Source organism: Sphaeramia orbicularis, chromosome 24 (assembly GCF_902148855.1).
Source record: "Sphaeramia orbicularis chromosome 24, fSphaOr1.1, whole genome shotgun sequence".
In the NCBI taxonomy this organism is placed as follows: Eukaryota; Metazoa; Chordata; class Actinopteri; order Kurtiformes; family Apogonidae; genus Sphaeramia; species Sphaeramia orbicularis.
In genome coordinates, this window is record NC_043979.1 from 16,746,082 (window position 1) to 16,818,170 (window position 72,089).

Below are 72,089 nucleotides of genomic sequence, written 5' to 3' on the forward strand. Positions count from 1 at the left end.
GGAGTCTGGTGGAGCGTTTCATTACAAATTACACAATGCATTGATTTGCCCAGAGCACAGTTTCAAAACAAATCAATAGCAAAAAATAATCTGTAACTGCTTCACATTTATTGTACTTTCCTTTTGAGATATTGAGCCTGTTAACACACACACCAATACTCCGATCATTATCTGATTTCTGGATCAGATTATTCAAGTGACCATGTAAACAGGATAATCTGATACACTTTATCAGACAACAGCAGTAATTTTATTATGAGAAATCGGATTAACACATCTGGATTTTTCCCCAATGCTCTGATGTCTTCCTGCATGTATGTAAATTAATATGATTTATTTTAGGGTTGCATGATATTGGAAAAAACTGACATTGCAATTTTTTTTTAACTCTGCAATATATACTGCAATATGAAAAAAATAAAAAAAACTCAGGAGGATATAATAGGTGTGTGGCGCCAATGTAAATAGTCAAACAAATTAGTTGTGTTACCTCTGTTGTGGCGACAGGTGGAAGGCACTGTCGACACAACACATGAATTAAGCAAAAAAAATTATCATATAGTATAAAAGTGAAAATTATCTTAGTAAGATTTCTTGAAACAAGATTTTCAAGATCTATTGTCTAAAAGAAAGCTCTTATATCTCACTGAAAAGTTACTCTTTAGGTGATTATGTCTTATTTTAAGTGTGATGGCATATTTTGACTAGAAGTGAGAAAAATATACTTGGTAAGATTTAGATTTTTTTCCAGTGTAAAAATACAAAATATGATAAAACTAAAAAAAAATATATAAAGATATAAGATATAACAAGACAGATAAAAACAGATACACAATAATAGGATAAATAGTACCCAAAAACACAACCAGAAGATGAAAAAAAAAAATCATCTTACTCCCAGTTATGCAATTTTATGATCATGTACCTAAACGAGCTCATCGTCTCAGAAAAACAGGTGCAGATTTTTAGCAGATATATTAGGTATTCCATGTTCTTTTCAGAACGCTGATTTTTCTCCAATAAATATTGACAGATAAGCAGCAGACTACGAGTGAAAGCTTCATACATACAGAGTAGAAACAGACACACGCATGTTCTACGACACACATATGTACATTGACACCACATAAGCAGCGGCTGTGTTCAGCTTGTCTGTACAAACCTCTGTCAGAGCCAAAATGATTAAACAAATACCCCCTTTGTGCACAGCAGCCCTGATTAAGCTGAGTTGTATGTACCCTGCCGAAAAAGAAATACAGGAAAGCGCCTTTGGTGGTGCCAAAATTCACTTGCCCTGTTAAAACATCGTTGCTGTCAAAGTTGTTTTTACTTTCTCACATGGAAACTAAATTTATCATGCCTCTCCTGAGCATTCTGGGATTTTTTTTTTTCCAAAGAGAATGAGCATGGTTATTTATGTGAAAAATAAATACTGTAACTTTATCTGCATTAGTGGTTATAGGACGCTAACACCAATATGTTTCAACACGAGCTCGTTTACAGCGCCAGCATGGGAGCGCCGAGGTGATTGTTGTGGTTATTTAATAGACATTGGGATCTTGAACCTGATCGGCTCAAATATTGGTGATTAGGATGTGAGATTTAAGGACAAAAACAACAACCATCAGTTTTTATCTTACACTTACATTGTGATTTAATTAATATGTACATTTTTTCTAACACTGATCCAAAATAATGCCCTGTAAGTGTAATTCACTGAGGAATAACTTGGATGTGAACAGCTGCCCAACATTACACCCCCTGTTATCTTATTGTAAGGCACAAGTGTCAAACATATGACCCGTAGGCCAAAACCGGGCCGCCAAACACTCCTATCCAGCCCATGGGATGAATCTGTGAAATGCAAAAATTACATTGAACATATTAGCAATCAAAAATGTTAAAATCATTTTAGTTGAGGTTCCACATTCAGACCGATGTGATCTCTTGTGGGTCAAACCAGTAAAATACTATCATAATAATCTATAAATAATGACACCTATAAATTTTTATCTTTGTTTTAATGTAAAAAAGGAAAGTTAAATGACAATATTTGCATTTACAAACCATCCTTTCAGACAAAATGTGAATAACCTGAACAAATATGAACATGAACTATCTTAAGAAAAGTAAATGCAATTTTAACATCATTTTATTAATGTTTAAGTTTTTTGTTTGGGTTTTTTTTTTTTTTTTATTTGTTCATGTTTTGTTCTTATTATTGCTTAATTTGGTCATATTTGTTGGCTTTTTATTATTATTTTTTGTTTATTTCTGTTCATTTTTCTCAAATTTTTGTGCATGTTTTATTCTTGTTATTGCTTAATTTGGTCATATTTATTGGCTTTTTATTATTTTTTTTGTTTATTTCTGTTCATTTTTCTCAAATTTTTGTGCATGTTTTATTCTTGTTATTGCTTTATTTGGTCATATTTGTTGGCTTTTTATTATTATTTTTTGTTTATTGTCATTTTGTTCATTTTTCTCAAATTTTTGTTCATTTTTGTACATGTTTTGTTCTTGTTATTACTTAATTTGGTCCTATTTGTTGGCTTTTTGTTAATTTTTTAAAAATTATTTCTGTTCATTTTGTTCATGTTTCTCAAATTTTTGTTCATTTTTGTGCATTTTTTGTTCTTGTTATTCTTTATTTTGCTCACATTTGTTGTTATTTTTTGTTATATTTTCCTGCTGTATTCATGTCTTTCAAATTTCTGAAAAGTACTGTAAGTTGTAATTCAAATGTGTAAATGATAGACAGACATAATATTGTTCTAACTGCACTTATTTTTCTTCAGACATTTCAAGTTGTTTGTAGATGTAAACATTTTCAGAATGTAATTTTAAGTTTTTCAATCTAAAACACAGAGAAAAGTTTGGAGTTGACATTATTTATATATTATTAGATTATCATTTTACTGCTCCAACCCCCTTGAGATCATATTGATCTGAATGTGGCCCCTAAACTAAAATGAATTTGACACCTCTGATGTAAAAGGAACTGGACTGAGCAATGTGTAAAGTCCTTACCATGTATGTTCTTCAGACGTAACACTGATGACATGACCAACACTGCCCTCTACTGGTATTTGTCTGACTCTCCATGTCTTAATAACAGCACATCAGTAATTTCATTTTACTTAAAGTCTTTTTTAAGCAACCTTTTATTGTAAATTTATGTTTTAAAGGTTCTGAAAAACACTCCATGTTAATTTAATATCTGCAAAATGAGATCACTACAGATATCCGTACACAGACATTTCCCTGTCAGGTTCAATCTGAGATGGCAGATCACTAAATAATGAACAGTCTCACTTGGGTTTCGTTGATTTGTTAATGAATACATCATGTCAAGGCTTCTTGGAAAATGTGAATTATTTAAAACCCTGTTCAGTTTAAAACCATGCTGTTAGAAATGACTCTGCATCATCTTTCTCACCACAGCATGTGACAAATGTTAATCTATCCCTCTTGTGGAAATTCCTTTTGACACAGCAGGTTCAACACAACAGAGAAATGCAGATGCGTGTGTCTCAGGCTCAATCGATAGAACGGCGTTTCACGGAAGAAGAGTCGAAGACAGAATTGATATGCTCACCTCATGTAGATAGAAAGCCTCAGACTGTTGTACGGTTTACTGTGTCATCAATAAATGTGCAAGAACTGGAACTTGTTGGCCTCATAGCATAATTGCCTAAGTCCATATAGTGTATCTAAATGGACAAAAGTATCTGGACACATTGAGTTAAGGTGTTTCTTTTCTAACAGGGGTCTGGGCTACAAATCAATAATGAGAAATATCATTATATAGTTTTGATATTGGGATAAAAATCATTGGATTTCATTGGTTAGTTTTGTTTAAATTTTTATCTTTGCTTCCAAAACGCCTCAGAGGTGGTTTTTACTTCATTTCTTTTTTTTTTTTTTTAAATCCGTGACTATGATTTTAAATGTTCTACCACTAAATTTCTAAAATATTTTTCATGCTCTGACTGTAAACAATTTTCTACCATAACTAACCATCTACTTTCTTTTCCCTCTTCTCCCAATAAACTTTAAGGAAATATTGATGTTTATAAACTATATGGACAAAAATATTAGGACACATCATGGCTACAGCTGTAAGATGTCCTGTTCATACTGGTTTGAGACATAAACATCAATATTAACAAACAATATTATATTTATCACAATATATAACAATGCATAAGGGCGGCCATGGCTCAAATCCCGCTCTGCCCTAGTCAGTCCCTTGTGTCTCCAGTGCCACTCACACTGGTGTATGAATGCGTATGAATGTTTGGTGGTGGTCGGACACCCTTCTGTCAGCCTGTCCCAGGGCAGCTGTGGCTACAGGTGTAGTTTACCACCAGAGGGGGAATGTGAGAGCGGATGAATAACAGGTCAATAATGTAAAGCGCTTAGAGTGTCCAAAAAAGTGGTATAGAAATCCAATCAGTTATAATTATAACATTTGTTATTATTGTTTTGTAGCCCATCAAATCAATCAATCAATCAAATTTTACTTATATAGTACCAAATCATAACAAAAGTTATCTCATAACACTTTACATATAGAGCTGGTCGATACCAGACTCTAAAGCCAATTTACAGAAACACAATAGAATCCTCCAGGAGCAAACTCTTGTGATTGGTGACAGTGGTGAGGAAAAATATCCTTTTAACAGGATAAAACCACGAGCAGACCCCGACTCCTGGAGGATGGTTGTCTGCCTTGACCCGTTGGGGTTAAAGAGAGAGGGTAAAGAAAGAGAAAGAGAAAGAGAAAGAGAAAGAGAAAGAGAAAGAGAAAGAGAAAGAGAAAGAGAAAGAGAAAGAGAGACTGGGGGAAAAGGGGGGGAAGAAGGTGGAGCCCAGACCCCTGTTAGAAAAGAAACACCTGAATTCAACGTGTCCCAGTACTTTTGTCTGTGTAGTGTATGACTAAGGCAATTACGCTATGAGGTTAACAATATTGTGAATATGTACAGATTTATTAATTATTTCTCTTCATCCATACCTTGGTCTATAAAAATTATAAACTGAAACAAAGTAAAGCACATGTGTTATGTGTTTTGTTTTTTTTCATGGTTGTATACACATTAAACGTACAATATACAGTTGAAACAAGGGTTCCTGAGCCATTTTCCAGTGTTCAGTTTCTTGCATTTTCTTCCTCGTGAACAATAACTGTTGTCACTTGATAAAAGCTTGGTGGAGTTTCTTAAATTGATTGACTAGAGCCACGCTAAGTGACCCAGAATACGGGGATTTCCAGTGTTTTCTATGAAAAACATCTCTCCCTGTCCAATGCCTAGAGTTTACAGTGTGAAGCGACGTAACCTATTACTGGAGTTGTTACTTGGACAGTGTTAGCATGATCCGGTTGAAAGTGTGGTATATAAAAAAAATTCACGGGATAAATACTTATTCAGAATATTGTCGGTGGCAGGTAAAAAAGCCATCACTGGGAAGTGACTAAAAAAGATGCACCAAAAATAGAAGACTGGATAGAGGTTATAGGTGACATCTATGGGATGGAGAAGTTGGCTTTTTCTGTCAGACTTGATTCAGACAAATTCACCAATTATTGGAAAACTGGGTTGATTTTGTAACACCATTAAGAGCTGATTTTACTTGATAAGAGTAACATGCATATAGGCCCATGTAAACCCTTGGTTCATGCTATACACTTCAAATGTTCAGTGTTAATCTTATAAAGGGGAAAAGGGTCTCTGGCAGGAAAGCATGGAATGGGAAATATACTTGTTATTTCCCATTAACTCTATACTAGGTTACTGTGTATATTTCTGCTATTTCTGTCATTGCTCCCCTGTATGAGTATGTCTTTTTTTTTTTTTTTTTTTTTTTTTTTTTTACAAATATAGAAGTTATATACATGATGTAAAATGCTGATAAGATAAAGCTGCCTGAAAAAGGAAAAAAAAAAAATTACAAAAAAAACAAAGTGTGGTACGTACATGTGCATCCGATGCCTCATGATTGGATTTAACTTTTCTACTTTAAACACATATTAAAGGAGTTAAATGATGTAATGATATTCAAAACTATCAACCACAGAGGAAAGTTGTGAACCAGAACAAATCCACAGCAACCAAAACAACCAGTGGATTAATACTATGTTTCCACTGTCAAATGGTATTATGATGTCATCAAGTCTTCTTTTTGTCACAGTTTAGACCATGGGTCTACTCTACTATCTAAAGAGCCATTTAAGAACAGAAAGAGAAAAACAAAATTGTCTAGAGCCAAAACACATCCTTATAAGTTTTACCTCAAAGTGGTGACTGTTTAAGAAGCTCTTTAGAAATAGTTTGCATGGAATATGTTGAGAATAAATCTAAGTTTTGGTGCATTTACAGAACTACACTAAAGAAAATACCATTATTGTGTTGTGCAGCAAAAATGTACTGGTAGCCTATGTGAATGCTTTCCTTTAGAGCCCGACTGATATGGGATTTTTGGGGCTGATTCCAATACCAATATTGGGGGCTAAAAAGAGCCGATATCCAACATATTGGCCGATATCCGATATTGGCCGATAACCGATATATTGGCCGATATGTGAAATAAGAACATAGCAGTCCATCCTTGTCAGAGCACGGGGGGGTAGCGGTCCGTGATTGTGTGTGTGTGTGTGTGTGTATGTGTGCGTGGGGGGGCTGAAAGCGTGATTGTCTGAGTGGAAGTGAAAGTGAAACTGACACGCTTTAATGTTCCTCTAACTCTCCTGGCAGCACACACACACACAGGAGCAGCACGCGACAGAAACTCCGCAGCAAAAAAGTTAATAAATCGGTTACATATTGCCCGATGTTGATTAATCGGTGATACGCTATAATTGGCCCGATTAATCGGCCAACTGATCAATCGGTTGGGCTCTATTTTCTTTGAATGGTGAATACAGATGAATACCGACCGTCAGTGTTGTAAAATAAAAAGCACTCGACTATTACTACTTTTACTGCTTCTATTTTTAGATTCATTTGGAGTATAGTCTACAATTTTTCAGCTGCATAACATCAGAGTGACCTTATGGTTACGACAATAATAGAAAAATGTGTTTGGAAAAAAAAAAAAAAAAATAGCCTTAGTGTTATTCATTTCCATATGTTTTTGACAAAGCCACATGGAGCCACTAGAAAAGGGCCCCAGAGCCACAGGTTGCCTACCCCTGGTTTAGACTAAAAATGTGGTTAAACAGAAAACTCAAATATAATCACATAATATAGCAACTTTATACCTCAATAAGCTTCATTTTCACACTTGACTGGAGAAGATGTTTCTGCTTGAAGTTTTATTGTCTTAAAAAAGATGTTAATACTCCTATGTTTTAATTGCATTTTTTGGTCGAACTCCAATGACACCTTTTTAAATATTTTGACCACTACTAAGTATAGACTTCCTTATCTAACTTGAAACCAGAGGAGTGAAAACTACAGAGAGTGTAAATGACATGCTATTTTCTTCACATATAGCAAAACTATATAGATGTCACATGACCCCAATAAAGAAAAGGGATCTGCCATGACATTCTTCTTATTTTATTAAGATTATAGCCAAGCTATTTATAGATGCTCTGTTGTGTGAGATTGGCTTATGAGATTATCTAACAGTGATGGTATACACAGAGGAGTAAAGGTTAATGAGCTTTCTGTGCACCATTACAGATTCTCTTTTCATGGCTGTTATGCATTTAATGGTCTCTCTTTTGACAGCGAATGTGCAGAAAGAACCCATGTGAATCCTTCATGTACCACTCCGCAACACAACTGTTACTCACTACATACCATCGACTCCAACATCACATCGTTTTCCCCGTCCTCTCCCTTTTTTCAATTTAAAATGTCTCCTTAACAATTCATGCACCAAATGTCTCCAAACATTAATTTTACAGCACACTCGACAAACATCCATCGTGCACCGTGAGATCCAAGAATAAACAGCAAAATGTAATCGTTTTAAATAATCAACTCGTAACTAACATCTAACCTATTTTTAGATGTTACTATATTTTTTCATGCGTTGTCGCATACTATGCGGTATGTCAGCGCTTCACAACCTTTTTACAGTGGAGTACCCCCTGAAATATTACACTATATTTCACTATATAATATACACTGAATATTTTTAGCCAAGTATTGAAAAAATTAGACAAATTAGTTCCTGTGCCAAAGGTGTCTGTTTTTACTTTCAAAACTTTGCAAACAACATATATTTAACTGTAATACATTAAAAATAACAAATCTTTATGAGAACATTTTGTGTGATAAATATAAACTGAAAAGTGCCCTCTTTCACTGATAACAAAAATAAATTAATTGGTCCTTAATGAATAAATGAAGCTTTCATCAACAAAAAATAATTACTTAATTACTCAAATAAATTCATCTTGAATAATATAAAAATAAATAAAATAATATAAAAATAATATAATTATTAAAATGTTACCAAATCTTAGGGGGTACCTCCAAATTTTTAAAAATATCGAAATGAAATAAGGTCAGGAGTGTCAGTTTTACTATATGAATGTATTTATTGTGTTTATTATTTCAGCATTACTTCTCATTATTTAATTTGTATTCAGTACATGCTTGAATTAAGCACAAAAAAAAAACTTGAATTTAGCAAAAATAAATCTGCCAATGGAACAAGTGAAAATTATCTTGGTAAGATTTCTTGAAGTAAGATTTTCAAGATCTATTGTGTAAAAATAAGTTCTTATATCTCACTGAAAAGTTACTCTTTAGGTGATTATGTCTTATTTTAAGTGTGATGAGATATTTTGACTAGAAATGAGAAAAATACACTTGGTAAGATTTAGATTTTTGCAGTGTAACAGCGAAGTAGATGACACTTTTTGTGGCAAGTAATACAAGTCAAAGACACTAGAGCAGCTGCAACTTTGGCACATGGTACCTTAATCTTTAAGGAGGTGAAAAGGTATTTATTATACAAGGTCAAAAACTCACTATAATGTGCTTGTGTGGAAGCTGCACAAACATCATTGGCGTCTCTGAATAGATCGGTCAGAGAAACAGTTATGATGACATCACCTCTGCGACTTTCAGATGCATGTTTTTTATATTTATGTAATTTTACAGGATGATTTTACCACAGCTTCAGACTCATTCATTACACCATCTTTAAGTAAGCACAAATTCAATCAAGCAAATTTATGAAGTAACCTTAACTTTGTATCACAAATAAACACAAGCCACTGCAAATGAATCTAGAATATAAACAAGCATTAACTAACTTGGTTGCTGTCAGTAACAGCTGAGTCACATAATGTTCTCAACGAATCACATACACATATAACCACGAGGGGCGTTCCTCACATGTCTGACGGACCATGCGACCAGCCGCTGGTAAAAACAAAGCACTATATATGTAGAGACGGTAGAATAATCTGAACAAATACATTTTTTGTAGCTACTGTTTATAGACTGGAAAATCGTGACCTGTCCCTAAAACTTTTCCACTTCAAATATGACCTTTAACGGGGTAAAACCACTCCACTGGCTAGATCTGATATGTTTCATTAAGCTTTTATGACATTCTAGATAACAACCGCACAACACATGGTGCAAAAAAAAGTCCAGACATGTGTGGAGAATTCTTGTAGAATGGTCATGAACTTTGAACAGACTGTGTTCTGTACTGTGCAATGTGTTATTTTCCTTCTCGTGTCTCCTCTGCTGATGCACAGACTAGAGTCACACTTCCCAGAAACAACGAAGCATATGAGTATACAGGACATTATTATTTTATTCCTCGCACATACATCTGATGTTTTCACACGTAAAGAGGTGCAAAGATCACTTAGGTAAAAGTGGAGAAGGTGTTATATAACGACATGCTTCAGGCTACATTAAGCTGGATCAAGGGGTGAGATATCTCTAGGGTGTCAAAAAAAAAAAAAAAAAAAGCTCCGTTGAGGTTTTCCATGTGTTTGCAGAAACACATTTCTTCTGAATAGCCAAAATAGCCAAATCAAACAAAAACAAAAATATTAATAGTGTACATACCATATTGTCACTGTCAGGCGGAAACCTCTTATGTCCAAAACAGTGACTTTTCAGTAAACTGGAAAAACGATGCTCTAAATAAATGGAGTTAAAAGATGTAGTCACAAGACATTTTCAACACGTCATTGGTTAAATGTTTCTAAAACCATAGGGCCAATGTGAAGACTGACCAATAGAATTTTTTTTATGACAAAAAAAAAAAAAAAAGAAAAAGACCAAAAATGGACAATCTGTATTTTATAAATAATAATTAGTGCTCTCAAACAATTAAAATTTTTAATCACATTAATCACAGGGTTGCTGTGGATTGTTTTCGATAAATCACAATTAAATATCATTCATTTTTAATCTATATTAATAGCGTTTCATTCTGCATGAGCAAACAGACTCAAGAAAGAAAGGTATATATACAGTATGCCCTGAACAGGTTTATTAAACACATTTAACAATTTCAACAAAACAACTTGAAAGGGCTGTTCCTTCTTGAGTTTTTTTGTCCTCATAATTCCATCCAGAGGGTCAATGTGCTGTTTAGCGTCTTCCATCTTTATGGCTTGGTTCTGCTGCCCGTCACTATCAGATCAACTGTCCATTTGTTCATGTGCAACGGTAACTTTACTTGGACAAACTGCCCGAAATGGATTGCCAGAGGCGTTCACAGTCATTCTGCACTGCAGATGGGTTAACTGCATTAAAGTTTTTAATCAGATTAAGCATGATGATGGATTAATCATTATTATGTTATTGTCATCATTAATGTAATAATTTTGACAGCCCTAAAAAATATTCATTTTTCTCTTAGTAATAGTAGTTTATATATTTTTATGCTCATTGTCTTTTGCGTGCCATTCTTAAATGCCACTTTGTTTGTTTTTTTGTTTTAATTTCCTACTTAAATTATTCTTTTTCTATTTTTATACATCTTAAATTTTCTTTGCACTCAATATGGACAGCAAAGTAAGATTTTCATTGTACAGGGAAACCTGTTTCTTTACAGTACAATCTGGAATCTTTGAATCTAAAACACACATTTTAATAATTTTGTGTGCTTACATTGTCTCAGTGGATAGACTACGCAGACATGGCAAGAAAACCAGACTCAATATTGGAAAGACCAAGCCATGCATGATGTATGTCAATACTGTACCAAAGATCTAATTACAGTTTCTGGTGAACTAGATGAGTTGTAGAGGATTTTACCTACTTTGGCAGCTTCATTAGAAAGGAAAAAGGACAAAATAAGGGAAAGACTGCTGCACTCCAGTCTGAAGGAAAAACAATAAAGGCTAAAAACAAAGATTAGAATCTACATCAGCAATGTTAAGTCTGTCTGTATGGCTCAGAGTGCTGGCGAGTAGTTAAAGGAGACATGGATAAGATCGAAACTTTCCATGATAGATGGTTTAAAGAAGATCTGTGGAATATTCTGGCCGAACAAACACCCACTGTGGAACTGAAAAAGAAGACAAGCTGCAGTAGCACAGCACTTCAGATCAGATGGTGATATTTGCAATGGAGCAATACTGGTCTCCTTAAGTTGCACTCTACCACAAGAGAAAGCAAAGGCAGCCAAAATCAACCTGCCTCAGGACAGTCGAGGCTGAACTACCCGCGATTAATCTGAGACAGAAAGCACTGGAGGAGCATTGTCCAAGGGGAGGAAAAGAAATGATGATGATGACATTAACTCAAGAAAAAGCATGATTCAAAGTACTTTTATAAAACTATGTATCATTTATATCTTGAGTGCTGCAAAACACACAGCACAGACATGTGCTTTGTGGATTTGGAGACCATGTCCCTTAGCGTATACTGTGTATGAGTATGTGTGTGTGGGGGGGTCTTTGTGAGTATGGGGTCTGTGGCTCACTACAGGCTATTCAGTGACTGTACGACTGGAGCCACAGCTTGGCCGCTGGCAGGAAGTCAGAGTTGTTTCCGGTGCTCGTTGGAAACCTCCATAGCTGCCCCTGGTGACTGAATTTCAAGGCAAATTTGTTAGACTCAGAATCACACTTTCGCTTTTTGCACATGTGGTCATGCTGGTTTCATCAAACTGTAATCTCCTGATTGAGTATGAAGCTGGTTTGCTAATTATATGTCCAAATCTAAGGCCATGGATCTCAGTTGGAGCCGAGAGGAGTGACTTCACAGGGTGGATGGTAAGGTTGGTGCCCCAAGTAGAGGAGTTTAAGTATCTCAGGGTCCTGTTCATAACTGAGGGAAGAGTGGAACAAAAGATGGATGCTGTACTGGCCTGTTGTGGTGGAGAAGGAGCTGAGCCAACAGGCAAAAATCTCAGTTTAGCTGTTGATCTACATTCCTACCCTTTACCTATGGTCAGGGTGCGATTTTTTGGGGGGTGTGGGGGAGATCAACCCCCCTCTGGTTTTTACATTCCTACTTCTGCTCAATGAATTTCATCCTCGGGGGGGGGGGGGGGGGGGCAGCAACCATCCAACTAAAATAACAGGCAGGTTGTGACTGAGTTTTCTTACACCTATATCCTAAATTACTGGCACTAACGTTCACCTAAACCAAACTGTCAGCAGTCTCAGAATTCGCGAACGTCCCCATGCACTGGGTCGCCGTAAAGGGGGGGGCATTTGTGGGGGGGCCCACAGAGCAGTGGAGGGGGTACAGTGGATACAGGTTAGAAGTTGTTAAAATTTCTTGTATAATAGAGGAATAGAACCCAGGAGTTGGACGTTGAAAGTGTCACTTTCGTTACACGCCAGCGTTACATTAGTTATACACCGCACTCCCACGTATATAAGTGCTGCCCCCCCCCCGACCCCCCCAAAAAAAAACCTCTGTTTTTTTGACAAATCGCATCCTGCCTATGGTTACAAGCTTTTGGTATTGAATAAAAAAGTATTGTATTATCATGACAAAGTAAGGGAATGTGACAGAAGTTTGGCCATGTGGGAGGAAGTCAGAGTAGAGCTATATCAAGACGAGGCAACTGAGGAGAACCCCGGAGCAGATCCAAGATACGCTGGGAGCTTACATCTTTTGGCTAACCTGAGAATGTCTTGGTTTACCTGCAGAAGACCTACAAGAGGTGGCTGGGGAGATGAAGTCTGGGCATGCTCAATGTTAAATATGTATATGTATACGAACGAAGTGTTCTGTACATCCTCCAGGATCTTGCCGATTTGAAGCCAAACGGAGAATATGGAGCAGTACCACTGGGAACCGATGGGGGCAGTGTTGAGATTTAAAGAGAATAATTTCCAGAAATGGTGGAACTTTTCAAAGAGCAATTATGTGAGTTGGTGAAAAACTACACATTTTAGGCTGGATTTATGGGACGTCACGTGTCACTACCTACACAGTCACTTCGGACAGCTCCACGTTGGCCCATGCAGCCTTGATGTGCCCCACTTCCAGACTGCAACTACGCAGCTCAGCAACGCAGAGACACCACCTCGTAGTTGGCCAATTTATTATCACATGACGCCAGAACTATACAGCAACAAATGTTGTGGGGTTTCACAGTATATAGTTCATTTGTTTTTGTTCATTATTTATTTCACTTTTGTTCTTGTCTGTTACCTTCTGCTCCTGAAAAACCTGTGTGGTTATGCACATTAATAAACCCACATAATTTAACAAAATTGTGCTTTTATTTGATTAGAATAATCAATAATTATTACATTTTGGTGTTCCCCATCGGTTAACTTATTTTCCTTCAGTAGTAGCATGGTCCATCTCCTACAGTGCCTCCTTCTCCGTGGCTTATGCTGTAATACTTTTAAAAGAACAATAATATCTTCGTTGACTTCTACGAGCTCGGGAAGACACTGCTATTGTTGTTCTAAAACAGGAAATGCCTGCCGGAAGATATTGAAACCATGGAAACACCTTCACCCAGTGGAGTTTCATCATTATAACCAGCCAATACCAGAACTACTGCCCCCTTCCAATTTGGAGGAGAAACTACAACAGTTTCTCAAAACGACACCACTACAGTATACTCGAGTGTGAGAGCACATAGCCCTATCGTCAGATACGGCATACCTACATGACGCAGAGGTATGCATGACTATGTATCCAGCTTTACACACTACACAACAACACATTTATGACAACTTTCGCAAAACCTCCTCTGACATCGCCATGTTTGGTATTACTGACTTTCTACTTCTGTTCTCAAAAAACCAAACTCTTCTTTGTTGTATTTGGCCAGTGTGTTAATTAAGAGTGGCACCCTCTGGTGGACTGATTGACAAACGCTCATTCCAATGCAAAGGATACATGGAAATCTAAAGGCAGTGATGCTTTGTGGCACTTCAAATGGACGTACCTACAGTATTTATGTACATAAAGTCAGCATAAATGGACATTTAGACTGCTGCCCCTGCTACCTGGATCCAGATAAGCAGCAGGCAGGCGGATGTTATTACATGTCATCAGGTTGCACTTCATAATGTAAAGCCCCAACTAAGGCTTCAACTTAAAATACACAACATATGCACATTGTTTATATTCCAGGAAAGATGGTGTGGCCTGGTGTGCACCATTAATCCCTCTGACAAACACGATAATCCTATTCTGTTGTCAATTCAATCTTTAAGCTACACAAAGACGATTCCATCTTTGCTCATTTTTCATAATTAAATTACATACACTGTGCTTACAGTACAGCACAATTTAGTCCTCAACATTTGATCCACTTCTTCATTTTAAAATACATTTTTTCCTGCTAGTTAGAAAAGGGATAATCAATGAAATACCTTTTTCACACATTGTGAGAACTGATTGCATCATTTTCTGTAATACCCAGGGCTTTCATAGATCCACTCTTTTAAAGTAATAGCAATTACAATCAGCATTAGTTGTGTGTGTATATTTGCGTGTCTTTTGTATGGGCGTGAATAAGGGAGGTGGAGGGGGTGAGAGATTCAGGTGGGTCGATGGTTTGTCCCATTGTGTACTGAACAGTAAATTATTTGTGTGGTGGGATTTCAAGCGTGTATACGAAGTGTCAGATCCATCATCACACTCAGATTCACATATGAGGAGGGACAGAAGCATCAGAAAATAACATGCTCAGTGTTTCCTACAGGTACAGTTAGGGTTAAGACTCAAGTAGCTGTTAGGTGTTTAATTTTTAATCTATTTAGGGAATTTGAGAAAGCATAGGACCAACATGGATGAAAAATACATGTCAAAACTCTCACCTACAGTTGATTTTTGGGCAGGAGTGTACCTCTTAATTATAGGTAAGTGCATTGCTTTTCTTCTTTCTTGTGTTGGTTAAATTTCCCATTAGCCTTAAATTTATGGTTTATATACATTTCATTTGGGACTCAAGACATTACAAATGGCTGCTGGTGTTGACGTAAAATGCAATAGGAACTACGGAAATGTGTGAACATGCCTGAATCTGCTAAACTTTCAAATTGCACCTTCATGTTGATTCATTGACATCATTAACAAGAGGCATTTTTTCTGTTTTAATGCATTTTTCTTGAATCTTCAGTCTATAAAGAATGTGTTTTTTCACTTTATTTCATATTTCATCTTTAATCATTAATTAACTGATGAATAAACTGCTCTTTCTGTATACCAACACAGAAGCACAATGTACATGTGGGCACAGTACCTCCTTGTTCACTGTATGGGTTCATTCCTTGGTTGAGAGTCCGCACTCTGTATTTAGATCATCTGGCGCACACTTTAGATCACCATGTGAAGATCTAGAGGGAAAGTACAGTTATTTTGTTTAATGTTACTGGAGAGTTCATTCAGCACCACATTAGCCACACTTGATATCCTTATGCTAACATGACTTTCAATGCATAACATTTTGCTCAAAACAACAAATGTTAAGTCCACAGAATACAAATGTATGATACATCACCTGCCAAGTATGACTTCTGAATGCCCAAAGGGTTGATATGGTAGTTGTAGAAGGAGGCAGAACAAATAATGTCAAATTTGCGATTTTGTTACGTGAAAAACACGAATCGAGTTACATGAACAAACTATATTTTGAGATGACAGATAACAATATGGCTCTATATCAACTGCATTCGCTTCTAATGCAAAAGCCATATGTTGTGTGTATGTGGTTTCAATGAATGAAAATTAACTTGTAAACATATTGATAATATGTATACCACACCTCAAACATGGAAATACAATGTTCTACCTGCCATTCTGGTGTATTTCTTAACTGCCAGTACAATGTTATCAGTGTGCAACTAAGAAAAACACATCAAACATAATAAATACAGATTAAAAGAGGTAGCTGCTATTTTATTTTTAAGAAGCTTTAAGATGCTAGCATCAACTAGCTAACTAGCGTAGTTGGTTAACACATATGGGGCTGGCCAAGTGGCAATGGATGCACAGCCTTACTACATTTTTGTTTGCCCTTTTTCAACTATTTATGATAGAAAGATGAATGATACCTCATTTTGCAGGGAATAATGAGCACTTTTAGATGTGTGATTGAAAAACATTTTTACCTAATTTTCAGACATAAAAATTGTAAAAAAAAAAAAAAAAAATCCCTAAGTAAGGGATGGACATCAGTTTTTGACCACTTTATAAAACCTGCCTTAAAATGCAATTCCAATTTTCATAAAACTGTAAAATCCTTTCTGTTGGAACTCTAGGGTGTCTAGTTTGCACAACAGTAAACACTTAGTATTTTTTCAATATATAAGGGCATAAAATAGCAGGGGTTTTGCTAAGTGTTTCGGTAACGGATGACACAACCATTATGGCAGGGGTCAGCAACCCTGGTCCTCGAGAGCCACGATCTTGCATGTTTTAGATGTATCCCTCTTCAAACACATCTGATTCAAATGATAAGCCTATCAACAAGCTCTGCAGAAGCCGGAAAACGACCATCAGGTGTGCTGAAAGAGGGAAACATCTAAAACATGCAGGATAGTAGCTCTTGAGGACCAGGGTTGCTGACCCCTGCATCATGGTAATGGATGGACAAGGGAGAATAATTCCAAGTTTCAATTCAGCGTATTTATTAGTATATATGTCAGGGTAGAGACTGCGATCTGGTAGGATCGGCGATTCTACCAGTAGAGACTCCGATCGTAGTCTCTACCAGTAGAAACTCCGATCAGAGTCTCTACTGGTAGAAACTCCGATCCTGCCAGTAGAAACTCTGATCGGAGTCTCTACTGGTAGAAACTCTGATCCTACCAAACATTTAATAAATACTATACTGTGATATTAAATGCACATGTTCTTATGAATTTTCATAAAATATTGCCTTCTATTTGTGAAATATACAATGACAACAAAAATGCACCTGGGATGTGTTTCAGTACCCTGTATATAATGTGTATATTTGTTTATATCATACTTTCATTTGATTACAATAAATATGTTGGTCATTTGGGCCTTACATGATATTTTATGTTTGTTTTCATTTATTAATGTAGTTATTTTCAGCAACCTCATATAAAGCACAAAATATTCAAACTATATGTGTACAATGACCACATCTGGACTTTTTAGTTAGTCTCAGCACGCTCACATAATGTATAAATAATTTATGGAAAGCACCAAATATTAAAACCATTTGTGAAATATAAAATGACAACAATTTTCTCAAAACCCTTGGAATTTCAACATTAACTTTGCATTTGGCAATTCTATTGGTAAGATCGGAGTTTCTATCAGTAGAGACTCCGATCGGAGTTTCTACCAGTAGGATCGGAGTTTCTACTGGTAGAAACTCCTATTAAATGTTTGGTAGGATCAGAGTTTCTACCAGTAGAGACTACGATCGGAGTCTCTACTGGTAGAATCGCCGATCCTACCAGATCGCAGTCTCTACCCTGACATATACACTGCAATATATAATATCTACAAAGTCAAATACCTTAATAAACTAATTTATTACATTTCAACATATATTTCTCAGTTTGTTAAATGATTGTAACCACTGTAAGAAGAGTAGCAAAAGGTTTTTAAACTGACCTTAAAACTTATCATAAGTGTAATATAGGTCTAATAGAAGAGGATCAAAGTTATGCTTTGAATTGCACTGACGGACAAAGAATGCAAACATAAATTTATGCTCAATATAATGCCATCTAAGTATTTTTAAAACATTTTTCTAAAAAGTAAAACTTGTGCTGGGCACCAGAAGTAATTTACTTCCAAGATATACAAGTCTTCAAAAGGTGATTTCAAATTTATTTTTAGATCTAGATGTTAACCTTCCCTTGGCCAGCCCCACATATTAAACAATAAAGAGAACATCAGCATGACCCCAGTGCAAGGATGATTTCTTTTCAGCTGTCAGTTCAATTCCACAGACCAACAGAGAAATTAATGGCTGATGTGGCCTTGAGCAAAACATTTAAACCGCCATTTACACCCAGGGCACCTGACATAGCAACCCAATGCTCCTAGTCTGCAATGTGTGGTTCCTGCATGTTCATCTACTGATGTGTTAAAAACAGTGGCTCAGTTTCACAGTTGTGTGTGGTTTGTCCACATTCTTCTAAATTGACTTATCTTTTTTGAAAACAAAAACAAGATAGAAAAGCAAAAAGCATGGTGAACAAGGGTGCACACCCATCAAATACACTAAACAATTAAAAGGTTACTCTCAAACTTACATAGCTATTGCAATAAGTTGAAGCAGCAGAGGTAGTCAGATAGTATGAGCAAAGCAACCACTTATAAAACATTTTCAAAAAAAGTGAATGATTTATCTCATCCAAATATATCTTATTCTGATTAAATGATTAAATATTTGAGCTGAAATCATTTAGATGTAGCACTTAGTACACCTCTACCACTACCAGATCTGCTAGTACATACCAGTAAGCCAACCAGTTACCAGTAAGCTCTTTGACTGTGTGCCTTATCTGTGAAGTTGTCCTTACAAAATAAACTTTGTTAATGTACAAAAGTTTTCAGAAAGGGATTATTTTAACCTATTTATTTAATCCCATTTTCGTTCCCAGCTCATGCTCAGTGCACATCTCATCTACCATGAGTGTAATTCAATTACAGTACTGTACTGTTATCCCCACTGTACCAAAGATAATACCTTTCACTACAGATCCAGTCAGTCGATGCACTGTCCTTCACAAGACAGCTGCTGCATTTCAGAATTAATGTTTCTTCCTCAGATATATTATTGCCCAACTATGAGAGCAGAAACTGATGTGTTTATGTACATGGATGCTTCTGTAGAGATGATCTGTTACCCAATTTTTCACAATATAATGAGCGCATGTGCAGGGGTATTATGAGGGGGAAGAAAAGTGATGATGATTCTCAGGGCCCCATGACTGACAGGGGCCCTATAAAAGAGCAAAACTTGCACATGTCTCATCAATCGTGCATGAAATCGTAAAATCTATTGCAAGCAGAATTTTGATCCATACCTGATGTGTTGTATTTTTAGGGTTTGCAGCACTGAAGCGGCAAGCCCTAAATTTTAGGGCCCAAATCCCTGGCAGCACCCTGGTAAATGAGAAAAAGTAAATAAATTAGTGATTAATGGATGAAAATGACCACACAGTGATGCAAACACTAGGAGTACATGTGAGAAAATCAAGCACATAATAAAGGTTTGAATTCAGTCTTAATAATTAAAACTAGAGTTTTACAATCTCATTCCACTGTTGCAACATATTATTGCATGGGATAAATACAGACTGAAATTACAGATGAAATTTCAATGAGAGAACTTTCCAGTGTTTTCGTATGCTATTAGATATCTATCAAAAGCCAAGAGTAAGAAAACACAATCCACCAGAAAGTTAGATGCTCTCACGCGCCAACATTAACCGTCACAGGCCAATCAAATAGCCCAGAGCTCCATAGGAAACAAAACACACTAAAAGCCTTTTCACACTGGAGCAAGATGGAAAAATGACACACAAGCAACAATGTGAGTTTGTGATAGTTCTGACAGTTCGGTTAAAAACTCTAAAATATTCACACCAGGGAGAAATAGTAAAATGATTCAACATCACCTGTCATAACCGTCTGTTCCCTTCGGTCCACATCCAAGTAAAAAAAAAAAGTCACACACGGGTCAAACTGTGCGCAAATCATGACGAACACATTACCTAAACTCCTTACTTTGCTGAGAATAGAGTTGTTTTGTTGTCTTTTTACTTCATTATTAGTTTCGTCCTTCATGCTAAACACCGGAAGGACGCCATCTTTGCTACGATCACGTGACGTTCGATTCGTAAACTGATTGGTTGCTGCTTTTGTTGGCGCTGAGAAACCTGGGAAAAATAGACTTTGTTTTTTTGACTGTGAAGAATTAAAACGTAGCTTATTTATTACGACATTTTCACATCCTGTGTGACTTACATAGCTGTAAGAAAAATATTAATGTGTGAAATAATTCCAGGAAAAAAAAAAATCCTCAAGGCCATAAAAGGGTAAAGAACACGACCTGCACATGCTCAGATGTGACAGATAAATTAAAGATAGCCTGTGTGTTACTGAATTAGCCATCACATTAGGACCACTGTGGAATTACTTTTGATTATCTCATTAGAATGAGACTTACCAGTGGGTGGGGTATGTTAAGGAGCAAGTGAACATTTAGTGCTCAAAGTTGATATGTTAAAAACGCGAAAAAAAAATGAGCAAGAGTAGTTATCTGAGCAACTCTGACAAGTGAGAAATTATGATGGATATATCACTGGGTCAGAGCATCTCCAGATCTTGTTCCTTCTCAGTGTATAGTGGTTAATACTAGGGATGCACCGATACCACTTTTTTCCAGACCAAGTACGAGCAGTGACGTGCAGTGGGGTTCATGGCTGGGGAGGCACTGACTCTTTCAGAGCCAGATCTACAAATATATGGTGGCCTGAGAAACTGGAATAGAGAGAGTGAGCAAAAGGAATGGCCTGGGTATATGGGCTCTGCATCAAGTCAGCATAGGTAGACTGGCAGGAACTCAACAGGAAACCTTCAAAAAGAGCCATTTCAAAGTAAAAATTAAAAAAAAGTTTATAGTCTTACCTTTATTTGTACATGAAATCCATCCATTCTCAGCTCAGAAATGTAATCCTCCATTTTTGATGAGGTGAATTAAAGTGTATAAAAAAGAACGAAGAAGATTATAAGCGCATGAATCTGTGGACTCACTGGCGCCATCTATCATGAGGCAGGGGTACTGTTTGCCTCCCCTAGTGACTTTTTCACTGCGGTTTTATGATTAAACTGCGAGCCTAAACACATTACGGAAATACATTCCATACGTTATCCAGATTATGGAAGGATAGAGCATATAATCAGAGTGTTTGAAAGCATTTTAACTGCGATATACAGAGGGACAGCGGACCAGCAGAGTTCATGAGGGGAGGAGACAGTTCTCCTGGAGGCACAGCACAGCGCTGCCTCACGGCGCATCTCCTCCCTGTATTTGAACGAAGCATGTGGAAATTCTGCTATTCTAATTGACAAAAAATAAATAAATAACAATATTGGATTCGAATGGAAAATGAGTTTATAGGACATACCAGCTGACAACTATCAACATTTATTATATTTTATAGTTAACTTTTTTTTCTTTTCAAGATTGACAAGGGAGGCTCTGCCTCCCCTGCCTCCTCTGACTGCACATCACTGAGTAAGAGTACTTACATTTGAGTACTTGCTGATACCAAGTACCGATACGAGTACTTAATAATCCCATTCCAGTTGTTAGTTCCTTTTGTAAATGTGCTTTATTGTCATTATCATTAGTCTGACTGGAAACAAGTGCTGCTACTGACATTTAATGTGTTGGAATGAGCGTTTCTCAATTAATCCACCAGGGGGCGCCGCTCTGAATTAACCATACTGGACAAATACCATGAAGAAGAGTAAAGTTTTTTGAGAAGAAGAAGAAGAAAGTCAGTAATAACAAACATGGAGACAACAGAAGTAACACTAATGTGATACTAATATTGCAGCGTTTTCGCTGGTAAGGTTTAAAAGCTTAGCTTCAGCAGGTAGAGAAAAGATGAATGAGCGATAAGTTTCATTTTCATTTCCGCTGGCGGGGGTCCACACCGCTACATACGCCTGCTGGTATTCTCATTCTGTTTACGCATCCGCCAGCACCTGGTAAATGGATGGAATGTATGCAGAGGACGGACAGAACGCTGCGTCCGTATCTTTCTGTGTCTTTGACGTTACTTGCAGTCAGCGTTACTTTTATCACCGTCATTTATTTTGAAAAATCTCCACACTCTTCACACTCCCCACACATTATTCCACCGCCGCGTACCTGCTGCACTGAACTGTGAATGTCACACGGCCGTAAGTGGTATCGGTGCATTTGTATCGGATGTCTTTTACAAGTACGAGTACACACACTGAGTATCGGAGCCGATGCCGATACTCGTATCGGTATCGGTGCATCCCTAGTTAATACTTATCAAAAGTGGTCTAAAGAAAAATGACCAGATCTCAGTCAATCGAGTATCTATGGCAGGGGTAGGAAACCTGTGGCTCCGGGGCCATATATGGCTATTGGGCCCTTTTCCAGTGGCTCAATGTAGCTATGTCAAAAAGCAAAAGGAAATGAATAACACCTACTTATGTTATTTTATTATTATTATTTTTTTTTTTTTTTTTTTTTACACATTTTGCTATTATTGTCACAACCGTAAAGTGATTCTGATGTTATGCAGTTCTAAAAATGTAGACTATACTCCAAATGTATTTTAAATAAATAAATAAATATATATATATATATATATATGTATATGTGCCACATGATTTTTTTTAAAGAAAATAATGACAAATGTCACTGTTTTTCCTTAGTTCTGTAATTTCGTTGTGATTCTGTAAATGCACTGAAATTTTCATTTATTCCCCACATATTCTGTACAAACTAATCCTAAAGAGCTTCTTAAACAGTTACCATTTTGAGGAAATATATAAGGGTGTCTTTTGGCTCCAGTTTTGTTTTTCTATTTCTGTCTTAAAATGGCTCTTTAGAGTGCAAAGGTTGCTAACCCTTGATTTATGGGAATATAACATTATTATTACCTGTTCAATGTTGTGATTGTCTCCTGACCTGAAGCCTAGACTCCAGCTCCAGCTAGACGAGGAGGTCATATTTTTGAGGTCATATTGAACATTTTTAACCCATAAAGACTAAAACATCCAGTGGTGACCAAAACCATTAACTGATCTAAAATGTTAAATAACTGTTAATCCACTAATCCTATTAATACATGGAAATAATTGGTGCAAAATATAGTTTATCATCTTTTCATGGTCATCAGATATGACCCATTTGGACGTTGAGAGGCTCCATAGTGAACATGGAAACACTGTCATCTTCTACAACTTTGATTCACCAGTAAAACCCATGGAGTTGGATCAATAACACTAGATGGAAACACTTAGTTTATTTTCAGTTAATGATAGATTTTACTGAAAAAGTCACATTTTCTTCAGTTTTCTCTGTTTTGTGATAAAATAACCCTCAACTGATCTCTCTGATCTTTTATGAACATCTACATGATCAGTGAATTAAATATGGGAAAATACATCATTTTCACTTACAAATGAAAAATACATAGCATAATATTGGAATAAATAGTGATAAATCACTTAAGAAAGGTTAAAAATAGATCAAAATTAATTTGAAAACTGCCACAAAAGTAGTGCTGGGTCTTTATGGGTTAAAGTAGAAATACTACATTTAACTCCTTTAAGTGCGTAGTGTGTTTGGTAGTCTAAAGGTGCATGTATACACTATGTGAGTCAGTAGAGGTGTACAGGAGGTTCAGTGTAGGTAGCTGTTGCCTTGAATATTATTACAGTAAATTAAATTAAGAACTAGCACGTTGACCCATGGGAACAACAGATTCTAGATGTGGTAGTTTTCATGCTGGGTAGAGTTGACTTTTGGGAAAAGATGTTTGTAATGCGGCTAGTACAAACACTGAATCCAAATGCAGTAACTCGGACACAAAAATAAGGTTCAAAAGATTTATTATTCACACACAGGTGAAAGAATAATAATGACAGAATCTTGAGGATAAAGGTGGGAGATATCCTCCTCTGATTCGTCCTCCGGTTCGAGGGCGGCAGCCCGTCTCCCCGAGCGGCGTTTGGGGTATTTTCCCCGACTGGGGAAAAGCAAAGGGAGGTCAGGGACGGAAACAGGTCATGCACAGGCAGGCTATCACTCAGGCAACAGGACATAAGGGCTAGACAAATACTCACGTACCAGTAAGTCAGGGCGAGAAGATCGAAACCAGGAAACCAGATGAGGCAGACAAAAACCGACAGGGAGCAGGCAGTAGGCAAAAAACCGAGGAATCCAAAAAGGGTCACAACAGGCAGACAAAACGAACAAACGAGGTCAAGACGCTGGTAAGAACTACGAGAGTTACAAACTGGCGACTGACTGAGGGAAGAGACAGGGTTTAAATACACAAAAGGGAGGGAAGACAACTAGACACAGGTGGAGCCAATCAGGGCGGAGACAGGTAATCAGGTAAGAGGTCAGGGAGAACAGAGAACAGGAAGTAAAGACGACAGACAAGACACATGAGGGGAAACTTAACAAAATAAAACAGGAAACGACAAACAAAACATAAAAGACAGACGAGACCAGAGTAACGTCTGGTTGCGGGTATGACAATGTTAGTCTATATTTTATAAGTACCAACATAAAAAATGTTTGGTAAGTCATTCTTTAAAATTTAAACAGCTATTATATATTAATACTGATATCTAGGGACTGAAGTTAGTGAATGCGTCATTCCTGTTTTTACCTTCATTTCCCATCATGCTTCCTGGTGGTACTGAGCTTCCCGTCAACTGTCATGGGTATAGCAACATGACTGTAAGGCTAATGTATTCCAAAATTACTAATATCTCCCAAAATATTGGTCCTATCAACTTGGCGTTTTCACTAGTCACTTACTTGACCAAAAATACATAAGTATGCCATACTGTAGCAGTCACCTCTTTCCAAATTTTGGGTGACGACATCATTGTCAATACTGAGGGTGGGATGTGAAAATAGAGAATGTTGTTAACCCTGTTAAGTCTGAACCATTAAATCATTGACAGAAAATTCCAGTTCTTTAAAACTGGAGCCTTTATTGGTCCTTCTGAACAACCAAAAAAATGTTTTTACAAATATCAATTTCCATGTATGATTTTCAGTTTTGCATCATATTTGATACATTGGGTCTCAAGGCTCAAATATTATTAATTTTGAATAAACAAAAACATAATATAACACAAACATGTCTAATAAATTGATAATTCCTTTTCAAAATTGGCAAAGTTCTGCCTCCTTCCTCATGAATTACAATCTTGTAGTGTCACTGGAAAGGCCTCTGGTGAATGGATTTCTCCCCCCTGGTGGATTATCTATGTTTTGCATGTATCTAATTGTATACATCAGGTTTTTCAAGAAAAACAATATCAAACTGATCATGTAGAGGGCTTCAAAACTCATGTATTAAATATGATACATTTGGCGTTATAGGGTTAAAATCCACATCCCGACCCTGAGGGGCAGCATTCCAGTCTCCCACCATGGATATTTGTTGTATTTTCACACATGCTGTACTGTTTGTTCAGCGGCCGCTGCCAAAAAACATTCTGAGCATAACAATGTGATTGTAAGACTACTGTATTCCAAAATTACTAATATCTCCCAAAATATTGCTCCTATCAACTTGCTGTTTTCACTAGTCTCTTCCTTGACCACAACTACATATGTGTGCCAAACTGCAGCTGTTAGCTCTTTCTAGATTTTGTATGATGTCCGAGAAACACACACACAAACATACACTTCCCTTTTATAATACAGATAAATAAAATAAGTAAGTACAACAACATTTTTCACATATAATTATCCCTCACCTCACCTATTATGGTTGAAATTTATGTACTCGGTGAGCTCATTCACGATCGAAATAACCCTGAACACATCTTAATGGAATATGAACATGGGTTAACTTGGTGTCAAGGTTACTTTGGGAGAAAAGATTAGAGCTACAGAGGGACGAAACCACAGATGCTTTTTAACAGATTAAAAGGACTATTTTGAAATGAACACAATACATGTCAGCATCAAATCAATCAAATTCTCATAAGCTTATGTAAGAGGGACATATTATGTAAAGTAGGTTGAACCTGGCATTAACTAGTCTAATCTTTCTGATGGGGAAATATTTGCTTTAAATTTGTGATTAATTTTCCAACATTGAAGCACTTTACCTTGAGGAAATTGTACATCTGTGTTGGATATTTCTGGACTGAAGTGATATAATACATTGGTTTTGCTTGCATGCTGTGTTCCATTAATGTTGCACGCAGACAATCACATGTCCTCCACTTCACATTCACTCAAAAGAAAAGACTGTGTAAAATGGAAGTACATTTTCCTTCATGATGCTGAATATATTGTTTTCATACTTAGATCTTCAGATATTGTGTATTTGTATCTTGTCTGTACATCCTGTACAAAACATGCTGAACAGATGGAACATTCATATTCATTTTAAAGACAATATTAATGCGGTCAAATTGTACACCGTTTTTTTTTTTTTTTTTTTTAGTGTTAAATGATGTAGATCTATCTGACCAGCAAATGAATACACTTCATCAAGTGTAATATTGCAAGGCTATATAATGTGTCACATGCAGCATATATCTGCCTGAGGAAACACAAGGGAAACGCAAAAAGAATACACCAAGATCAGCAGTTCACAGTATGTTATGAGGAGCAAACATTCAAAGAGCATGGGAATGGATAGATTGCACGTTGTCACACAGAAGGGAGAATAGTCATAACTGTTCAGTTTTTACCAGAGGGGATAAAAATATTAAAATAAACGTTTATGGTAGTTCATGTTGAAAAGGGACCATTTGATATAAAGGTGCTTTTCTTGGTTTGCTAAGAATGAAAGTGTGTGATATATAGGGTGGGGAAGCAAAATTTACAATGAACATTTAGTTGTTTTTTCTCAGCAGGCACTACGTCAATTGTTTTGAAACCAAACATATATTGATGTCATAATCATACCTAACACTATTATCCATACCTTTTCAGAAACTTTTGCCCATATGAGTAATCAGGAAAGCAAACGTCAAAGAGTGTGTGATTTGCTGAATGCACTCGTCACACCAAAGGAGATTTCAAAAATAGTTGGAGTGTCCATAAAGACTGTTTATAATGTAAAGAAGAGAATGACTATGAGCAAAACTAGTACGAGAAAGTCTGGAAGTGGAGGAAGCAACAAAAAACGTACCAAAGCTTTTATTAAAGCTCTCAAATCCAAAATCCTAAAGGATCCAACCAAATCCATGAGAAAAATGGCAATTGAACTTGAGGTAGACAACAAGACCGTTAGAAATGCAGTAAAATATGATTTGAAGTTAAAATCTTACACAAGAACACCAAAACACTTGTTGACAACAGCAACAAATCCAGCTTTAGCAATTTTTGGGAATTATGTTTATGGCCGCCTTCTAGCCCAGATCTAAACCCTCTGGATTCTGCTATTTGGGGCGTTTTAGAACATGCTACCAATAGAACATCACACAGCAATGTCGACTTTCTTAAAGATACTATTAAAGAAGAATGGGAGAAGCTGTCACCCGAATATTTGAGGAACACTTGCACAAGTTTCAGGAAGCATGTGAAGGCAGTTATTGAGAAAGAAGGAGGACACATAGAATAAAAACATTTTCTATTATGTCAATTTTCTTGTGGCAAATAAATTCTCATGACTTTCAATAAACTAATTGGTCATACACTGTCTTTCAATCCCTGCCTCAAAATATGGTAAATTTTGCTTCCCCACCCTGTATACACTGTCCTCTTCACAAGTGTTTAATTGAGATTAGAAATGCAGTTTTGCTTTAAATGTAATGCCTCACTGTGATATTAAGGATGCCGTAAGAGACGAAAGGTGACTCAAGATTATTTCAACTGAATGCAACGAATTGTAATATATACATTTTTTGATGTTTATATCCTCTGGTGGTGGAATTAAAAAAACACGTATGATAAAGGTCCACAGCTTAATTGCTACAACAATTCAAGCTAAAAAAAAATCCACCAATCAGAATTCAAAATAAAACATTTGAGAATATGCAAGTCTTTGTAAAGGTGGTTTGAGCTATGTTTAAAGATCCAGTGTATGAGGTTTAGAAGGATGTAACTGCACAAATGGAATATAGCAAACACAATTATGCTTTCTTTTGTGTATAACCACCTGAAAATTTGTAGTGTTGTGTTATTACCTTATGCTACTACATCTCAGATAATGACCTTTTGAAGAGCTGCAAATCTGCAGCGAAATGAAAAACAGCATTATTTGTACATGTGAGCTTTATTTGATCATGCACAGAAGTGAAGGGACATCAAGCATGAACCTGACCTACATTTGCAAAGATTTTCAGATGTAGTCTTTGGAAGATGGAAGATGGGAACTGATCGCGTGTTGCTACTGTTAATGTCTTTTACACCTACCCCTTGCATCAGACTGACACAAGCTGAAATTGGCAGCATGATGGTGTTGCTCTTAGCATGACTGCCTCACAGCAGGACAGCCATGTTCTCCCGGTGTCAGCGTGAGTTCTCTCTGGTTACTCTGGCTTCTTCACAGTTCAAAGAAATGCAGGAAATAGACAGACAGACAGACAGACAGACAGATAGACAGATAGACAGACAGATAGATAGATAGATAGATAGATAGATAGATAGATAGATAGATAGATAGATAGATAGATAGATAGATAGATAGATAGATAGATAGATAGATAGATAGATAGGCAAACTTTATTGATCCCAAACTGGTAAACTGTAGTGCAACAGCAGCACAACAAACAGTAAAACTAGAATGTAAGAATAAAACTAAATTCAAGAGCAAACACACTATACATAAAACATTTGAAGTATAAAGGACTTACATTGTTGGTATGTAATTATTATAATGTAAATTGACAGTTAACTTACCTGTGATAACACCACCTGGAATGTACTTTGTTTCTATTTTTCAGACATATTTTAGTGATAAAATATAAATATTGTCGAATGAGTTTTATTTTTATTTTTCTAATTTGGTATAGGCCTATTTTGTTCATTGTTCTGCCTTGAAGTCTGAGGACAAGAGTGAGCATTTAAAACGTTATGTTAAGTTATTTGATGATGAGAATGGGGGTGGGATTAAATACGTTTTTCTTCGTCCCACTCCTTTTTGAGTGTAAATGAATGATTTTGGAATTTTTTTAACTTGCATGTATTCTGTAAATGCTCAAAATAAACAAATAAATAAATGAATGAATAAATGAAAAGAGAACTGGTAGAAAATCTGGACAATCAAACAGACAGTGGCTGTGACGTGTGAGTGAACAGTTGTCTATCACTATAAATTAATCCTCCAATGAAGTGCGGACCTGCCCAGGGTGGTTTTCACTCATGTGTGACATGCATTATTGCTTTTACAATACAATTTAAATATGTGATTTGTTAATACACTTAAACCTTTTTGCAATTTATGAATATAAAGCTATGTAATTCTGGTGCTTGCTCACTCAAAAATTATGTAACAAACTATGTTACATCACCTTCTATACTCTGCATTTATTGATCATTTATGCAATGATAGAATGAATGGCTGTGTGTGTTTGATTCTATAATCATCTATTTACTATTGTGGTGTTTGTGTCTGTGTTGCTTTTATTATTGTATTATTTTTGTTATTGTTTGACACTTTTTTAATTTCATTGTACATGTTTCATGTTACAGTGACAATAAAGACTATTCTATTCTATTCTATTCTATTCTATTCTATTCTATTCTATTCTATTCTATTCTATTCTATTCTATTCTATCATTTGGGAACTGACGACATTAATTATTGCACTTTTGGAGGTAATATTTTTATCCATTCATCCTGTTTTGAGCATGTCAGCAGTCTGTGGTGGTCTTTGTCTGACTCAGTTCACAAATGTCTCAAAAATATACATTTTTGAGACATTTGTGGACTCATGACTGGACAGTCAGTGTTTCTGAAGCCACACAGTCAGAGCTCATGCAGGATGAGTCTACTGAATGCAGGTCAGCCATGTGGCACTGGTGTTTTTTTTATCCTTTCAATCCATTTGAGATGAACTTGTAAACAGTAAAAATAGAGAAAATGTGCAACACTTACTGTCCTCAGTTTCCAAATGACTGAATGGAGTAATAAAGAGGGAAGAAGATCTAATACAGTAGTCAATATGTCCCTGTCCCAACAAGCATCAAAATCTAAATGTTTATATTTACAACGTACAAGTGTCTTTTTTTTTTTTTTTTTTTTTTACATATTTTGTCAGTTAAAATAGGTTTGATGGAATTAAGATTTTAGTTTTTCCTTTCTCAACCTTTCTAAAAACAGGGTCACTGAGTAGTTGATGTTCTGTTCATCAAACCATGTGACGTCCCTCACTGGTTTGTTGACTACCCACTGATAAATTCCTCCCTGAGCCGTGGTGGTTTACTTTGCTGTCGCTTCTGCTGCTTTCTGACATTTTCAATTGTCAAAGGTTGAAAAAGGTAATTACAAAAGTGCTGTTTTCAAATGTCAGTGCCTAACTTCTCTATCCTGCCTCCTCTCTGTTTCTTGCAGCAGTTGTGTCTGTCTTTGGTAACGCAGCAGTTCTGGTACATGCCGCCCGTCGTCTCATGCTGCTCAAAGCTCCAGAGCTGCTGACAGTGAACTTGGCGGTAACGGACATCGGCATGGCCCTGAGTATGTACCCTCTGTCTATTGCCTCAGCTTTTAACCACGCCTGGATTGGAGGTGACACATCTTGCCTCTACTATGGCCTGATGGGCATGATCTTCAGCGTTACCAGCATCATGACTCTGGCTGTGATGGGGATGGTCAGGTACCTGGTAACAGGAAGTCCTCCCAGGACAGGTAGTGTAATCTGTAGAATCAGGTAGGATTATTAACAGATCGCAGTAATTCCTGTAACATAAGACAGCAAATGTCAGAGTCCTATCATCTAAAGTAAAGCTATAAGCAGACATCACAAGAAATGTAACTTTCATCTGATCCGTATTATCATAGATGCGATTGACAAAGGACAAAAAGCAGGAAAATATACGGCGCACCACATGTCCAAAATTCTTAGAACACATCAGATAACCTTCCGCAACGACTGCAGGCTCTTTGGTGGAGCTCCGCTTTCATCGTGACAAATGAATAGACTACTAGACATGAAGACATGAATCAGAGGCACCGGTGGGTGGTCTGCTTACCAACATCCACCCCGTGTAGCCCCCCTGCAAATAGAATTTGCATGATATGCATGATTCATTCACACTCATGCCTCACAACAAGAAGGTCCTGGGTTCGATTTCAGCACCAGTCGATGGGGGTGGGACCTTTCTGTGTGGAGTTTGCATGTCCTCTCCATGTCTGCGTGGGTTCTCTCTGGGTACTCCAGCTTCCTCCCAACACCCAAAGACATGCAGTGATAGGTTAATCCAGTGTTTTTCAACCTTGGGGTCAGGACCCCACGCGGGGTCACCTGGAATTCAAATGGGGTCGTCTGAAATTTCTAGTGATTGATAAAAAAAACAAAACAAAAAAACAAACAAACTTACAAATAAAAATATATGGTGAGTTGAGAGAGACAATCATAATACATAAAAGACATGACAAACTCTGAAGCTGAAACTGAAGCACTGTGGTTCTGTTTATCTGTCAAATGTTCACTGTGGTCAGTTTCAGATGCTGCAGCTCTTTCATAATTCATAGTTTGAGTTATTGTTTGTTCAGTATTAATTGTCAGCCTTGTAAATCCAAGCTGGACTGACTGTACATATCCTGACCAAGGAAAATCAAATTCTCACTTTGTGCAGTAATCTACACCTGACTTTTCTGCCTCCGTCCATAATAATATACATTATATAGACTAAACGTCGTCTAAAATTAATGTTTATTTGCAACATTGTATAGCAAACTATAACATGATCAAAACCAAATTAATTTTAGCCAAAAAAAGTCTCTGTTTTGAATGTCTAGGGTCATCAGAAATTTGTGATGTTAAAATGTGGTCACAAGACAAATAAGGTTGGGAACCACCGGGTTAATCGGTTAAGCTAAATTGCCAATAGGTGTGAATGTGGGAGTGATTGCCTGTTTGTCTCTGTGTCAGCCCTGCGATGAACTGGTGACTCGTCCAGGGTGTTCCCCACCTTCGCCCATAAGTAGCTGGGATAGGCTCCAGCGAAGCATGATTCACGAGAGCCTCATTTTCAGGTCGGAAAAGCCAGATTTCCGGATTTATCCAGAAGAATCACACCCCTGTATTATCTATCAGAAATATGACTTTTATTCTAACAAAGGTCATTGTTTAGACTGTGCAAATGACTAGTGTTAAAAATGAAATAAAATTTTGATCTCGACTGTCATGCGCTAATTAATTTTTCTTGCAGACCAAACAATCATTGCTTCTTCTTTAACCCTTCTAGATTCTTCTACAGTGATGCATACTTTTAACATAAGTAGATACTATAACTGACATTTAGAGTCAGTTATAGTATATATGTATATATATATCTAGAGATGTTTAGATGTGTCTCTTCTGTAGGGCAAATACATTTGACTGTCCAATTATGCATAGTTTCATAAGGTACAGTTCAGGTGACTTTAACAACAGATGTTGTGGCCACTAAAATCTATTACAACACAGGCAATAAAATTACATCAGTCCTCCACTGATTTCTAAGGGTGTTTGTAGACTGGGTATCCGGATCTGTGCTGTACGTGGATACGATCACACCTTTCCCACAGATGCTGTGTTCACAAGCACGTACCGAGTACAAGTGGGTGTTACAGGGTCGACACAGTAGGTGGTGGTGTGGAAGGAATTCTGTAGCTATCCAGCAAACGGAGAAGTGACAAACCCTTACGTCATCAACCGAGCGAGACATTTCTATCTGTTAGCCTGTTTGAGGCAAAGAGAAGAAAAGCGACCTTTGTTGTCCCTGATATATCACCCAGCAGTTTGGTCAATATGGGTACTGTGGTCTCGTGGTGATTAGGTAACTTACGGTCTCGGGTACAGATTGCTGCAATGTTCTGTGCTGGAATCCACTCAGTCTGTACCCAGGACTACCTTCTCAGCTGGACTCGGGTACAGTACTCACGCATGGACTGTTTGCATTCACATTGATAAAATTAAGTGGACTTTTGGGTATTGGGTTACAAACTCAGATACCCAGTCTGAAAACAGCCTAAAAGTGCAACTGGCTGCTCCACAACACAAGCACCAGTGTTTACAAAAGGACTTTCCAGTGACAATATTTACTTAAGGCATTTTAGATGAACACACACTAACTCTTGTTTTCGTGTTATGTGCACTGAGAAAGTACCACTGAATTACCTGAATTACCCAGTAATGCAAAAATAAACTACAAAAGCACTCAGAGAGCGCAGACCTCCACCAAGGCAGATCAGCCCCATCACCACCAAAATTTAATCATTTGTTCCTTGTGCCAGTATCAACATTCATTCATTCATTATCTGAACCCGCTTTATCCTCACTAGGGTCACGGGGGTCGGAGCCTATCTCAGCTACTTATGGGCGAAAGCGGGGTACACCCTGGACATGTTGCAAGTTCATCGCAGGGTTGCCAGTATCAACATTTCCTGAAAATTTCATCCAAATCCATCCATAACTTTTTGTGTTATCTTGCTAACAGACAAACAAACAGACAGACAGACAAACCCATTCCTTGGCGGAGGTAACAAATAAAAAAAATAGATAAATACTGCCTATTGAGGTTTTAACTATTTCCGAGAATCAAATTATGTGTATGCACATGGCCAGTGGATCTTAACACTTCTTACATTAGTTGACATGCTGATATCGCTACCTGTTGTCCCCTCTTTGCCGTCAACCATCTACGTTTATAACCTACTGCTGCACTTTATGTTATTTCTTTTTTTTTGTTTTATTTGTTTGTTTTTGTCAGCCTAGATCATGTACATGCAACCGAATTTTTCAAATATTACAGTTTGATAATGGTGTAGGTGTTGAAATGATTTCCTGTACGCTGTGAGTAGCTGAATGAGGTAATTTGTGGAAAGACAAGTCACGAATTGGCAGAGAGTTATTAAAGGTTAAGGTTAATTCACTTTATTATCCCTGTTAGGAATCTGGCCTCTGCATTTTACCCATCCTGATATACACAGTACTGTTAGCATTTGCAATTAGCATTAGCACATAGTACATCAGAAGCACTAAGCTGCCTTTGAGGCATTCAGGGACCAACTCCAGATCTTCATCAGTACTGTGGTAAAGGACACTGAGTCTCCAGTGACTGAGTCCTTCTGTTGGAGAATGTTCAAGGATCCATCTGTAGATCATTCACATCTTCAGCGCTCTTAGCCGCAATCTTCTACATAAATCTTTTAATAATGAAAAAGATACGACCACAACTGCAAATAAACCCTCAAAGCAGAAGAATAAAGAGGTGATGGCTTTGCAAATGCAAAACACATTTAGATGTAATTATCAGGCAATCTTATCAGAAAAGAGGAGGCAGCTTTGTTTACACTCATACACAAAGGCACTTCAATGTGCCTATACAGAAATAAGTGGAACACCCAGAGGAAAACAGAATCATGAGACAGACATATTGAGACGACACTGAATAGATTATTTCATGATGAAGAGAGTAATCGAATTCAATAAATTAAATGATTAATAGAAGGAACAGTTCCCCTGAATGTAATTCTAATTTCACAGTATAATTCAAAAAGTGAAGTTAATCAAAAGTTAAATCACAGACACATGAGAGGTGAAATGTTTTCCTTAGGTTTAAAAATATCGACTTTTGGGACACATGTAATTGAAGTTAGTTTCATTCTGCAGCAGAACACATAAACACTGCTCCACCTTTACTTTTAAATGTATTTTCTAGTTTTCTATTAAATCCCTCTGTCATTTGAGTCTGTGTGTAACTGATTTGAGGCTGGAACCTTTTCTGTTCTTGATGGACAGTTCCATTCATGAGGGAATTGATCAGACTCTTGCCTTTTCTTCAAAGGAAGTGTCTCAGAAGGAAGTTACTACCGAGGAAGGATCCTTGAGATCGAAAAATGGCCATTACCTGCACAATTTTACCAGCGCAGAGCTGTATTAGCCTGAGCGAATGAGAAACAAAACACACTGAAACAACACAAAACAGTGTGTGAGGACCTTACAAAAGCACAGGACCTTAAGATTGTTAAAGGGCCTATATATATACGTTTCTTTGTTTGATTTTTGTATACAGTGGGAATACATATAGTGTGGAGAGAGTAGGCTAAGTCAAAACAGAAGGGTTTTGGTGAATTGACTGAAAATGTAACCACTACCCTACCACATTGTAACAAAAAACAAACAAAAAATCCGTAAATGCACCATAAATGTAGTAAGTGCAGCTATAGTTTTGACTGGTCTTGAACTACAAGCCTTAGTCCAAGATGGAGATTAAATTGTTAAATTGTTATCTTTGCTTCCAAAATGCCTCAGAGATGGTTTTTAATTAATTTCTCTCAACATCTCAACATTGCCTTTTTTCTCTAAATTTTGAAAAAAAATTTTCTCCCCCATTTTTCTTCCAAAACTAATCATCTACTTTCTTCACATCTCACTTAGGAAGAAAAATGTCTCATTAAACTTAAAAAGGAAATATTGATATTTATAAACTATATGGACAAAAATATTGGGACACATCATGGCTGCAGCTGTAAGATTTCCTGTTCATGCTGATTTGAGATATAAACATCAATATTAATAATCAATATGATATTTATCACAATATACAACTATATTATAACATTTATCATTAATATTTTGTAGCCCAGACTCCTGAACTCAACGTGTCCCAATACTTTTGTCCATATAATGTATAACTTTGATAATTATGCTTTGAGGCTAATGATGTGGCACAACTACAGTATCTGCAGAACGTTGCATAACACATACACACTAAGCTGAATGTAAAATGTGTTTGTGTTCAGGTATCAAGTTCCAGAGGCGAACCATCAACTGTGTGATCAGTGGGATCTGGTTGTACGCCGGTCTGTGGGCCCTGCTCCCTGTGCTGGGCTGGGGCAGCTACGGACCAGAACCCTTTGGACTGGCCTGCTCTATAGACTGGATCGGCTATCAACAGTCCACCAATCACTCCACCTTCATCATGTCTCTGTCTGTGCTCTGCACCTTCATCCCCTTCACGGTCATCCTCTTCACCTACTTTGGGATTGCCTGGAAGCTACACCGGGCCTACCAGTCCATCCAGAGTAATGACTTTCATTATGGGAACATTGAGAAGAAAATCACGCTGGTAAGTATAAGTCTCTTTCAGATAATGAGTTGAAGTGAAACAACATGACAGCTTGTCTAACTTTGGATAAAATGCAGAAGTCCTTGAATGAATCGGAAAAGAAAACTGACCTTGCAAACAAACGTTATTTTCAATCATCATGTGAATCTTTCTCTGACCTGTTCATATCCATAGGTTCTTGCTAATAGTATTTTGCACTAATGTCAAGAGATTAGCATAAAACCAGCAGGAGTATGTACCACAATACAAGCGCTACACTCAAAAATACTTAAACTTAACCCTTTCATGCATGAATTATGAGAACCTTAATCAAGATTTTTTTCCTGAGTATTTTTATTCCTCTTTGGGCATGAAAAAAACAATGTGATTGAATTTTTTTTCTTCTTTTTTTTTTTTTTTAATGAATCTATTTTTCATGGAATTACAAAAATGTCCACTCAGCTGGACACCATGCGTTTAATTTTGAAGCAAAGAAACATGCATTTACTGTCATATTGTGTGAAAACTATGAAATAAATGTTTTTTTTTATGTTGCTAATCTGATATTTTCTCACATTTTAACATACTATAATAGTAATTATTACTCACTCAAATGATATGCAAAAAACAACAAAACACAACAACTTAAAAAAAATAACCTGTTAATTACAGTCTAATAACAATTAGCAATTGATTTACACTCAAATATGTTGCTGCAGATCAGGTTTATCAAGAACAGGAATGTTACAGTCACAGTATGAATTGCAGTGTATTATGGGATGGTGCATAAGTATCCACTGTGTTGGTTGATATGCAAGTAAAACAACAAAATCCATGAATATACAAGAGAACAGCTGTAGAATAACTGTCCACTGTAGTGACCACTGTGCATGAAAGGGTTAAGACAGTTATAGATATAAAAAGCATCTTATATCATTTGTAAAGTATATATTTGATACATAAGATAAGATAAGATAAGATAAGATAAGATAAGATAAGATAAGATAAGATAAGATAAGATAACACTGCAAAAAAGGGGTGCCTAAAAAGATAAAAATGCTAAATCTGAGGAAAAAGTTACCCAAACAAATGAAATTATCTGTCCATGCAGCAAAATAATTTCACTTGACAAGAGCCAGTAAATTAATATATATATGATCAGCTAAAGTTAAAGCTAATGATTCATCAAAATCTAACATAGTGTATTGAAACTGTGACAATATAAATCAAAATGATGTCATTCGAAAAAATGTTTTTTTCTTTCATGCATCTTTCTTCTATTTCTCTCTTCTCTCTCTTTATATATGGAGTTCAATCTACGATACAAAAACATACGACTGATAATTGATATGAGAAAATATCAGCTAGAATTGAATCGGAATACAGATAAGAATCTGTCCCTTCTGTGTCATCTGTGTACCTTAAAAGTCTGTGAGATTTCCCAGCAGCCCTTTTTCATTTTGTCTTTTCAAAAACATCAAAGATAGATGTTATAAAAGACACCATTCACCCTCTTTGTGTCTTTTTTTCCCCTAAAGCTGAGTCTTTATAGAAGTCCTTTAAACTGTGAATAGAAAAAAAATCATCATACATTCAACTGATATTCAGGTAAAGCACCTTATTCAACAGGCACTATCCCCTTTGTGTCAAATTAAAGGTGATTTCTGAATAGGTAGGATTATTATGACACCCCTGACAGACTCAAGTTAGCAGATGCAGTTATAATAATAGCTCACCGCAGTATTCCTTTGCAGCAGCTTATGAAATAGTTCTCTAAGATAAGAATAGAGCTGAATAGAAATAAAATACTGAATAGAAATACTAGCTGCAGGGATCTCACAACGGCTGAAATCTTATACAACACTGTTGCTCATAAAGTTGGAATCATTTTGTTTTCAGACGCATTCCTGTTTTTATTCCTATATATACACATCAGTAAACACCTTTGACCTTTGGGGCAATTATTATATACTGACTCCCAGTTACACTTTATCTGTCAAGAATGAATCACATTAACCCCTTTTCCACCGCAGGAACTTTACCAGAAACTTTAACTTTACCCAAGGTTTAGAAAAACCTCCACCACAAACTTTTCCTGAAAAAAATATCTCGTAGGGGGGGTTGGACTGTTCAGATGGTCCAGAATTCTTGAGGGGTTGGACCCCACTGAAGAACTCTGGTGGAACACACTTGCAGTATTCAACGCTTACTTTCACTTTCTTTGTTTAGATCAGTGCTGCAAACTTGTTACCCCGCCCCCCAAAAGAGAGGCAAGGGGTATTGTTTTTGGTTCAGTTTGTTTCTTCGTTTGTTTGTTTGTTAACACTTTAGCATCAAAACTATTGGTTGAATTCATACCAAATCAGGTTTACAGATTGCCAGTGACCCAGAATAGATGTTATTACATTTTGGGAAAAATAGGCAAAATTTAAAATTTTTTATGAATCTTTAAAATCCTTTTTCTCCCCATTTACTTATAATGGCTGAAATTTGTCTATGCTGTCTATGTCTTTGCTGACATCAGACATGATGACATCAGACGGATTGATGCCAAAATAAGCTACAATACATGCAAGGGGTGGGGTTTGTTGTGACTGGAATCAGTTGTTACCTCCACCAAGGAGATTACATTTTTACTGGCGTTGGTCTGTCTGTCTGTCTGTCTGTCTGTCCGTGTGCAAGATAACTCAAAAAGTTATGGACAGATTTGGATGAAAATTTCAGCAAATGTTGATAAGGAACAAAAGGAACAAGGAACAAATGGTTACATTTTGGTGGTGATCGGGGGGTGGGTGGGGGCACTGATCTGCCTTGGCGGAGGTCTATGCTCTCCAAGTGCTTTTTTCTAGTTCATTCTGTTTCTATAACATTTACTTCGTTTTTTTTGATCTTTTGGAAAATAGAGCAAAAGTGGACAGATGACAACGTCCATTTGCCCAGTTCACTCTTTTGAGCATATTCATCTCGCTCCTACAATTGCATTCCAATAATAATCCATCTGAACATACCCTTCATATTCTACAACTACAGTCAGAAGAGCCTGGACCTTGTTGAAAGTATTTGCTGAATACGCTCAAAAATTCAGCTGGACTTTAAGTTGGTGACTCCACATGACCTGTTTTGAACACATTTTCAGACCTCCCAAGACAGATTACCAGGAATTATTTCACCCAGGTAAATAAATTGCTGGAAAAAAAAAAAAGATCCTGGAATGTTGTTGAAAAAGGGGCTATTGTTACGACCATTTCCTGAGAAAAGGTACAAATATTTTATTCCAACTCTATGGGCAACAGCGTACATCCTACATAGGATGAATAGTTGTAGCGTTAGTTAACATTCCTCTGTGTTAATGGAAAATAGGAAGTAGGTTTTCTGATACAGTCATACATTCCTGTCCTTGCCAGTTGGTAACCGTGGAAACTGGTCAATTTTCCAACCTAATTTCTATAGCAATCCAGAGTACCTGATAGCAAGATGAACCTCTGGTAACCTCAGGCATCTTCATTTCTAGATAATGGGTAAAATACAGGAAAAAGCCGGCAAATACTCAAATGACCACAGTGGACAACATTAGTTCCATTTCACTTGTGTTTATTAGTATTTTTAATTCAGTCAGTTTCTAATGTAGCATTAGAGTTAGGTTTATCATGGAGTTGTTGTCACAACTGCATAGCATTGTGGGATTTGTTTTTCATACTGTGTACTGTTTTTTTTTTTACTTTTTTTTAAATAAAACACACAATAAACATCATCAATAGGGCATCACTATCAGAATCAGATCAAGCTCAGTAGTCATACATCTGGAATATCAAAGAAGTACATGAATGGTTGCCATGTTTGATAAAATATTTGCAATCTCCCTCAAAAGTTTAAAAAAAAAAAAAAAAGTATTTTTTTTGTAGCTGTAAATGTTTAATTAAATCTTGTAATAAAATCAATAAGCTAAAGCGGGGGGGGGGGGTGACTACGTGCTATTAACATCACAAAACGTACCATATTAAAATAAGTGTCTGCACTGTAAACCCAGAATTTGTATTTACTAAAATGCTTTAATTACCATTTACTTAAATGATTTAAGTTTTATGACATTACTATAAAATCTTAAGTATATTCTACTAATTTGTAAACATAGTCGAAAGTACAAAAAAATTTAAGTTGAATGGATTTAAATCACTATGTTTAGTCATGACCATACCTTTTTATCTCCGAATTGCATTGTGTGTATTGGACATGTTGTTGAAAATGTGTTATTTTCATGTGCAGGGGTTCAGCGGGGTCGTGGTGTTAGTTTTAATTTGGACTTAATGTGTGTATGGCAATGTTTATTGGCTTTTTTGTGTTTGTTTTTGTATTTTTGTAGAGCTGCACCATGAATGAGAGCCATTGGCCACACAATAGCTTTCCTGTTCATGTATAAGTGTTCTTGTACAATGGAACTCTTAATGCCTTGCCAACTTAAAAGCACTTCCTGTACTATCAAATGACATTGAGCTAACTTCCATCCATGCTACAATATATTAAGTTGAATAACTATGCAAAGCACTTAATTACAAAAGATTTTAATTTAAACCAACTTGGAATTGAGTAAAATGAACTGATGATATTAAGTCCAATGATTATTCAAAGCGATTGACATTGCAACAAATTTTTCGTTAAATTAACTTGGCATTTAGTATGTTGTACTTAAAATAGCAATTCCATTCAAATCAAGCATTTAAGTTTAACTCTTTCATGCATGAATTATGAGAACTTTAATCAAGATTTTTTTTTTTCCTGAGTTTTTTTATTCCTCTTTAGGCATGAAAAACAAACCAATGTGATTTTTTTTTTTTTTAAATCAACCTGTTTTTCATGGGGTTACAAAGACGTCCACTCAGCTACACTATGAATTTTATTCCTGAAGCAAAGAAACATGTATTTAAAACCCAATATCATCAAGTGATATGAAAACAGTGAAATGAAACCATGTTTAATGCAGCTAATCTGATGTTTTCTCACATTTTAACATATTCTAATACTAGTTATTACTCACTTCATGGAGATAATATGCAAAAAAATAAATATTAACAATTGATTTCCACTCAAGAACCAATCAAGAACAGCAAAGTTACAATAATGGTATGAATGTCAGTGTATGAGATGATGCATAAGTGTCCACTGTGTTGGTTGATATGGAACTAAAACAACAAAACCCATGAATATACAAGAGTAAAGCTGCAGAGTAACTGTCCACTGTAGTGACCACTATGTATGAAAGGGTTAATACACTCAAGTTTTCATTACTCATTACTTACATTTTTTTTAAGGCAACGAGTTACCTGAGATTTTTTAAGTAAACTCAACTTATCCGGTCTTACAGTGTGAAAGTACAACAGTGGCCAGATTCACTCCAAATATAGCAATGACTGGATGTGGATCAAGCTGTTTTTTGATGGTTTTGGACATTGTTTGAAATCAATTATTCATGTGTCCTGTTTTTACACTATAAGTCTGCCAGATTTCCTAAGTGACACAGCTGGAAATTTAAAAGGAAGTGACAAAGATCGAAAGGGAAAGTGTTTCACTGATCGACTGGTTGTGCTTGACAGAGTGAATGAGGTCAGAGATTGGTCACTACTCTGGGGTTTTACACATCTGTGCTTCTGTGAACACAACAGATTAGTATGTGCTGCAGTGAATGCCCTTGGGACATAAGTGTCTATTGTGTATGTGTCTGTATCCATGTTTGTACCTGTAGCAGTCATTATAGTTTGCTGTCCCAGCTAAAAGCATTTTTATAGCAAAAGGAACTGCAATTAATTATCAATCACTAAAACAAGGGCTAGAAAATTGTCGCTGCTCTGTAGATATATAGGGAAGAGAATTCATCTGCCACTGTGTGACTGGAAAGTCTAACCTTTTAACTAATGTGAAGGGGAGGAGGTTCAGTCATTTCCTTTTCACTCTGATCTCAGCAGGAGTCATATATAAGCCATCCTCCTGGACCACATTAAAGTTTTATAAGAGCAGGGTTGAAAATCTACACAGTAAATATAGAAAAAATAAAGACAGCTTTTAACAGTAATGTTCTAGGTGTGTTTGATGTTCACGCTTCATTATATGGAAATCATTCAAATAAATGCACATGCATGGTGCATTAAGTGTTGTGCTTCAATATCTAAGTGGCCCGCATGAGGTCATTGGCAAATTAAAAGTCAATGCAAATATATATCATTGTAATAGATGCAACCAATACATAGACACTGCTTTTATTTTAAAGGATCTGCTAAATTAACTTACTTTCCGTACTTAGCATAAATATCCCACATCAATAACGTTGCCCGGTCTGCATATTTCTACCTGCGCAACATCAACCGTCTCCGCCCCTTCCTCACCCCCCATACCACCTCTATTCTTGTACACAGTCTCGTAACCTCCCGCCTTGACTACTGTAACTCCCTCCTATTTGGTCTCCCCCAAAAGTCCGTCCATAAGCTGCAACTGGTCCACAACTCTGCCGCACGCATTATCATCAAAACCCCCTCCTACCACCACATCACCCCTGTCCTCCAGGAACTACACTGGCTCCCAATCAAACAGAGACTTGAATTCAAACTCCTCCTGTACACATTTAAATCCATCCACAATCTCTCTCCTCAGTACCTGTCAGACCTCCTCCATGTCACCACTCCAGTCCGTTCCCTCAGGTCCTCCTCCTCTACCCACCCCACTGTGCCCCCTGTCCGCCTCAGCACCATGGGAGGCCGAGCCTTCAGCCGCTCTGCTCCCAAGCTCTGGAACTCCCTCCCACCATCCATCCGTAACTGTGATTCTCTCCCCACATTCAAATCCAGACTCAAAACTCACCTTTTCAGAATAGCCTACCCCCCATAAGCTCTACTCTCCATTCTACAACTTCATTTCTATATATAGTGATTATTTGTTTTAATCTGTTTATTTCTTTGTATTTTATGGATTGTTTGTTTTGTCTTGTTGTACAGTGTCCTTGGGTGTCTTGAAAGGCGCTTATAAATAAAATGTATTATTATTATTATTATTATTATAAGGTTTATGCACTGATTGGTTTGTTGGTCAGCTAATACCAAAAAAGAAAGTTTTTAACAACACATGGACTGTAAGTATTTTTTCACTAGACTCGGAGGTAAAGAAAAAGACAAGGAACTGAGATATGCAAAACAAAGGTGGATGGATTTTTATTTCATGTGAAGTTAATGTGGAGCTGGTTTTGTACATTTTCCATAAATGTTTTTGTAAATATTCGTTAACCTCCTGAGACCCAGGAAATGTTGGCAAAGTACAAGCTTTTTTGTTTTTTATTAAATAAGTGCCTATATTGGAAACATCATGATGCAACAGTTTTTTCAGATGCAGTTTTTAAATTTTTTATGGAATGTCCTTTGTGGTGGACAGTTCTCTTTTCTTTTTTTTTTTTTTTTTGTATATAGTTGTGAAACTCTTGTCCACAAATGTGGACAGAAAACCCATAGCTGGGTCTTAGGAGGTTAAATAGTTGTATTCTGTGCTCCACATTTTCATTGTATTGTTTCATTTACTGTTTTTATAGCGATATACATATATATACACACTAAGTAGAGCTGCAGGTGTATTGATCCTGTAATGCTGATAGTATGGACCCAGAACCCAAATGCAGAACTAGGAGGCGGATGTAAAAGTTTACAGAGTTTATTATGTTCAGGTAATACAAAAATAAAGGCTGTGATAATGAACAGGATCTTGAGGACAGCAACTAAGGAAATCTTCGAGGGATTCGTCCTCCGGGCGAGGGACACGAACCCACGGTTAGGCTCTGGGTTTTGAGTTGGCACGCCGGCTAGGGAGAAGCAGAGGGAGGTCAGGGACGGAAACAGGTCAAACACGGGAGAGCAAACAGACAGGCAACAGGACATAGGGGTAAAGCAAGCTCACGTACCAAAAAACCAGGCGTAGAAGTCCAAAACCAGGAAGGCAGATGGTGGCAGACAAAACCGACAGGGAGCAGGCAAAAACAGGATGACAAAAACGGGTCGAAACACAGGTAGGCAAACGAACAGACAGGATCAAAACGCTGGTAGGTAAACTGCGAGAGATTACGAACTGGCATCTGACCAGGGGAAAGGACAGGGTATAAATACACAAAAGGGAGGGAAGACAATGAGACACAGGTGGAACACATCAGGGCGGAGTCAGGTAATCGAACCAGGAAGGGAAGTAAAGACAACAGACAAGACACATGAGGAAAACTTAACAAAATAAAACAGGAAGTGACAGACAAGCATAAAAGACAGACAAAACCAGACTAACGTCCGGTAGCAGGCTTCACAGATCTGGCCCTTAACAACTGTCAAAGTTTCTCATGTGGCCCAAAAAGAAAATGAATTGCCCACCCCTGATCTAAAGAGTGATTCCATATTAACAGTTCTCACATTTAAGTCTCCGATGTTTCCACTGTTTTCTCCATTACAGAGTGTATACCATGTGTTTACCATCATCAACAAAACTTATTATTCAGAAACTTTCATTTGATTTAACAAATCGTGCTATAGTATTTTGTCATTACACTGTAATATGGAAAACGGGCAGAGCCAGATATCTTACAAAGCAGCTTTTTCCCCCTCAACGTTCACTGGGAATAGGCTCCCCGTCCTTCATTTTGTGTAATTACTGGCAGAAACATCACTACTGTGGCGAGCAATGGACATTATATTAAAATGCTATGCACAGCTGTGGTCTGCTGGTTTTCAAAGGTATGTAGTCACGTACCTGACAGACTTCTAAGGCATTATTATCACAAATTACCATATGCAGATTTATTCTCTCTCCTCTACCTTTTCTCTTTAATTAGTCGCTGTTTCTTTAGTGTCTTGACACATTTTTGATATCCCTCTTTGTTCCTCCTTATTCTCTCCTGCTCTTTTATCTGCTCACCTATATTTCAGATGGCTGTGATGATCAGCTCAGGTTTCCTTATTGCCTGGACCCCCTACGTCGCTGTCAGCTTCTGGAGCATGTTTCACACAAAGGAGCATGGCCCACCGGCTCCGTTTATTACCCTGTTACCCTGCCTCTTCGCAAAGAGCTCCACGGCGTACAATCCTTTCATATATTTCATCTTCCAGCGTGCATCTCGACAAGAACTCTCCCGATTCCGGAGAAGGGTGCTCTGCTGTTGTTGTAAGACTGGTGGGACTGGTGGTGAGAAGGCCAAGCAGCACGCCAAAATGGCCGCTAACTGCAACGATTTTGAAAATGGGGCTGATGAAACCTGTGTTGGTCTAATGGTAACCTATGGAGCTCAGTCTAGTGGAGAGACGATGACACAGGGTTAGAAATGTGTTCATTCATCCTAAACTACAGGCACAGTTTAACTAAGAGAAGCAGGTAATTATACAAAAGGCTGACATATTGTGTCTGCATAGACCGTACCCTTCATCTATCCATGTGTGTCTTAAGTCTCCACTCAGCTCCAAAACATGTACGTTCTGCAAAGTTTCAGCTAAACTTGATGAGCTCCAGGAGCAAGAAGTGTGTGACATATGACACAAGAAGTACATGCACTGCAAAAATCAAAATCTTACCAAGTGCATTTTGTGGATTTCTAGTCAAAATATATCATCACAATTAAAATAAGACATAATCACAGAAAGAGTAACTATTCAGTGAGATATAAGAACTTTTTTTTAGACAATAGATCTTGAAAATCTCTTTCCAAGAAATCTTACCAAGATAATTTTCACTTGTTCCTTTGGCAGATTTTATTTTTTGTTTTAATTAAGCAAAAAAAAAAAAAAGAAAATCTTGAATTAAGCAAAAAATCTGCCAATGGAACAAATGAATATTATCTTGGTAAGATTTCTTGAAATAACATTTTCAAGATCTATTGTCTAAAAATGAGTTCTTACATCTCACTGAAAAGTTACTCTTTAGGTGATTATGTCTTACTAGCGGCATCGTACCCGTGGTGCCATTGTACGATAGCATGGTAAGCAGAACTTGTCTGCCACCACTATCCATTTGTAAACTATCATTTAATGATGCATTGTGCAGGTAATAATTTGAGCCAACATGTGAGGCATGAAGGGAAGAGTGTGTATTTGTTTGGTCTGTGAAGCATGGTTAAATTCATACAGCGGTAGTGAACTGCAGCCTTCACATTTTAGCATCGTCTGCTAGCAGTAGAAATGTCATGAATGGCAGCATAAACACTGGTGAAAATGGAGTATGGCGGCAAGGATGAAGGATTGAAAGTAGAGAGAGGCTAAAATCACCCAGCATACCTCACAACAGATGAATACGGACATAAAATTGTGCCTAGTACATAGTCATGAAAGGCATGGGGCCTGTGAAGGCCTGTGGTGAGCTCGGAGTTTGACCGAGGTGAGCTGGGAGCCTGTTAAAATCTTCTTTTTTTTTTTTTTTTTTTTAAATTTTAATTTTATTTATTTGTTTTTTTTTTTTTTATGTTTTTTTTTTTTTTTTAATTTTCTAAAATTTTATCTATCTATCTATCTATCTATCTATCTATCTATCTATCTATCTATCTATCTATCTATCTATCTATCTATCTATCTATCTATCTATCTATCTATCTATTTTTTTATTTTATTTTATTTTATTTTATTTTTATTTATTTATTTATTTATTTATTTGTTTGTTAAAATCGCCCAGTAGCTGGTCCGAGGTGAGCTGTGAGCCAGTCCGAGGTGAGCTGGGACCCTGTTAAAATCTTTTTTTTGTTTTGTTTTTTATTTAATTTAATTACATTTTTTTAATTTCTTAATTTTTTAATTTTTAATTTCTTTAAATTATTTTTATTATTTTTTATTTGTTTATCTATTTATTTGTTTATTTATTTGTTTTTTGTTAAAATCGCCCAGTAGCCAGTCTGAGGTGAGCTGTGTGCTGGTCTGAGGTGAGCTGGGACCCTGTTAAATTTTTTATTTTTTATTTTATTTTATTTTATTTTATTTTATTTTATTTTATTTTATTTTATTTTATTTATTTATTTTGTTAAAATTGCCCAGTAGCCGGTCCGAGGTGAGCTGTGAGCCAGTCCGAGGTGAGCTGGGACCCTGTTAAAATTGCCCAGTAGCTGGTCCGAAGTGAGCTGGGAACCTGTTAAAATCGCCCAGCATACCTCACAACATTTGAATACGGACATAAAAGTGTGCCTAGTAGATAGTCAGGTAATGCTTCTATTCATTTGGCAAGTTTGGCGGCGATCGGGCCTGTGAAGGCTGAGGAAAACCCGTACAAACGCCCTCCTGTGCCGCAACATCGATCGGACGGACATTGATGGGACGGACATGGGGCAGGGCCGAAACGCACATTATATAGGTAGGATTTTAAGTGTGATGAGATATTTTGACTAGAAATGAGAAAAATACACTTGGTAAGATTTTGATTTTTTACAGTGTACACGGTCAAAACTCGATAAAAACACAGATTAAAAAAAAAAAAAGAAAATCACAACACTGCAAACAACAATAAAAACCAAAAAATGACAAGGAAACAGTGTTACAAAAAAGCTCAAACCGTCTATTTTTATAGTGAGTCAGTTTCACTCCCATTCCACAGGTAGTGAAAGGTGTACTGAGCATGCTCAGATGTTTACGGAAAGGACTAGGTCTATTCTATCAGCACGTTTTGAATTTTTTCCTATTGAGAAAATGGTTGAATTTTTATGAATTTTTAAAAATAAATCAGACATTCAGAACGCTCTCCACAGACACATCAGGAGTTAAAGGGTTACACAAAACCTAAATCTGAAAATACACACCTTCCTTCTGCAACTCTCTCTCTAAATCCAAATCAGTAAATATAAATGTACATGAACTGATGTTTCATGCTGTTGTGGCTTTTGTTGAGACATAGAGTAGAGCAGTAAACCAGCGTAAACAGGTTTCTGAACAAAGCTGCATCACGGACACACAACACAAAGTAGAAGATGTAGCATAAGTCCTGTGTCCTCCTAGACCACATGAATCACAACATGCAGAAAGGCCATAATGGAACTGGTCTGACTCTAAAAACCTCCCAAACACGACAGCTTTAAACGAATCCTGCTCATTTTAGTTCAGGACTGTATATTCCAATTAGTAGAAACCATGACTATATCTGTATTTCAGAAAGCCATTGTTTTAGATGTGATTCATTATTACAGATTAAAGGTAGGGTGGGAGATCCTGGAAAAAGTTTTGTTTGTTTTTTTTATAAACATTTATTTATTATTTTTCATTCATACAAAACTTTAAACATCATGAACATCTTGAACATGGCAGAGAAAAAATATATACAGGGTGGGGAAGCAAAATTTACACAATTTTAGGCAGGGATTGAAAGACAGTGTATGACCGATTAGTTTATTGAAAGTCATGAGAATTTATTTGCCACAAGAAAATGTACATAATAGAAAATGTTTTTATTCTATGTGTCCTCCTTCTTTCTCAATAACTGCCTTCACACACTTCCTGAAACTTGCGCAAGTGTTCCTCAAATATTGGGGTGACAACTTCTCCCATTCTTCTTTAATAGTATCTTCCAGACTTTCTCGTAATAGTTTTGCTCATAGTCATTCTCTTCTTTCCATTATAAACAGTCTTTATGGACACTCCAACTATTTTTGAAATCTCCTTTGGTGTGACGAGTGCATTCAGCAAATCACACACTCTTTGACGTTTGCTTTCCTGATTACTCATATGGGCAAAAGTTTGTGAAAAGGTATGGATAATAGTGTTAGGTATGATTATGACATCAATATATGTTTGGTTTCAAAACAATTGACGTAGTGCCTGCTGAGAAAAAACTAAATGTTCATTGTAAATTTTGCTTCCCCACCCTGCAAGCATTTAGAAAATAACTAATAAAAACTAGCTAACCTGCTCTAAAAACTAATTAAAACTAAGTGAATTAGAGAAAAAAAAGTCAAAACTAAATAAAACTAAACTATAATGAAAAACCCAAAACTATTATAACCTTTGGGGTGGGGGGGTGGGGGGGTGTTGATGCTGCACAGCGCTCATGAACCCTTGAGAACAAGCATCGCGTGTTTCGGTACTCTAGAGGCGTGGCTTCAGATGGAAGTCTGAAGAAAGGGGTTTGGACTAGTTTAGTTTTAGATTTTTTTAATATATATATCTTTTCTCTTCTTCTCCATCGTATTCAAATAAATCCCAGACAGGACTCTGCTGCTTTCTCCCAAATTTAGTCTCCTTGTTTCCAGGTAGAGTGGGGACCAGAAGATGACTGTAAACAACAAGTGAACACAAGTGACGGACCGTTAAATATCATATGGTGCCAGCAGCTAAAATAGCTAGAGCGAAATAAATCGATTTCATATCAATCCGACACTGACAAAAACAAAAACGAAGGGAATTTTATCCAGAATTTTTATCCGTTTTAGTTAGTTTTGTAAGCACGCAATACAGTTTCAGTTAGTTATCGTTTTTTTCTTTTAATTATTGTTTTTATTTATTTCAGTTAACGAAAATGTTTTTACAATTCTAGTTTTCGTCATTTCGTTAGTTTTCGTTAATGTTAATAACCCCCCCCCCTCATTCATTCACCTCCTCCAACACCCCTCACCACTGTAACAATGATCCCCACCCCCGTGGATCTGTGCGTACCTCTGAATTCAGGTCTGTTTATCAGTACAGGGTTATTCAAAAAGAATGAACTGATTTCCTGACGCATTGTTTCTGTTCTCAAGCATCGTCATGGAATGAGTCAGTGACCATTTGAAAGAGGAGTTTCCTACGTTTGAGCTTTTTAACCCTTTCATGCATAGTGGTCACTCCAGTGGACAGTTATTCTCCAGCTGTTTTCTTGTATATTCATGTGTTTTGTTGTTTTAGTTCCATATCAGCCAACACAGTGGACACTCATGCATCCTCCCAAACACTGCAGTTCCTACAATTACTGTAACTTTGCTGCTCTTGATAAACCTGATCTGCAGTAACATGTTTTAGTGTAAATCAGTTGCTAATTGTTATTAGACTGTAATTAACAGCTTTCTGAAACAAAAGGGTTTTTTGTTTTGTTTTGTTTTAGTTTTGGTTTTTTTTTTTTGCATATCCTCCTGAGACCCAGCAATGCATTTTGTCCTCTGTAGGGGACAAAAGTTTGACAGTTTTACTTAAAAAATACTAGGCATTACAAAGGACATTCCATTAAAAAAAAATCAATCAATAAGTAAAAATTATTTGAAATATGTATCTGAAAAAACTGTTGCATTATGCAGTTTCCAATCAAGATAATTTTTTAAAATGTAAAACAGCTAAAACAGTCAAATTCCTGGGTCTCAGGAGGATTTTATCTCCATGAAATGAATAATAACTAATATTAGAGTATGATAAAATGTGAGAAAACATTAGCGATTTAGCAATTAGCGGCATTAAAAATGTTTTTATTTCATAGTTTTCACACAGTATATCACTTTCTGATGATGAGTTTTAAATACATGTATCTTTGCTTCAAAATTTAAATGCATGGTGTCCAGTTAAGTGGACATTTTTGTAACTCCACGAAAAATACGTTCCTAAAAAAATGTATTTGCATTGTTTTTTTCATGCCTGAAGAGGAATAAAAACACTCAAGAAAAAACATATTGTCTAAGGTTCTCATAATTCATGCATGAAAGGGTTAAAATGAAAAAGTGCCCCAGCGATGGATTGGTCGAAATGAGGCCCTAGACCTTGCTCTTTGTGCTTGGCCTGTGAGATCCCCAGACCTCACAGTGTGTGATTTTTTTCTTGTGGGGATACGTAAAAGATCGTAAAAGATCTTAAACATCGAAAAACAACAGCAATCAACTCAGTGGATCGTGATATACTGATACGCGTCTGAGAGGAATCCTTTTATCGCACTGATGTTGCTTATAAGACAGGAAATAAAAGTTGATTGTGAGTAGAATACTTGTGACTTAGCTGGAGTTTTCTATTGCTTTTCCTTATTAAAATATTGCGTAATGAAACCGGTTCATTCTTTTTGAATAACCCTGTATATTAGATTAGAAGCTGGACTTTTCACTTGTTATTTTGATACATGTTCTAAATGATCTCGGGCTAGTAAGAACAGCTGACTGCTGTAAGACTGATGTGAGGCTAGCAGCCCACTAAAGTTTGCTTTAAACACTGTGATCTGTGCATTTCGCTATTATGTTTGTCAGCAGAACAGCCCCAATTCATACCTAGGTGGCTAATGTTACATTCCTTAGTGCAGTGGCTTTTTTGGCTTGTGACCCCATTTTAATATCACAAATTTCTGGCGACCCCAGACATTCAAAATGGAGACATTTTTTTGGGCTAAAATTAATTTGTTTTTTAATCATGTAATAGTTTGCTATACTATGTTGCAAATAAATGTTAACTTTAGATGACATTTAGTCTATATAATGTATATTATTATGGACGGAAGCAGAAAAGCCAGGTGTAGATTACTGCACAAACTGAGAATTTTATTTTCCTTGGTCAGGATATTTACAGCCAGTCCAGCTTGGATTTACAAGGCTGACAATTAATACTGAACAAACAAGAACTCAGACTAAATTATGAAAGAGCTGCAGCATCTGAAACTGACCACAATGAACATTTGAAAGATAACAGTACCACAGTGCTTCGGTTTCAACTTCGGAGTTTGTCATGTCTTTTATGGATTGTGATTGTCTCTGTCAACTCATCCTATATTTTTTATTAGTAAGTTATTTATTTATTCATTCATTTATTTATTTATTTAACCCTTTCATGCACGAATTATGAGAACCTTAATCAAATTTTTTTCCTGAGTGTTTTTATTCCTCTTTACGCATGAAAAAACACTGCAATTGAAAAATTTCTTCTGAAAAATAAATAAAAATTAAAAAAATAAAATTAAAACATAATTCAAAAAAATTCAAAAATACATTAAAAAAAAATAATAATGAAAAACAAAATTCTTATGAACCTTTTTTTCATTGAGTTGCAAAAATGTCCTCTCAGCTGGACACCACACATTTAATTTTTGATGCAAAGAAACATGAATTTAGTGATAAATTGTGTGAAAACTATGGGGAGGGCTTGTGATTCTGGGGCTTTATGCTCAGGAGAGATCTACAAATTGTTACCAATTCATGTCAGAAAAGATATGTAGTGTCTTAAAACTTTAATAAAGATATGTGTGAAAAAAAAAAAAAAAAACAACGAAAAGAACAACAAAATCCACGAATATACAAGAGAACAGCTAAAGAATAGCTGTCCACTGTAGTGACCAGTATGCATGAAAGGGTTAATACTAGAAATTTCAGGCGACCCCATGTGAATTCCAGGCAACCCCACGTGGAATCCTGACCCCAAGGTTGAAAAACACTGCCCTAGTGATTTATGTTAGTGACAAAACAGCTTGCCAGCGAACTTTCCATCCTAATATAGCTAATATAGCTAGCCAGGCTCTGGCTCCGACTTAGTTTCCTGTACAAGTGCTCCAAGCCTCTGAGAATGTGTGATTCGTGCACAAAGAGGGGTACGCCCAGCGGGGGGAGGGACAAATAGCAGTTGAGTTTGATAGACATATCATCATTCAATCATTTCGATGGGCTGCTTAAAATGACTGGATGGAGTTTTTTCAGTCCTGTCCGTTCCACAGGTGACTAATTTTTTAATTTTTGTGTTAGAACATTTAATTAATTGGTTAAAATTGGGGTGTGAAGGGGATTTTAATCAATATAGTAAAAAAATGCTCCGGGAAAACATCTCCTACCCCACCTTTAAGGTCTATTCTCAGTTGAATTGAAGCCCTGTTTGTGAAACTACTTCGATCACAGATTCTACTGTAAATGTAACCTCTGCCTGTGTTGTCAACTTCAGAAAATGCTCATCTTTTATTCAGAAAATTACAGCAGTGTTTGGCAGTCCATTTGTTGTCCCACTGCAAAAACAGCTCCCATGTTGAATGGATGTGCATTAAAATTTACAAGCAAGAATGTGCTTAAAATGAAACGCAGTGTGTGCTCTGAACATTTCTATGTGAACATGAGGCTGTTTCTTACATGTGCGTGATCAGTGCGGTGAATACAAATATGTGTCCTCCCTTTATTCTAAACATCCTCTACTCATTTTTTAAATTGCTTTTAGCAGTATTAATGACATGAACTGTAATGATATTCTATAATCAGTCATTGTAGCTGCTGCCTGGTTATAATTAAGCCTAATTAGCAGTTTCCTCTTATTATTAAATGTGTCTCATCCATCCGATTCTGTTACAGTGGTGCAGATTTTACAAGCTTTGATTATATCTGTGAGGCAACTGGGAAACTGTGTTAAATCCGGAAAATTAAGTTATTGTGACTTCACTGTTGCAAATGAGTTTCCTCTGGTTATGTTCAATCAGATAAGCAGCAGCGTCAAAGCCTGTGAATTTAATTACTCTGATCTTTTACAGCGTTGTTGTACTTGCATCAATTCACAGTGACCATTTGCGCAAGACTAGAAACAACACATCGGCTGTTATATCTGCGCTAGCTCTTCAAAGCCACACTCTGTTGAGCCTCGAACACATCATGATATGATTAACATTTGTGCTTGTTAAACTATAAAATATCATGACTATATTTCTTCTTTATGGAACTGATGTCATGTATAATTAAATTGTTTTTATTGTTTAACTGTAAAATGATGATTTCCTCAATAAACATCTTTGAAATTGTCCTAGAGGAGGTAAGTTTAATGCTTCGCTGGTTCCCTTGTTAGCGTTTTCATTTATTTTGTATACTTTCCCTCAGTGTGGATTCCATAGATGGATCCAGTCTAATGAACAAAACAGCATGAGGAGGATAATGATACTGTCTATGTGAGGCAATTATTATTGTTACGCATGATATCTCCTGATGAGATGACTGTCCACACACATAATAACCCATAAAGACCCAGTGTTTCTTCTGTGGCAGTTCCCAAATACATTTTTCTATCTATTTAGTCAATCTTAATTGATTTATCAGCATTTATTATAATATTATTCTCTGTATGTTGTGTTTTTTTTCAGTATAAATCGTATATTTTTTTAATATTAAATTTTCTGATCATGTAGATGTTCGTAAACGCTCAGATTAAAGTTGAGGATTATTACATCAGAGACATAGAAAACTGACGGAAAAGTGACTTATTCCAATCCAATCCCAATCCAACTTTATTTATAAACTTTAAAACAACCACAGAGGACCAAAGTGCTGTACAGAAGAAAAAAAGCACAATACAAATTAATAAAAGCATTAAAAAAAATTAAGATCAAATAAAATAAAACAAAAAAAAAAGTTAAAATACAAGAAAAGCACCCCCCCCCCCCCCATGTTTGTCTGTCTGTCTGTGTTTGTGCAAGATAACTCAAAAAGTTATGGATGGATTTAGATGAAAATTTCTGGAAATATTGACACTGGCACAAGGAACAAATGATTAAATTTTGGTGATGATCGGGGGTGGGTGGGTGGGGGCATGGGGGCCCACTGCTCTTCCTTGGTGGAGGTCTGTGCTCTCTTTTCTAGAAAAGCACTCGGAGAGCGGCCCCCCCACCCCCACCCCCGATCACCACCAAAATTTACTCATTTGTTCCTTGTGCCAGTATCAACATTTCCTGAAATTTTCATCCAAATCCGTCCATAACTTTTTGAGTTTTCCTGCTAACAGACAAACAAACAGACAGACATACCAACGCTAGCAAAAACATAACCTACTTGGCGGAGGTAATAAAAACAGAAACAAAATGTCAACATTGCACGAGTGTTAAAAGGACAAGGAGAACAGGTGGGTTTTAAGAAGAGATTTAAAAAGGGACAAAGAGGAGGCCTGTCTGATATACAGAGGCAGGTCGTTCCACAGTCCGGGACCAGCAGCAGGAAAGGCCTCATCTCCTCGTAGCTTGCACATTGTTCTGGGCACCATCAAAAGTGGCTGATCAGCTGATCTGAGAGAGCGAGTGGGAGTGTATGTGTGAAGGAGCTCAGAGAGGTAGGGCAGTGCAAGACCATGGAGGGATTTAAAAACAAAAGTATTTTTAAATGGATTCTAAAATGGACAGGCAGCCAATGAAGTGACGCTAAAACGGGAGAAATGTGCACATATTTACAAGTGTCAGTTAAAAGACGCAAAGTGGCATTTTGCACTCTTTGAAGACAAGCGAGGTAAAACCCACTAATCCCTAAATACAAAGCATTACAATAGTCCAGCCGAGTGGTGATGAAGGCGTGGATTACCATCTCAAAATGGTGTTTTGGGATGATTGGCTTCACTTTGGCTAACTGCCTTAAGTGAAAAAAGCTTGACTTCACGACTGCCTTTACATGACTATGAAGTTTAAAGTCAGGGTCCATTTTAACACCCAGGTTTTTGATAACTGGCTTGTTGTACTGAGCCAAATAACCCAGATCTATTGGGGAGACTCCAGTTGAAACGCCAAACACCATAACCTCAGTCTTATCTTCATTATAGTGTAAAAAGTTACAAGCCATCCACACCTTAATGTCATGAAGACATTGAAGCAGTGGTCTGACAGTGGAAGGGTTCTTTTTTAGAGGCATATAAATTTGACTATCATCTGCATACAAATGAAATGAAATACCGTGTTTCCTCACTATGGAACCTAGTGGGAGTAGATATATGGAGAAGAGAAGAGGACCCAAAACCGAACCTTGTGGGACACCGTAATAGAAAGGGGCAGAAGAGGACACAGCATCACCAAGGCTGACATGAAATGTCCTGTCAACAAGGTAAGACCTGAACCATTGTAGAGCTGTGCCTCTGATGCCCACCCAGTGCTCCAGACGATCTATTAGGATTTCATGATCCACGGTATCAAAGACTGCAGATAAATCAAGAAGTAAAAGAACAACACAATCCTCAGAGTCAGTGGCCACTAAAATATCATTAAAAACTCTCAGAGGAGCTGGTTCTGCACTATGTAGTGTTTTAACAAAATATATCATTAATTGAAGTGCCTCCATCCACTGTCAGTTCTCAACTAACTAACCTGGTTAAATGAAGGTTAAATAAATAAAATAAATGGAATTCTCCATATAGCGTTATTGCATTTTAACATTAGCCATATGAGTGAAAAATAAAGGATAGCTCAATGTGAATTTGAAAGTTTTATGCTTCATTTTTAACCAATAAAGACCCAGCACTACTTTTGTGTTCATGTTCTCTATATCGAACCTTTCTTAAGTGATGTATCACTCTTTATTATAGTATTTTCCTCTGTATTTTGCATTTTATCAGTATAAATCAGATATTTTCCTGTATTTGATTTACTGAACATGAAAATGTTCATAAAAGATCAGATTAAAGTTGGGGGTCATTATATCCAAAACTGTAGAGAAAATTACTTTTTCAGCAAAATCTATCATTTCCATCCAGTGTCATTGATCTAACTCCATGGGTTTTATAGGTGAATCAGTGTTGTAGAAGATGACGGTGTTTCCACGGTAACTACAGAGCCTCTGAACATCCAAATGGGTCATATCTGATGACCATGAAAAGATTTTACACCAGTTATTTACATTTATTGATAGGATTGACGGATCAACAGGTATTAAACAGTTTATATTAGTAGATGGTTTTAGTTTGGGTCTTTATGGGTTAAGTAGAGGGGAAAAATCGCAATCTTTACATCGGATTCATAGATCTGAAAGCTGCCTTTGACACCGTCTGCCATGCTTCACTGTGGAGCATCCTACAGGCCTTCGGAGCACCACCTAAGATCGTTGCCCTGTTCAAGCTGCTTTACAGCAACGCACAGAGCTGTGTTTGTATCAATGGCAAACACTCTGACTGGTTCTCCATCTCCAGTGGCATTGCCCAGGGCTGCGTGGCTGCTCCCAACCTCTTCAACTGCATCATTGACCATCTGATGACCAGGGTTTGTGAGAGGATCCCCAGAGTGTCCCTCGGCAGCTACCACCTGACTGACCTGAAGTATGCTGATGACACCGTCCTGTTCAGCACATCCTACAGTCAGCTGAGAGATGCTCTGGGCAGATACAGTGAAGAGGCAGAGAAGCTTGGCCTCCAAGTGTGCTGGACAAAAACCAAGTTCATGCATGTCGGTGATGGGCCGGATCCACCTCCCTTGCAGCTTGGTAACGACATTGTAGAGCTGTCGTGTAAAATTTACGACCATAAGTGGGAGACATCTCTAGTCTCTTTGACAGTATTCCCCAGTTGTATTTATGTCTGTACTCCCATCTATGTAGTGGAGCTTCGTCGATTAACAGTCACACAGAGCCAAAGACAAACTCAGAGATCGAGCAGAATTCGAGCCGCATAAAGTGTTTATTCATACACAAAATAAACACTGAGTTGACATCTGCAGAAACAACTGACTTTTTTGCTCTGGGAGACCACTTTTATACCATCAAAAGTAGGTTGGGTTTAGCTACAAACTAAAGCTAATGTTTTGAACATTAATCTAGTCACGTCGGAAACCCCCCTCTCAGCTTGTCCCCGATAGGGTAAGGTTTCTTTGGTGTCAGTCAGGATTGGTCAAACATATATAAATATGTAACTTTTTCCCGGAAAATGTAAGGTACTTCCCAGAATGTTCAAAAATTTCTACTCACGTGTACTTCTTTTGCACACTACGTTTTCCAGAACTTCCCATGAGCTCACATGTTCATTCTGCCCGCTCCATTTTGTAACGTTGCATGAATTCACGTGTTCCTTCAATGGCTACACGTTATCGTTCTTTTTGTGGGTCTCCCAGGAAAAAAGTCAACCGCTCTGTTACAACCGTCACATTGTACCGTAATTTAACTTTTGGCATGCAAATGAATACTTTTGATTATAAAATTAATACTTTGATTATAAAATGAATACTTTTGATTATATAATGAATACTTTGATTAACATACTGGTTTTTTACACCACAGAACCTGTCAAGAGCTTTGTGTATCTGGGGTCCATAGTGACAGACAACGGGGACCTAAAACCAGAGATTATCTGCAGAAGAGCCCTGGCAGCATCAGCTCTGCGGTCTCTCTGGAAACCACTCTGGCAGCACCAGACCATCTCACGCAGGACGAAGCTCCGGATCTACAACTCTGCCGTCCTCTCCATCCTGCTCTATGGCTCGGACACATGGCCCTTAAACAAGACTCTGGCTGCCAGAATAGATGGCTTTGGTAGCAGAGCTCTCAGAACCATTGAAAACATCAGGTGGCCCCAGCGGGTTTCCAATCAGGTGCTTCGAGCCCGCACATGCCAGCCCAAAGCATCCAGCCTGGCCGCGCAACATCGCACCCGCTGGTTCGGTTATGTCCTCCGCCTCCCTCATGGTCATCCGACAAGAGCCATCCTTCAGTTTGACCCGAAGGCCGCAGACTGGAAACGACCACGAGGCAAGACCCACACCTGATGGCTTGATGTCATTGTGGGCGACCTCTAACAACATGGAGTTACCAGCAGCTGGCACAAGACCGCCAGCGATGGAAAAAACTGGTCCACCTGGTCGGCTCAACGCACCGGGACGGGACACCCACCCCATCGCAGGAGCCCTAAGAAGAAGAAGAGAGGGAAAAAAAACAATGTATTCCTGGTTTCAGAGAGTTACTTTTTCTATCACTGCCTGGTGTTTTCAGGTTACTAAATAATGAAAAAATATCCAAAATACCATTTGTCACAAATCTAGATTTGTTAAATTTGTGTCCGTTATCTGAAAAACTTGAAAAAGTCTGAAGATTTTGACACTGAAAAAGTCCAACAAAAGATCCAAAAACGGATTGTATGACTTTTATGAGCACAAAAGCAGTACAAATGGGACAAAAATAAAGCGGATAATTCACTAAAATCCCACAAAGGGTGGCATTCACTACAAACTACCAAGCAGATAGCAACAGTATCATACCTGTGTCACTGGTGTGGCAGTAAATGAGGAAATATTCACAGATTCTATGCAGATAGGCTGAGTTGAAAGAACGATCTGATTCACAAAAGACCAAAGCACATTACAACATGCACTGCTGATATAATTATCACCTACAGAAGGCTGGTGTTCACTATTGTTTACTATGCAAAAACTCACCTCTGGCTGATTGTTTCTGTCTTTCTCCAAACTTATATGAGACTTGAACTGGCAACAAACTACATTTTACACCAATTATTTACATGTATTGAGAGGATTAGTGGATGAACAAGTATTAAACAGTTTATTTTAGTAGATGCTTTTGGTTGACGGTGGATGTTTGGGTCTTTATGGGTTAAAAGTGATGATAGAGATCAGACTGTCTTACTATGACAACCTCACGTTTTTATCCTACTCCCTTGAAGTGTAACAGCAGCAGACCACAGAACATAAATGAGCCACTGATGAAGGTAATCTGCTGTTAATGAAATGCAGATACATATCCAGCTGTGACACCAAATAGAGGATCAGTACTTAAGTGTCTGCAAAATCCTGGATAATTCACTGATAAATAACTTACTTTAAGAGACAGGCATTAGTTAAACAAACAAACAAACACATTTCAGACCTGCCTGATTTACAGTTCTATGCTGTCCAATATATACTAGTCAACATTTGCTAGGGATCAGGACTATAACTGCTATATTCGGGGGTGTAATTCTGGAAACTTGAAAATTTACTTTCCTAGTGGAGTACAGCCTGCGGATGCGGATGGTGGCCACACACATTATTGACATCACACCGTATGTGTTTCAGAACATTCTGAGTGGTTTCAGTGGAAACAAAATTGGAAGAGTAATTGTTGTGAACTCTAATTTCTAGGGTTGTATCACCCTTTTGCCAGAAAGTGCAATAAAAATGTATGTTTTTTTACCTTTTGGTCCATTTTTCTTTACATGACTAGCCAAAGTACACACATAATATATGAAGTCACCCAAAATATTATACAACATCAATTACTGTGCAAATATAAAACTGATCCCTAGCAAATGTTGACTAGTATATTTGAACACAATGGATCTGAAGTGAAGCAATCAAGATGTGAATGATGTGTTGACTGTCAGCATTCATTTGATGGGTGTAACGAAAATAGTGCATCTTCAAAATCACAATCAGTTCTTGATTGCTTCATTTCAAGTCCACAGAAGCAAAATGACAAAATATGCGACATTTTCCAGATAAACAGTTCTGTGCAAAAGTCTTAGTCCACCTTGAGCCTTGTTGTTTTTACAGGGTTGAAATGAGCGTACATATTTATTTCCCGTTCTCTTTTCTTCAGAAGAAAATACAGGCAACGGGCACACACAAAAAACTGAACTAAATGGGATGTGAAGTTTAAAGTCACTATTTAGTTTGACCCTTGACCTCATGATAAGAAGCAGCACAAACAAACATCTGACATGTGTTGAATAAAATCTAAAATATCAGAAAATGAATACAATAAATCTTGAATTGTTAGGACAAAAGGGTTAAAGACATCCATCCATCCATCCATCCATCCATCCATTTTCTTCCACTTATCCGGAACCGGTTTGCGGAGGCAACAGTCTAAGCAGGGATGTCCAGACTTCCCTCTCCCCAGACACCTCCTCTAGCTCCTCCGGGGGGATCCCAGGCCAGCCGAGGGTTAAAGACACGTTAAGTACAAAGGGAGGTCACATTAAATACAACCACTTACGTTTAGAGAAGCTGTTTTTCCCCTGAAACCTTTCTTTTTACTGATGTACGTACTTCACATATATCCAGATTGCATATTAACCTCCTGACACTCAGGAAAGTAAAAGTTTTGGCTTTTTTACATTAAATAATCATCTTGATTATGCAACAGTTTTTTTCAGATACATTTTTATTTAATTATTTTTTTAATGGAATGTCCTTTACAGTGGACAGCATTTATATCTGTTTTTTTGAGACTGATCTCATGAAATCGCATCGTATGTCACTCCTGTTGCTATGGCATTTGGTGTGCTATACGTACACATTTTTAACCTTTTGTGTGTTATTCAACGCCATTTGATCGCTTTTCAATTGATGCCAAGACCTCCAATTCACATAACCCTAACCCTAAGGCTGCCTACAAAGTCGATGAATTCGATGTGAGCGACGCATTTCCTTTCATAGTCAACACATAGAACGCAAGTAAGCTGGGTGATGTGTAAAATGCAATACATTGCTCGTGCAATAGGGGGCAGCACAGTCAGGTACATTCAAACCAGGTAATATTCAGATCAAAATGGCTACTGAAGAAGAATGTTTTCTGATGTTGATTTTGAATTGGCAGCGTCCAAAAAAACATGCCAAACATAGACTGTGGTATCAGGATGTGCAGATCAGGATGGGGAATTCCAATCTCTTGCTCTCTTGTACATCTCTCTTATTAGAGCATAGGGCATTGGAACTGTCATATAAATGAAAATGTTCATCTTCTGCTTCTGTAAATATAACAACGTGTTAAATTAAACTACATCACTTGGTGTAGTGCGGTGGTCCCCAGAGAAGTGCGTATACTGTAAATTTTTGGAGGTTATGTTTTTGCCGGCATTGGTTTGTCTGTCTGTTTGTCTGTCTGTCTGTCCATGTGCAAGATAACTCAAAAAGTTATGGACGGATTTGGATGAAAATTTCAGGAAATGTTGATACTGGCACAAGGAACAAATGATTAAATTTTGGTGGTGATTGGGGGGGGGGGGGGGGGTCATTGATCTGCCTTGGCAGAGGTCTGTGCTCTCTGAGTGCTTTTCTAGTTTTTTTTAAGTAGTCCAGAAAAACACCCTGTTTTGGAAACAGTGACATGTAAGACTACTCTATTTAGTTTACCCAAAAATCAATCAGTAGTATTTGTAGTATTATTATAAAATTATCATGACTTGATCAGGAGCAGTTTGTAGGTATTACTGGTCACACAAGCAGCTGCATGAATGTCAAATGACTCATTCTGAAACCACCTTAAAACTTACCTCAGAATTATGTATTCCATGGAAGTAGGTTCTCTTGATATGTGTCACTCACTTGAAAGACATTTATTCTGCCTTTCTCATTTACATTTCCAATAATCGTGCATCTTTCAACGAGACGTGCAGTGACCTGTCAATCAACTGGGGTGGCACTGGCACCTGAGGTGTCCAGTCAGGATCCAGAAGTGGTCAGTGCTAGTTAGCAATATTTTCCTTGGCATGACCCACCCTACTCTGCCTCTGATTGGCTCATCAGTCCTCATGCCTAAAGTTAACCAATCTAATCAGTGAAGGCAGCGAGTACTAGCCAATTAGAGGCAGAGTAGGGCGGGTCATGGCTTCATCATCCTAGTAGAAAAAATGGCATTTTCTTGGCAGATACTGAATGGTGCACATCAGGTGGATTTAGAAGTGGGTATACGCCAGGGGTGGGCAATCCTGGTCCTCGAGGGCCGGTATCCTGCATGTCTTAGATGTATCCCTCTTCCAACACACCTGGTTCACATGATAAGCCTATCATCAAGCTCTGCAGAAGCCTGACAATGACCTTCAGGTGTGCTGGAAGAGGGAAACATAAAACATGTAGAATACCGGCCCTCGAGGACCAGGATTGCCCACCCCTGGTATACGCAATGCTGACTTAAAAATAAGCAGTTATACTCAGTGGTGTATTCCAGGGTATACGGCAGTATACAGAGTATACCTACTTATTTTTCAGTCATCATTGCATATACCCACTTCTAAATCCCCCCTGAATTGCACCATTCAGTAGTATCTGAACCATACTGCCCATGTTTTCCCCTGGGATGGTGAAGCCATGACCCGCCCTACTCTGCCTCTAATTGGCTAGTACTTGGTACCTTCACTGATTAGATTGGTTAACTTTAGGCATGAGGACTGATGAGCCAATCAGAGGCAGAGTAGGGTGGGTCATGCCGAGGAAAATTTTCCTCTGGGCTCAGGGCTCTGCTTATCAAGCTGCTGATCAAGTCATGATAATTTTATAATAGTGAGCAAGTACTACTGATGGATTTTTGGGTAAATTAAATAGAGTAATCTTATATGTGACTGTTTCTAAAACGGCGTTTTTCTGGACGACTTTAAATCAGTGGTTCTCAATCTTTTACTGTCGGGCCCCCCATGGAGGATAAAACATCTGCAGGCCCCCCTCAACCCCAATAACATTGTAACAGTGGTACGATTATAACTTTTATTGGAAGAAACATTAATATCATTACAACACTTTTTGCTTTTCCTTAAATAATTTGTTGTGCAAATTAAAAATATTTTAGATTTTTGCTCGAACAATAAAACTTAGCTCAACAAGATTGCTCCCTGAGACAATATTTTTCCAAATATAAATAGGAAATGTGTAATTATCTTACAACTATGACAATAAAGTAACTTTTTTAGAACAACAATCAAATTTTGGTGACAAAGATGAACATTTTAACAACATCAGTGGCTGCAATGTGCCAGTTTCCATTGCACATCTTGGAGCATTAAAGTGCAAAATATACAAACTGTGCAAAAACAGAAACATTGCACATTAACCTTTTCCAGTCGAATCCTTGTCTGTTCTAAAAACCTAAACTCTTTGTATAATCTAGTGACAGATCACCATGGCAGTAGATTTGTCTGTTGTACGTCCCTAAAATGAGTCCGGGGTGCTTCAGCGCTAAAACATTAGTTCCACCTGCTACATGTTCTAACCTGAAGAAGAAAAAAAAAACAACCCAGGAGTGATCCCATGACCCCCCTGGCAAACCTTCACGCCCCCCCCCGTGGGGCCCGCCCCACAGTTTGAGAAACACTGCTTTAAACAAACAAAAAAAAAATTGAGAGTACACCCACTTCTCCAGGAACCACAACACCACTGGGTATACTCCATATACCGGCGTATATCCTGGACTACACCAGTGTGTGTACTGATAACACAGAAATTCAAAAAGGCGTATATATTTACACGAGTCATGATATCACGTTGTTTTTTTAAGTAAAGCTGTGAAACCCTTGTCCCCTGCTGAGGACAAAAATGCATTGCTGGGTCTCAGGAGGTAAACACAAAGACTGAGAAATGCATGTGTGGTCATTAGAACATTAATAAACCACTAGGACATTTGCACAGTAGTGAATATGAATCTGACTGTACATTAATGGGTGAAATCTTTTTTGTTGGCCAATACTGTGCTGTATATACAAATAAAAGCCTGACATTTGGTTTATGTTTGAGGAAAGCTCTGTTTGTTCATCTCTGCTTATTGAATTTGAGAGTTTTTCTCGTAGATTTTCATAATAATTCAATCTGTGGCTGAAATGCAGACAAGCAGGTGAAACACTAGAAACTGTGATGCAAACTTTATGGGCCTGTTCATACCAGTATACCATTAGAGTGAAGACGTCCTTAAAATGGAGCTGATTGCAGGAACAAACGCTGTATAATTTTCTGCACAATTAGTGCGTACAATCCATATTCTGTGGATAACGGCCTCAATGTATTAAATTAAAGAAGATTAGTGTTTACTTCATGGATGAGTACATGGCTTTAGGGTCTTTCTTGGTCCAGTCTTGTCCATTTCCGGAGATATTTATACGCATATGTGTCAAAGAGCCAACTAATGTCTGCGAACCTGTCATTTTAACCATCGACTGACAGTCAGCCAACCTTTCCCAACCCCACACCAGCAACACTTTTCTGTCAGTACTACCGCAGATCTGAGAGATATGATTATTAAAAGGGTATTGGATAAAGGGTCTAATATGTTCAGAACAGGTCATACCTGTCAGTGTGTAATATACCGAACATAACACGTGTTGCATCATTGAATCTTATTATAGTAAAGGTTAGAGGTCAGCTAATTATCTTATTTTCCATTAGGAAGTGGAGCTGTGTTCATTAGTATTTCTACATATGCACATATTAGTAGAGAAGTCCATTATGGTACCTACAGTAACTGCCTTTAAGATTCATCTTTTCATGTGTTGACAGCTATTTTTGACAGACCTTTTAAGTCCACAGGGCATGAATTAACCACATGGAAAAAAAACATATTCCGCTCAAAGAATTTTCAGACATATATAACCTTAAAATGAATGTAAGACGTAGGTGTGCAAAAATACTTAAAAGCCATGCTCTTGAATCACCGTCATCATCACGATAAGCATTACCGGCTGAAAAGACATTTCAAAATTAGAGAACACACAAACTCATTATTCTTACAGTCAAAATTACTCAAGTTCACAGAAATTGTGGACAGCTCAAATAATGTACAAAGCTAAAAATAATCTTTTACCAACAAATATACAGAAATCATTCAGTATTCATTAGGGGGGTTATAAATTAAGGGGGAAAATTAACTTTAAAATTAACTTAATACGCACGACTAGGAAGGGTTTTTGTGTTTCAGTCAGCGGGGTGAGACTGTGGAACAGATTTAATATAGAGTTAAAGCAACGTCCAAGCATGAAACTATTTAAATGGAGGTACAAAGACACAATTCTTGAGCAGTACAGGGAGGAGGGAGGTGTTGGGTATGATGGGGTGTTAAAAAGATGTACAAGTGTGGTATGTGTATGTGTATGTGTATGTGTATGTATGTATAAGTGTATATGTATATATATGTAGGTGTAGATGTATATGTGTGGGTGTATAGATCTGTGTATGAATATGTATTTACATATATGTGTTATTGTATTATGTGTTTATGTAAATCATATTATATTTGTTCATAATGATAGAAAACCAGAAACCAAATTATTTAATAGTAAATATCAGTCATATTATGGTATATACTATAGATATGCTTAGACTAGGAAGGTTATTATTGTTATTAATTATATAAGGAGAAGGGGTGGGGGTTTATAAGTTGTACTTCTTCTCACTCCTTTTCGAATATGCATTATATGTTTTATGTTTAAGTGTTTTGTTCATTTTATTTTCTTCTGTTGTGACATTTATATTCGAAATAAAATACATCAATCAATCAATGAATCAATTAGACTTTACTGTCCAGATCACATTAGGAAATTATTACCTCTGCCAAGGAGGTTATGTTTTTGTTGGCGTTGGTTTGTTTGTCTGTTTGTCTGTCGGTCTGTTTGTGTGCAAGATAACTCAAAAAGTTATGGACAGATTTGGAATAAAATTTCAGGAAATGTTGATACTGGCACAAGGAACAAATGATTAAATTTTGGTGGTGATCGGGGGCGGGGGGGCCCACGGGGGGGGGCCTACTGATCTGCCTTGGCGGAGGTCTCCGCTGTCTTTTCTAGAAAAGCACTAGTAGAGCGCAGACCTCCGCCAAGGCAGATCAGTGGCCCCCCCCCCGTGGGCCCCCACCCCTGATCACCACCAAAATTTCACCATTTGTTCCTTGTGCCAGTATCAACATTTCCTGAAATTTTCATCCAAATCCAGGGCACTGATCTGGCTTGGTGGACATCTGCGCTCTCCGACTGCTTCTAGTTTCCTGGACTGATTACAACTGCTAATGGAAATGTCACAAGATGAAATAATATATAAGACTGCATGATGTGTATGTTTGATAAAACTGTAGCAATCAGAGCAGAATTATATATAAGCAGAGTGGAGTGGAGGTAACACAAATATTGTGTGTTATTACCCCGCCCCCCAAAGGCAAGGGGTATTGTTTTGGGTCGGGTTTGTATGTTTGTTTGTTTGTTTGTTTGTTTTAACACTTTAGCAGCAAAACTATTGGTTGAATTCATAGCGAATTTGGTTTATAGATTGCCAGTGACCCAGAATAGATCTCATTAGATTTTGGGAACAGTAGGTCAAAGTTCACATTTTTTTATGAATTTTTAAAATCTTTTTTCCCCATTTACTTATAAAGAGTGAAATTTCAATTGTCTGTAGCAGCAAAACAATCTGTTGAATTTATACCAAATTTGGTTTATAGATTGCCAGTGATGCAGAATAGATGTCATTACATTTTGGGAAAAGTAGGCCAAAGTTTCAATTTTTTAGGAATTTAAAAACTTTTTTTTTTTCCATTTACTTATAATGGGCAAAATTTCACATGTCTATAAAAACATATATCTATCAAGAATAAATAGAGCTAAAAATACTTTATAGACAACAATGCATGTACAAGCTTTCTGTTTCAAGGCAACATGGGATTTAACCCATAAAGACCCAAACATCCACCAGTGACCAAAACCATCAACTGATCTAAACTGTTTAATACCTGTTGATCCACTAATCCTATCAATACATGGAAATAATTGTTGTAAAATACAGTTTGTCATCTTTTTGTGGTCATCAGATATGACACTCAGAGGCTCCGTAGTTACCATGGAAACACCATCATCTTCTACGACACTGATTCACCAGTAAAACCCATGGAGTTGGATCAATGACAGTGGATGGAGATGCTTGTTTTATGTTCAATCACTGATTTATTTTATTGAAAAAGTCACTTTTTCTTCAGTTTTCTCTGTTTCTGATATAATAAAACATGACTTTAATCTGAGCTTTTACGAGCGTCTGTATAATCACTAAATTGTATATGGAAAAAAACATGATAAGCACTGAAAAAACACAAAATACAGAGGATAATATATGATAAATGGTGATAAATCACTTAAGAATGATTAAATAGATAGAAAAATTCATTTGGGAACTGCCACAGAAGAAGCACTGCGTCTTTATGGGTTAATTAATACTGTACATGAAAGTTAAAAGCTACAGTAAAATATAGTGAGAATGATTTAATACAGAGCATTTACCTTCATAATAGTGTGTTTTCTGCTCAGTTTGCCTTTTTGTGACCATGCGATCCTACACTGTGACTCCTCTGTAGTTAAATGGATATCACACTTTTGGCAGCTGCAACGTCCAGTGACAGCCCGTCAACCAACTCTGTCATCACATCACCTTTAAAAGCTTTTCTATGTTGGAAAAGCGACTGGTAAAAGACATACAAAGGAAAAAAAAAAAAAACCTGACCACTTATACACTTTACAATGATGACTGATTGATTTTAGTCAATGATTCAGCATTGCAGCAATTGATGTGGTATTGATCTCCCAGTCTTATATGATTGTAATCATTACTGTTTGTCAATTACCTTCACAGGCTCAAGTAATGACTGGAGGAGATTATGAGGGAATGTTCCACCATGTGAATACGTTTATGCATCTGCTCTCTGAACCACATTGAACGTATTATTTGAGATTACATCCCAAGAAAAAACTATACTATTATTGCTTCTCTGTATTATTACTAAAAGCTTCCATCTCCTTTTACTGATGAAATGCCACCTTTTCGGATTCAAGACAAATTGTTTTCAAGGAGAATTAACCCATGAAGACCCAGTGCTACTTTTGTGGCACTTCCCAAATGATTTTTTTTCTCTCTATTTAACCTTTCTTAAGTGATTTATCACCATTCATTACAATATTATCCTCTATATTTTGCATTTTATCAGTATAAATCAGATATTGCCCTGTATTTTGCATTTTCTAAGTGTATGTCAGGTATTTTCCTATATTTACTTTGCTGATCATGTCGATTTTCATTAAAACTCAGTTTAAAGTTAAGGGTTATTACATCACAAACAGAGAAAACTGAGGAAAAAGTGAATTTTTTCATCAAAGATATCAATAATTGAATGTAAAAGGGATGGAGACTAATGTTATGAAGCAAGTTTGGAAGCACTTTGGGTCTGTTTTAAAAATGAATATTTACTTCAGGTTTATTTCAGTTTTTTTTTCCAGTACCCACACTATTACACAAGGCAAATCCACAGACAACTCAGTGATACCTGAGTTTTCCCCTGAAATTATGACTAGTCAGTATTCCAGCAGTGCACACATGATGATTCTACATGCAATGATTCCCCCGACGTAACCAAGATAAACAGGACACGAAAATTACACGCTACTATTTTTTCAAATATCTTTTTATTCTCTTACAGTTATATTTTGGGAATCAAAGTAAATATGCAAGGCCGAGTGTTTCACAAAAATGACTGCTGTTGCAAAATCGCTTGTGATTTATATGTATTAAATGGGCAGGTTCTGCTTGTAATGCAAGTGGACACGACGGGTTACACGCGAAACCTGGAATGAGACTGAGATTCATGAAAAACCCACATGACTGGATTAGAAAAACCACGAGGATCGACAAATTTAACACAGTGTCTTTATTTATAGCGGTATATAAGACCATTTCAAGCTATGTTTTTAAGATCAAACGCACTGACCCCTAGGTAGCTTGTCCTGTCCCAGTTTTGGTCCTATTTTTGGTCCCAATATTTGATTAAAAATTCATTAATTATGGGATGGCTCAGAGCAAGAGTATAATTTTTTTGCATTTATCTGAGGTCCTCATCAGGTACATCCTGGGGGATATATTGTACGTCTAAATTTATCTTTTATTATTGGGTCTAAAACACTGGCAAAGTGCCACATACCACAATGAACCCAGTTTCATGGAAAGAGCCAAAAACAACTGTCTCCATTCACTGTCATTGATCCAACTCCATGGGTTTTACTGGTGAATCAATGTTGTAGAAGATGACGGTGCTTCTGCGTTCACTACGGAGCCTCTGAACGTCCAAATGGGTCATATCTGATGTCCATGAAAAGATGACAAATTACATTTTACTCCAATTATTTACATGTATTGATAGGATTAATGGATAAACAGGTATTAAACAGTTTAGATCAGTAGATGGTTTTGGTCGGTGGTGGATGTTTGGGTCTTTATGGGTTAAGAAGGTCCCGTTTCCTTCACTACATCATCACCGTAATAGAAAAGGTGTATGACTTGTATTAACGAATCCATGATTTTCTCCCTTCAAACACATGCAGAATAGTAGGTATTTGCATGTATTTGTTCACTTGTTGCATTTTGATGAATGACTTTTTTCCCACACCTTCAGGCTCAGAGGAAATCATTAATAACAACACTTACTATTCCAGCACAAAGATCACAAACACCCCATTAGTGTGAGGATTTTGAAGGTACAGTATAATCAACACCATAGCTCATTACACATGCCATTTAGCTTTCTAATTACGGTGTGATTATGCAAGTGGATTTCCTAACAGATGCGGGGCATGAGGCGTCCATGTGTGGGGAGGTGTTTTACATGTGCACAGGTCCTCATGGTGTTATGCAGAAGAACAGGAGGGGATTCTGACAACAAAGGTGTTACATCACCTCATCGATGAGGCTGCGCAGTTTTTTACATGTATAAACATGTGTGCATCACACCTCCAAATGGAAAACAGAATGAGTCACTATAATAATCAAATAATAAATGTAAATGTAATACATAAATGGTAATAAGTGCAATTATACAGTATGAGTAATGCTGAATAATAATAATAATAATAATAATAATAATAATAGTTGTGCTGTTAAATACATAATACATTTCAATGTTTGTCATTGACAAACAGTATTTTTTTTTACCCATTATAGGATTTTAAGACCCAAGACCCAAAAGAAAAAACTTTGACCTTTCATTTGTTGTGAAGTTCCATAACGCATAGTTTTTATAGAAAATACACCATGTTGTAGAGTTTTGTCTCTTCAAACGTAAAAAGATAATAATTTAAAAAAAAAAAAAAAAATTTTTTAAATTCTTGGATTGTACTTTCCAGACAAATTGAACAAAATTAGCATTAAGTGAAAAAAATAAATAGAGAGTGAACAAAATGATCAAGACAATGACCAACAATTTTGAATGATGTGAATCATGGGAAAAAATTAAACAAAATACACACACACACAAAAAAAATAAAAAATAAAGAATTCGATGACCAAATGGTAAATCCAAAAGGTAAATTGAAGAAAATAATCAAGAAAACGAATACTAAAATCAACAAAATCTATTAAAATAATCAACAAATATGAACGACAATGAGGAAAATGAAATTTACAAAAATTCACAAAATAACAGGGTGATATCTAGAAAGTGGCAGCTCGAAAAAACAGGTCATATAACCCGTTATAAGTTTATTTGTGGAAGGCAGTGTTAAAACATCCTATTGTATCTCTTCAACTCCATATATTAATATTACATTGCCGAGGCTTTTCTCAGTTAAATAATGATTGTAAATGCAGACACTGTTACATGAAACTAAAATTAAAGGTTCAACATGTACGATTTGCATGCGTTAGCTTTACCTGATGCTTGTGTTGGAGGCTGTTTCATGCTGAGAACCAGTTGTTTGCTGATGTTAGCTAATTCCATTTTTAAGCTAATGGTAGCTAGTGTTCGCTCACTGTTGCTGCTGTAGAGGAGCAGAAGAGTTAGTCTCAATAACCTTGGACAGGCAAAATTATTTTTATGGAAAAACCCCAGACCTAAGTCCTTTAAGTATAAATCCATGTACATGCTGTTATCATGGATTTAGGATTTAGGAGACCCAGATAATCCACAACTCAGAAACTAAGCTAATATCATGTTTTACTAGTTACTAGCACTAACACTCTCACAAAGAGTGAGAATGTGCATCGGAAAACTGTCATTGTAATGCGTGCGTTTTGAAAATATGTGCCTTTAATATCTGTATACCAGTGTCCTCTACCTCTGCCCCTCTGTCTTTAAAGGGGTCATATTTTGCTAAACCCACTTTTATTTATCTTTGGTTCATTTATTCGTGTATTTGGACCCTAATAGTTCATAAAGTTTGAATTTGAACCCTCCAGGTGCTGTAAAGCTATGTTTATACTCATTCTGGCAAAAATCGAGCGGATTTCTACAACCTGTTTTAATTCCTGCTATATTTGTTATGTCTATAACTAGTTTCGTCACGACATTTGCACATATAAGGTCAAGACTTCTCTGAGTATGCCATAGCAGCAGCGGTTGTAGT

At 37.0% G+C, this 72,089-nt stretch overlaps 1 protein-coding gene across 2 annotated transcripts; it reads left to right on the forward strand.

Annotated features, from left to right (window-relative positions):
• The first annotated feature begins 15,068 nt into the window (after positions 1-15,068).
• On the forward strand, positions 15,069-45,897 carry opn8a (opsin 8, group member a). 2 transcript variants are annotated; one of them, XM_030128790.1, is made up of 4 exons: positions 15,069-15,280; positions 30,668-30,961; positions 36,065-36,390; positions 45,306-45,897. In XM_030128790.1, the coding sequence occupies exons 1-4, from the start codon at positions 15,208-15,210 to the stop codon at positions 45,693-45,695; spliced, it is 1,083 nt and encodes a 360-aa protein (XP_029984650.1). In that variant the 5' UTR covers positions 15,069-15,207; the 3' UTR covers positions 45,696-45,897. The 2 variants fall into 2 exon arrangements, with proteins under 2 accessions (XP_029984650.1, XP_029984651.1); XM_030128791.1 differs by having other exon boundaries at positions 30,671-30,961.
• The last annotated feature ends 26,192 nt before the right edge of the window (positions 45,898-72,089 follow it).

What these genes read in the sequence shown, in the direction of transcription:
- opn8a (XM_030128790.1), top strand. Translation starts at nt 15,208, where the DNA reads ATGGATGAAAAATACATGTCAAAACTCTCACCTACAGTTGATTTTTGG. An exon ending in AGTGTACCTCTTAATTATAG is followed by an intron (nt 15,281 to 30,667) that starts GTAAGTGCATTG and finishes TGTTTCTTGCAG; the next exon opens with CAGTTGTGTCTGTCTTTGGT. An exon ending in AGGAAGTCCTCCCAGGACAG is followed by an intron (nt 30,962 to 36,064) that starts GTAGTGTAATCT and finishes GTTTGTGTTCAG; the next exon opens with GTATCAAGTTCCAGAGGCGA.